Source organism: Benincasa hispida, chromosome 4, assembly GCF_027475165.1.
Source record: "Benincasa hispida cultivar pf3 chromosome 4, pf3_genome.v1.1, whole genome shotgun sequence".
NCBI classification, from domain to species: domain Eukaryota; kingdom Viridiplantae; phylum Streptophyta; class Magnoliopsida; order Cucurbitales; family Cucurbitaceae; genus Benincasa; species Benincasa hispida.
Window position 1 is genome coordinate 33,839,463 of NC_143481.1, and position 72,089 is coordinate 33,911,551.

General features: G+C 35.1%; 2 protein-coding genes across 3 annotated transcripts; one reads left to right on the forward strand and one right to left on the reverse strand.

The window, feature by feature from the left end:
* The first annotated feature begins 14,205 nt into the window (after window positions 1-14,205).
* On the forward strand, window positions 14,206-21,549 carry LOC120076549 (ABC transporter G family member 24-like). Its single transcript, XM_039030409.2, has 14 exons — window positions 14,206-14,850; window positions 15,336-15,412; window positions 15,531-15,806; window positions 16,378-16,441; window positions 16,531-16,677; window positions 16,826-16,860; window positions 16,996-17,069; window positions 17,285-18,207; window positions 18,512-18,808; window positions 18,921-19,406; window positions 19,604-19,752; window positions 19,932-20,221; window positions 20,320-20,453; window positions 21,047-21,549. Exons 1-14 carry the CDS (start codon window positions 14,627-14,629, stop codon window positions 21,201-21,203), a joined length of 3,333 nt encoding a protein of 1,110 aa, XP_038886337.2. The 5' UTR covers window positions 14,206-14,626; the 3' UTR covers window positions 21,204-21,549.
* Window positions 21,550-22,104: 555 nt separating this feature from the next.
* ELF6 (Zinc finger (C2H2 type) family protein / transcription factor jumonji (jmj) family protein) lies at window positions 22,105-31,396 on the reverse strand. 2 transcript variants are annotated; one of them, XM_039030872.2, is made up of 7 exons: window positions 29,881-31,396; window positions 29,149-29,227; window positions 28,948-29,015; window positions 28,003-28,153; window positions 25,934-26,505; window positions 24,866-25,063; window positions 22,105-24,760 (listed from the first exon to the last, which is right to left on the reverse strand). In XM_039030872.2, the coding sequence occupies exons 1-7, from the start codon at window positions 30,986-30,988 to the stop codon at window positions 22,491-22,493; spliced, it is 4,446 nt and encodes a 1,481-aa protein (XP_038886800.1). In that variant the 5' UTR covers window positions 30,989-31,396; the 3' UTR covers window positions 22,105-22,490. The 2 variants fall into 2 exon arrangements, with proteins under 2 accessions (XP_038886800.1, XP_090169418.1); XM_090313292.1 differs by having other exon boundaries at window positions 24,866-25,060; window positions 29,881-31,318.
* Between the last annotated feature and the right edge of the window lie 40,693 nt (window positions 31,397-72,089).

Here is a 72,089-nt window from a genome sequence, read left to right on the forward strand (position 1 = left end):
TATGCGTACCAGATCAACAGGCACTCGTGTACTGGGTACATGATTTAGAGCTAATCGTGTACCAGATACACGATTAAGGCGTAATCATATACTGGGTACACGATTAAAAAACCTATTTTTGTCAATCTTTTCAACCCTACCCTATTTTTGTTAATATATATTAAAATAACATTATTTTTAAAAAAAATCTAATATTTTTTTGAAGTATAATGGTTGAATTCTTAACCAAATTTCAAAAACAAAAAAAAATAATAATTTAAAAGCTATATTTTTTTTTTAGTTTCTGATAGTTTGTTTGGTTTTTTAAACCATTGATAAAAAGTAAATAACAAAAGAAGAAATTTGGAGATGAATGTAATGTTTATAGACTTTATTTTAAAAAAACATAAACAAAAAATTCCAAATAGAGTATAAATATTTGAGATTTAAAAGTTAATGATAATTAAATTCATATTTGAATATGCAGAATAATTATATGTAGAAGTTAAGTATACATGTTTAATTTATTAATATATATAAATCAAAAATTGATTAATGTAGTTATAAATTAAATTTAACATTATTTAATTAAATGTAAAAGAATGATTAATGTAGTTATGAATTAAATTTAATGTTATTTAATTAAATGTAATATAGTAATAAATTAAAGGGGTCTTTTTAAATATAAAAAATATTTAAAAATATTTACATTTTATAGCAAAAAGTTTCAAAAGTGCAAGGGACTTTTTGGATTTTTTTAAATAATATTTTTTTTAATAAATAATGACAAAAATAGGGTTGGAGGGAAAGTATTCCCAAAAAAAGTTTTTAAATCGTGTACTGGGTACACGATTACACCTTAATCGTGTATTGGGTACACGATAAGCTGGCCACCTGGCACGCACAGTCTGTTGTGGCAGTCATGCAGGTTTGACTAAGGAGATCGTGTACCCGGTACACAACTTTCTCGCCATTAAACTCGTCGCCCGCCCCTTCTTCTTCCTCACTGAGACGTTTTGACTTCCATCGATTTCTGTCGATTGCTCGCCATAACTTCAATCGTTTTCCTCCATTTTGCTTTCTACCTTCCAAAATCTTGTTGATTTTCCTCAGCGAGGCCTCCATTTCACCGAGTCCTCAATTTTCCTCACCGAAATCTTCCAAAATTTCGATTTTGCTCGATTTTCCTCACCGAGTCCTCCATTTGCTCCTCACCGAAATCTACCTCTTTGGCTGCCGATTTTTGCTCGCTTCTGTGGTAAAATTCTTTCTCTAGTTGTTTTTCAATATATTTTAAACTTAGAAATATATATATGTTTGGGCTGATCTTATATTTATGTGGTAAATCTTAGAATTCTTTCTCTAGTTTATGTATGTTTTTAGGCTTTGTATGTATGTTTTTCAATATATTTTAAACTTAGAAATATATGTATGTTTGGGCTTATCTTATATTTATATGGTAAATCTTGAAATTATTTCTCTAGTTTATGTATGTTTTTGGGCTGATCTGCATGTATATGTATGTTTTTCAATATATTTTAAAGTTAAAAATATATGTATGTTTGGGTTGATCTTATATTTATGTGGTAAATCTTGGAATTCTTTCTCTAGTTTAGGTATGTTCTTGGACTCATTATGTTTTTGGGCTGATCTAGTTTATGTATGTTTTTGGGCTGATCTTATGTTAAACTTAAAAATATATGAATTTGTTGGACTGATCTTATATGTATTTGTTGGGTTGATATATGTTTGTAGATCTTAAATCTTAGATCTTATATTTTTTTTATTTGTTTGGGTTGATTTAAATATATAGTTTATAAATCTTAGATTTGGTCTGATTTAAATGTATAATATTCAGATCTTATATGTTAAACTTAGAAATTAGATTTTGTTGGGTTGACATATTAACATATTTTTTGTCAATTATAACCGTTGAAAAAATCATAATAAATATGTCGATGCGTCAGATAGTGATATTGACGTTGAAGTTGATGAATTATTTGGAAACGACAATAGTGGTGAACATGATCTTGAGTTGGTACCATCAGAAATGTTCACTCAAATAGATTGGGAAATGACAAATTCAACGTGTGAACTAGGGTCTACTTTGGAAGAAAGGAATGTAGGAGTAGATAACTGTAGTTTAATACAAAAAGGAATGTTGAAGATTTACAGCTTACTATAAAAAAATATTGTGTGACAGAACACTACGAAATTATCGTAGTGGAATCAAATCATATGTTAAATGTAAATCATGGAGTGACGGTTGTGCTTGGAGGCTATGGGCATGTCGGTACAAAACTCATGGGATGTTCGAAATCACAAAACTTCAAAAAGAACACTCATGTTTGTTTTCAAAAATGACACAGGATCATTCACAGTTTGATTTAAATTCATGAGTATCGAAATTCAAAATTTGGTTAGAGCTGATCTTAGAGTACCTGTGGCCCTATTCCAAAGCCATTAAAAAACAATATGGCTATAATATCAATTATAGATAGGTGTGGCAAGACAAGAGAAAAGCGTTGATTGTTGTGTTTGGCGATTGGGAGAAATCATTATTCGAAGCTTTCGTATTGGCTAAGTGCTCTTGTTCATTACAATCTAGGAATACGAACAGATTGGTTTTTTCTTCCCTCTGATGTGCCAGGTACGACTATATTTGGACGAGTTTTTTGGTATTTTGGTCCTGCAAGAGAAGGATTCAACCATTGTAGGCCATTAATCCAGATTGATGGAACTCATCTCTACGGAAAGTATAATCAGAAATTATTGATAGTCTTATCTATTGATGCAAACCGACATATATTTTCCCTTGCTTTTGCTATCGTAGAATGTGAGAATTCGTCCAGTTGGTCATGGTTTTGTGGGCATTGCGTGAATATGTTACCCAAAGAGAGGGTATTTGCTTGATTTCTGATAGACATACGATCATTCTTGCTGCAATTAATAATGAAGAAATTGGTTGGAGTGATCCCAGAGCATACCACCAATATTGTCTTCACCATGTTGCTAGTAATTTCAATACAAAATACAAATCAAAGCAACTAAAAAATTTGGTGTTTAAGGTTGGAAATCAACACCAAAGACGTAAGTTCATTCGGTGCATGAAAGAATTGAAACAATTACACCCTGAATGTCTTTAATTTTTTTTAGACATTGACTTGGAAAAATGGACACAGTCACATGACGGTGGGTACCGCTATGGGTGGATGACAAGCAATGCATCTGAATGCATGAACGGTGTTTTCAAAGGTACTAGAATGTTACCAATTACTTCTTTGGTTAGGCTAACATTCTATCGCACAATACTGTATTTTGAACGTCGGAGACAAGAAATTAGTGAAACACTCGATCGTGGGGACATATATACAAAATATGCCCTAAAAAATCTGAAGATGTGGGAAAAACGAGCATCGGCACATATGGTGACATCCATTGACAGGGAAAGTCAAACTTTTGAAGTACAAACTGGCATAAATATGATTTCTCCCCATAAAGGACAACACACCCAAGTTTTAACCTTAAAAGAAGGGACATGTTCTTGCAATAAGTGGTAATCATTCAAGATTCCATGTTTTCATGTAATTGCAGTGTGTAATTACATGCGTATAACATATCTACCACTTATTGATGAATGCTACAAATTGTCCAATTTCAAGTGTTGTTATGAAGGCCACTTCCATTCAATTCAACACCCAGATTATTGGCCAGAATTATCATTTACAGAAGTTCGTCCAAATGCGAACTTACTAAGAGAACAAGGTCGGCCAAAAAGTACGCACATTCATAATGAAATGGATTGGAGAGAAGCAAGCCAAAAAGTGCGATGTACAATTTGCAAAAGAGAAGGTTATAACAGACGCACTTGTCCACACTGTACACTGGGTGCTTCGTCGTCTTCGGGTCATTAGGTGTAATTTTTTTTTACTTGTATATTTTATATACTTGTATTCTTTATGTATTTATATTTTTCATCTAATTGTATATTTCATGTATTTTTATTCTTTATATATTTATATTTTTCATGTAATTGTATATTTTATGTACTTGTATTCTTTATGTACTTATAATTTTCATGTAATTTTATATTTTATGTACTTATTCTTTATGTATTTATAATGAATTTATATAATAAATTTACTTTATGTAATTGTATTTTTTTTATGTACTTTTTATATATCTTTTTTGTCATGGATTTTATTATGTAATGTAATTTAAACTTTTTAGGTAATAGAGTCTAATCCTTCTAATCCTGTATAATTGTACCAACAAAATATGCATCGTTCACGGACAGTATGGAATAGTTCTTCCACTATAGTGTTGAGTTGTCGGAGAAGGGAGGCTACTGCACAACATACTATCCCATTTGATCACTACATTATTCCATATGTTCAGCAGGCAGGTTTTCTTGGGGTTGCACAAATTGGTTTCATTCAGCTTGATTGATACCTTATTATTGCTCTAGTTGAGCACTGGAGACCAGAAACCCACACATTTCACCTGCCTTGTGGGGAATGTACGATTACGCTGCAGGATATTGCCATACAATTTGGGTTACGAGTGGACGGGCAACCATTGACAGGTTCACTACAGTATGACTGGAAGAACGTTTGTGAAGAGCTCTTGGGCGTTCTACCAGAGGATCTGAAGGGATCAAGATTGAGTAACCCTTGGTTGGCATCCCAGTTTCCAAAATTACCTCCCGATGTCGACGACATCAGCATACGTAGGTTCGCACGAGCATATATCCTGTGGCTTATTGGAGGATTTTTATTTGCTGATAAGTCAAATACTTTGGTGCATCTCATGTTCCTCCCATTATTGTTTGATTTCGAGCACGCTGGTACGTACTCGTGGGATGTGCATGTCTTGCATGGTTGTATAGAGAACTTTATCGGGCTTCCAATGCACAAGCGTTGGAAATAGCGGGGCCACTGATACTATTACAAGTGTAGGCTTATGATCGATTTCCAATTATAGTACCACAAGTCCAACTATAGGCCCTAGATCATCGTCCACTTAGTGTCAGATATTATTTCATTTATGTATTTATTTCGTTACCATTTTATGTAAAAATATAAATTAATTGTATTTTTTATAATTTTAGATGGAGTGGTGTATTAACTGCCTCTGAACAGTCAGTAAATATGTTGCTCGTATACAGAAAAATATTCGACATGCTGATGCACAATCAGGTAGTAAATATGTATATAAATGAATATTTAAAACATTTTATATGTATACTTATTATTATTTTTTGTCAGGTTATTTGGACGCCATACACACAGATTTGGTTATCTTTACCTGATTATTGTCTACCATTAGCCCTCTTATATGCTTCCATATAGTAGAGTGACATCATCCAGATCGTGTGCTGAGATAGTTCGGTCTGCGACAAACGATATCTTCATTGTCCTATACACTCCCAGCACTATACCAGATCGATTTAAGAGGTAAGCATGACCAAGACTGGTGTCGAATCCATGCGGAATATTTATCCTACTGGCATGGACGATATGATCGTTGTGCACAGGGAGAATTAACAAATGGGTCAACTGTATCAGACAACTACTTTCCCTAGTACAATTCGATCACGAGGTGATTTATCACACCTGACGACGCTTACTATTACTGCATGGTAAGATATTTAAAATCAGATATTTTCCATATATATGATATGAATATTGTTTAATATTTATTTTTTTTATTGTACAGAATAATTTTATCGGCGATGTTCAACAATATTCAGTGCAGAACAACTTACCAGAATTGGGTTCAATGTGTGAGCAAACATTGGTCAACGTAGAAGGTATTATTCAACAAACAAGACGACTCAATGTTGCTGACACCGATCGAAGACGTATTCGTCGTAGACGACAGCGACAACAGGGTGAACCTAATTTAGAGGGACACGAAGACAACCCCATGAGGGGTAAGGGTCGGAGGGTCGTTTTTAAATCCCACATTGTATCATTTTCAAATTGTAAATTAAAGAACTAATTGTTAATTTTTTTTAATATGAGTATAAGATGTTTTCATTGTAGATTAAATATATAATTAAGTTTAATAATGAAGGAATTAAGTTTAATAATTAAGTTTAATAATGAAGGAATTAAGTTTAATAATTAAGTTTAACAATTAAAAAAATAGTCAACAAACTTTAAAAAAAATTATAAGCAAATCATGTACCAAGTACACGAGTTTGCTTGACCAGTCAACCAGTCAGCCGATGTGGTACTGGATTAAACGATACTCGTGTACCGGGGTACACGAGTATGCCATATGGAAATCGTGTACCCGGTACACGATTCCACTACCCTAATTTTGTCAATATTTTCCCAAAACACCTAATCTTAGAAATTTTTTCCCTCCAACCCTATTTTTGTCATTATTTATTAAAAAATATTATTTAAAAAAAAATCGGACTTTTTACTATAAAGTGTAAATATTTTTTGAATTTTCTATCTATAAGAATTTCCCTAAATTTAAATTTAGTCTTATTTAATATACTGTTGTATTAATTAATTATTTAATCACTTAAAATGAAAATGTAGGAATATTTTTATATTAAAAAATATAATTTAATTATTTAAATTTATAACTAAAAATAATTATAGAGATAGAAATTAATTATAATAATAATAATTAATAATAAAATTTTATATTAAATAGATAATGTCACATAAAATATTAATGGTAAATGTATTAGTTGAAGTATATAAGGCTAAATAATATATTTATATTTAATAATTAGTTAAAATGAATATGAATGATTGACTGATATTAATTTATTAATTATTTTGACTATATTTTTTCTACTCATCTCTCGTGTATACAAAAATCTCAAAGTTCAGTATAAAAAAAACTCATTTAAAAATATTTTAGGATGCGTTTGATAAATGGGTATGAGTTATTGGGTTGGGTGGGTATTTATTACCCATGTTTGTTAAGCCCATAAAGAAAACCTATGGCTTATTAAAACCCTTTTTTACCCACTCAAAACTCTTTTTTATCACCTCAAAACTAACCCTAAAAATTAATATATTTTCATTTCTTTCTCTCTTCCCTTATCTTTGCCGTTTGGATCTAGTTTTTTTTTTTTTTTTTTTTTTTTAATCGTCAAACCTATGGATTATTAAAACCCATTTTTTACACACTCAAAACTCCCCTTTTTTATCCCTCAAAACTAACCGTAAAAATCAATATATTTTCATTTCTTTCTCTCTTCCCATCTTTGCCGTTTGGATTCAGATCTATTTTTTTTTTTTATCGTCAAACCTTTGGATTCTATTTTCTTTTCTTTCTCACTTCCAAAATCTTTGCATCCCTAAATATATTATCCATATTATATAAAAATAAACGGTATGATATGTGAAATAATAAAGTTAAGTTAGCAAGATTCAATATATACATACAATATACCAATTAGTAATTGGAATAATTACCTTCAATATATATACATACAATATACAATATACCAATTAATTGAGCAGCAATATGAAATATATCTTGTTGGTATGTTTTATCGATTGAAGAGAATTAGAATTATTACAGTTTTTGAAAAGAATATATGAAAATAATATATTATGTTCTACAAATTGAGAAAAAAAATTGAGATTGTCCAATTTATGTCAAAAATGATTTGAGAAAATATGTGTATATTTGAAAATTAATCAATAATAGCAAAACATAAAACTAAAAAAATAAAAGAATGAAATAAAAAAAACAAACAAAAAAAATAGAACTAATCTCATTCACAAAAAAAACTGCATAAGATCCTCCAACTCAACTCAACTCAACTCTGCACAACAAACATAGACAATAATTACCAACTCAACTTAACTCTGCAAACAAATACAGACAATTTAACTTTCCAGATAATAATTACCAACTCAACTCAACTCAACTCTCTACTTTTATCACATACCAAACACACCCCTAAAGACTTCCTCAATAATAATATCCTAAATTTCGAAAAGTTAAATCGTACCAAACAAATAAGGATATTAAAGATATTGCATAACCTATGAAACAAACAGGTCCTTAGGAGCAACCGTTGGTGTGGAACAAGTATGCCTTTAATCACAAAGGAAAAATATATAAACAAAATTATTTTTTTTTTAAAAAAAATACAAACTTGACCAGTGGCAACTTGTGATTGGCATTTGTGTGAATAATATAATGATGGTGCACTATGATATGCACCTAATTATACTTCTTCTTTTAGCCTTCTAATACTAATTTACATTTGACAATATTTTATAATTTTATATTTTTATGAATTCAACATAAAAATTATGAAACATGAAAAAAAAAAACAATAAAATGTTATTAATGTAAATGTAATATAAATAATAATATTTTAATTTGTTTTAAAAGCATAGAATATTTGTTTACTAACTTGATGATTTTTTATAATTTTTTCCAAAAATATACATTGATGTGCGACATTGTATTTCTATTCTATAAATTGAGATTTTTGACATTTTAATCTTTTCTTCTAACTATATATCTTCTTTTAGAAAAATTAAAAATGGATATTCTTATACCTGTCCACTTTTTTCTTGATGCAAAATTAATCATATACCTTATTTAATTTTCGAACTTTAAAAGGATGGTGAATAAGTCTCTTGAATTTTAAATTATATGTTTAATAATCTAAAAAACTTTCATTTCCATTTTTATAAAATTGTGTTTAATAAGCTTTAGGGGTATAAGAAAATTCTTATAAATAGAAAAATCTAAAAAAATATTTAGACTTTATAGTAAAAAGTCTAAAAGTGTTTTGTATTTTTAGAACTTTTTATATAAAGCATAGATATTTAATTTTTTTTATATTTAAAAAGGTCTCTTTAGTATATTTATTTTATAAAAAAATAATGTATAATTAAATATAAAGTTGAATTTATGTCTAATTAAACTTTAAGGTTTCAATTTTTTGTTTGGCACATTCATAAATTTTAAGAAAATGTTAAATGGATTAGGGATTTATTAATCATAAAATAGAAAATTCATGGATTTATTTAAATCTTGTTGGATGTATAATGGAAAGCTCAAGAACTCCTAAGTACTTTTTTAAAGTTTAAGGAATAAATAAACACAATGCTTAAAAATATGTAAATTAAACTTGTAATTTCACCTAGAATCTTACAATTTAAGTAATTTGATAACTAATTGCATTTTGAGTTTTAGTTTTTAATTTTTGAAATACGGGTTTGTTTTTTAAATTTTAAAAAGATTAAATTTCTAAAATAAGGCTTTTGGCCACTTTTCAAGCCCAAGTTCGAATCCTAGGATTTGCAAAAATTTTCTGCTTTTTTTTTTTAATTATATTTTAATTGTTTTCATCATTTCTTTATTCTTCTATAAAAATAAAATCATTTTCGTGTATTTTGTCGATATATTTATTCTTCATTTTATTTGTAATCAATCAGTACATTTAAAAATATCGATATTGTTTTATCAACATGGATTTTTTTTAAAAAAATATTACCGTATAGTTATATATGTTAGATGAAAAATATGGCAAAACAAAATTGGTTTTGTTTTCATAAAACTAAAAATGTCATCCAAATTGATTTTAGTTATTCAATTAAAAGAACAGAAAACTAAAAACAACTACTAAATATGTTGTTAGTTCTTTATTTTTAAAAACAGAAACCCAAAAACAGTTACGAAAGGTGTATGGATTTTGTTTTTTGAAATCAAAAACCAAAAATAAATTTTCAAAAATAAAATACAAAAAATCAAAACTCAAAGTCCCGTTTGGTCACCATTTGATTTTTTGTTTTTTTATTTTTAAACATTAAACCTATATATACTTTCACCTCCAAATTGTTTCTTTTATTGTCTACTTTTTACCATAATTTAAAAAATCAAGCTAAATTTTGAAAACTAAAAAAAGAAAAAAAAAAGCTTTTAAAATTTGTTTTTTTTTTTTTTTTTTAATTTGGCTAAGAACACAACCATTATACTAAAGAACGATGCAAATCATTGAAAGAAATGTGGAGAAAATAAACTTAATTTTCAAAAACAAAAACGAAATGGTTATCAAATAAGACCCAAATGATTATCAAACAGATCGTAATTTCAATATGGAATCTAATTTGAGATGGTAAAAAAATGATGAAGAGAATGTGGAACATATCAAGAACTCCAAGAAATTTACTAATTTAGAAAGAATGTTTTGGAAGAACATTTAATAAAAGTCTTAAGATTCCGTAAATAAAGGTTCAATTCAAATAGGAAAAGGAAGAGAGGCATGGCATGAAACAGGCTGTATGAAAACAAGAATAGACATATATCCAACCAATTGGCCAAATGATTAGAGATTGCATTTAAAGAGGTTTGAAGAAAGTGGTAAAATATTATATATTATATATGTATTTTTTTTAATTCAGAAGAAATTATATGTGTATTTATTTTCAATCATTTATTGAATTCTTGATGCTATTTCTCTCCATGACCCCTCAACTTGATGATCTCTATCAAGTTATATAATATATTATTGAGGTTCATCAAATTAGATAGAAATGTTTCAAGATGCTAAGTTGAATTTAAGATTTTTTTTTCATCAAATTGTAGGGAATTATAAATTTAATCATCTAAATGTTCAATCATGCAATATTTAAACAATCTGATTTAAAATTAAAAATAGATCGAATATTTGTTGTAAGTTATAACTAGCAAAAGGATACAAAATGATGAACTGAAAATATATTAATGTTGTAGACAAGATGTGATGAAGAGGTATAAATATTTGAAGCGCTTACTTCATTTAAGTTGAGCTTATTTGATAGTGATTAAATCATTTTGGTTATGTTCAAATTCACTAAAATATGTCTTTAATTAATCTTTCAAAACTAATTTAATGTTTGATTTTATATTTTTAGATGCAAATTTTTAAACTATCAAAATTTATTTTGAACCATTACAATCATGTTTTAGAGTGATTTTGAATATGAAAATATAGTGTTTTTAACCTTCAAAATCATTATAAAAAAATACCGTTATGCTTAGGGTGCTTTGCATTTAGATAAATTTGAAAAACATAATAGATTTTAATGAATTCTGTTAATTTTAAATTTTAAATGACTCCAAGTATTTTTTATTTAAAATTTTTGCTTAATATATTTTGTCAGATTTATAGGGTTTAGAAGCTAATAATTTATTTAACTTTATCGTATTTTCATTTTTTTAATTAATAATTCATAACTAAAAGCCTATATGTGTGAATACTTCCTTTTTTGGATTACCATTCAAATAGAAAAATTTAAGTATATTCATTTTAAATATTTCTTGTTCCAACGAAAAGAGAAAATATTTAAATCATTCCTCTCAATTTCAAATCATAAGATGTTCTCCAACAAACTTTCTCGGACAAACACCAAATTTTAGAAGAAGCCTTTTGAAAGATCACGTTTATCACGTAAATATAATTAAATTACTTTTGATTACGTTTATTTAGAATTATAAATTTAAGAAAAATATCTTTTTGGTACATGAGTTTTCAAGAATGTGTACATTTAGTCCTTAATATTTCAAATGGGTCATTTTAGTCCTTTGATTTTCAAGAATAGGTTTAAAAGACCAAATTTAAACATAATGTTGACTACATGGATGATGTGGCAAAATGAGTTAGAAAAAATACCTTTGAGCTGAACAGACTCTTTTATATTCATCAACATAATATTCTGGGATGAGTTATAGTTCAATTGGTTGGTTAATGTTGTATCATCCATGGGGCAGGTATTTTATTTTTCCTAATATGATGAAAATGTAGTTTCTCTAAAATAAAATAATTATAATAATAATATGGAGGGAAGTCCTATAAATTATATTTGGGTTGAAAAATGACAGAAACTAAGGAGAAGATGGTGAGGGAGGAGAGAGAAATGAAGGAACCATTAGATTTTTTTTTTTTTTTTTTCCAACTCATCTTACCACGTTAGTCAATATTATGTTTAAATTTTATTAGCTTGAGAGACCCTTTAAAACTATTCTTAAAAATCGAGGAACTAAAATGATCAATTTAAAACATTAAGAACCAATTGTACACATTTTTGAAAATTCAAGGATCTAAAATGTATTTTTTTTCTATAAATCTTGTCACATTTACTATTACTATTATCGTTATCTCTGATAGTCAAACGGTAATGGTAATGATAATAATAAAAATGTTAAAATTCATAATTTTTTCTCTGGAATAATAACAATAATGGTAATAGTAACTATTAAATATTATGTGGCTTATAATATTTATTTAAGTATCACATATGTTATTTGAGTTGTCTCTGCATTTGTGGTTTTCTAGTGAAGGGATGTTCTATGGAAACGCAGATTCTGTAGAATGGATTTTTCCTTTTGCATCATTATTTGTAGATTATTTTCCCTTTTCAGTGTGCAACTGCTGTGGAAGTTAGGATTACTCGTATGTGTTTTCACTATGCATATTTATAGGAAAATTAGTCATTTGGTTCAAGTTGGTTGTTGTGTCTTTACGAGAGAAATATTGAAAGTGTATCGATCATGTAAGAAGGAGAGAGTTGCATCCTTTGGAGACATACTCTGATCTATTTACTTTCTGTGTATCGTAATCCATTTGAGAAGGGATTCACATAGTGAGCTCAAGTCATTCTTCACTAATACTATTACTTAGGAGGAGCCTAAGTTTCTGTGAGGGGGAGTCTCAAATCTAGGGGAAGTCAATGTATGTGGTTGGGTGATAAAGCTGTTTGGGAGTCACAGTAATCATTGCATATAAGTATTACGTTGTAATTGCTTATCATTGATATTAGTGAAGTTATATTTCCTGAGCACATTGCTCCCTAAACATAGGTGTTTACACTGAATTGGGTCACCAATCTCTTGTGTTCATTTATCTCTTGATTATTTCTTGTAATAACTGTGTGGAACGTTGTAATATTATAGGCAGCATAGTTATCTCGTAGTAGTCAACTCCTTTCTTATTTTCAATAACGATATGACATAATTTTCAGACGCAATTAAATTGAACAATCTCTACTCATCAATCACTTTGCATTTTTTATTATAGATTTAGAAGTGGGCCCCAACTGTCAATACGGGTGCAGAACACAAGTAAACAACACCAAAAGTAATCAAATAGGACTAACTTTTTACATTACTATTGATTCATTACGTCTTCATTGGATAAACATGACCTCAGTATAATTTTCAAATACAAATACTTTTCAAATGGTGGGAGAGAGAATAGAAAGTGACATGAAAGATGGAACTTCCAATTTATCTCTTAAGTTTGTGTTAGAAAATTTCTAATAGATCCAAATTGAAAAACTTATGGATGAAAATTAATGCAAACTATTCGACTCTAACTATGCACTTACGTGAGGACTACGAAGAAGGTCTTTTTTTTTTTTTTTTTTTTCAAAGTACATTAGAAGTAAGAGATTTGAACCACAAGACTATTCACTTACACATCTATAGATGTTAGTTGATCTATGCTGGCTTTGACTTTGTTTCCTATCTTTTTGTTACTTATAAAATAAAGTATCTACAAAGAGATTACGAAGCCTACAACTTCATTATTTGCTCTTGAATTAATAGACTATTGCAATGTCACTTTTCTTTTAACAATGTGCTCAATTTCTTGTGTTTATTTTCTCTGTATTTTTATGCCAATGCTGAAAATCTTAACAAAAGTTTACTGTCTTGTTCTTCTCCCAGCTCTCTTCTTCTCATTTATCTTCTTTTTGTGATGGAGGTTTAGACATCATTAGAAATAGAAATGGTTCAAAATTGAGAGGGAGAAAAAAATTGTAAAGAAACTGAAAAAAGAAAACAAAATACTTTTTAATTAAAAAATAGAGAAATTTGAACATTTGACCTCTGTTGAAGTTCTATGCTTACTAAGTCAGTTAAGTTATGCTTAGGTTAATAAATGAAACGAGAATATTAAGAACAAGATATTCAAGTTGGTATTTTTTGTTTTTCTTAGGCCAACAACGAACAATAACAAATGACGAAAACCCACTACTCCCAAATCTCGTCAGCACGAATGAGGGGGAGAACAAAATCTGAAAAAACAACTTTTCAGAACAAAGAACTAACTTTTTCTTAGTAAAAGAAATGAAGATTTTATGTTTCTGTATCGTGTAGACAAAAAAACTCATCTATTTTCAATCATACAAGCGTGACTCAATGGTTAATATCTCTATTTATTGCTATAAAGTTGAAGATTCAAATGCCTAAATCATCCCATTTTCCTTTTCAAATCCATTACTCTTTGCAAAAATTCACCTAATTGAAAACAGGAAGCTGCTTATTAGCATTGATATCAATCAAATGGCGGCTTTAGTTATATTCACAATCCAAAGGTGAAGACCAAGTCCGTCAAATTGGCGTCTAAAATTCCCCCTAATGGCAAATTGTTTACCTGAAAAAACTTACAACAGCCTCCTTCGTGACCCCACGTTGCCCATCTTCTTTGTCATTGTCTTTCTCACCAAACTTTCCTCCTTTGACCTCTGACGGCCATGAAAAATATGGTCGTTGAGCTTTTCAAACTCCATTCTACAAAACCCATTTCTCCTTTTTCCTTAGATCTTTATATTTCCCTTCTTACTTCAATTTTTTTGCTTCATTTCTTCATATTACTTCTAAAGCTATGAACTTGAAGAACCCCAGAATTTCTTTTGGTTTCTTTGTTTTAGTTCTTGTGGGATTGAGCTGGGATCAGTTTGTTTACAGCCAGAACGTGGATGCCAATCAGCTTGCTAGCCCCGCAGCACTTCCATTTATCTTGTCCATGGCCAATGGTCAGCTCTCCAATTTGAGTTCAATCATCAACACAGAACTCAGTAGCCGCTTCCGTTTTTGCTCCAGGGATACGTGAGTTTTTCGTTTCAATCCCTGTCCTTTCAATTCTTTTCTCCGTTTGGTTATTGAGAATTTGAGGGAAGAAGTGGAATCTTGGTTTGCACTTTACTCATTTTTGTATTTTTAGGAGTCTTATGAAGTTCCATTATGAAATCTTGAGCTAGGAGTTTTTTTTTCCTCTTTAGCTCGGACCACGGTTGATAACTATTTGGTTTTGGTTTTTGGTAGGTGGTTTAAAAAAGCTGTTTTTGTTTTTGAAATTTGGTTAATTGTTCAATTCTTATATTTAAGAAAGATTCAAATCATGGTAAGAAATTGGGAGAAAATAGTCTTAATTTTCAAAAAACCAAAAACAAGAAACGAAAATGGTTACCAAGCGTGGCCTTAATGATTCTTAGTTTAGTTCTGAACAACCAAATTTAAGTGTTGTAATACCCCTTTCATTTTCCTTCGATTTTCATTCAGTCTGAAACTTGGATGGTTTTATGTTTTTTTAGGAATGCTGATTGGAACAAAGCGTTTAACTTTTCCTCTAACCTGGAGTTCTTGTCTTCTTGCCTACAGAAGACCAATGGTATGAGTAATCCTTAAGTGGAAAGAAAAGAAAAAAGAAAAAGGGAAATATTTCATTTTGTAATAATTAGCTTCAGTTACATGGTACTGATTTCTATCTTGTGTTGGTTTTGCAACAGGAGATTTCACAAAGCGTCTGTGTACTGCAGCAGAAATCAACTTTTACTTTGACAGTATCATTCTTCAAAATCCTGCAAGTGGTTCCTTCTTGAAACTTAACAAGAATTGTAATTTGACATCATGGGCTTCTGGTTGTGAGCCAGGATGGGCATGCAGTGTCGGTCCTGATCAGCACATCGAACTTAGTAATTCCCAGCAAATCCCTTCAAGAATGCAAGATTGCCAACCTTGTTGTGAGGGTTTCTTTTGTCCTCAGGGTCTTACATGCATGATACGTAAGTATTTAGATCAATAATTGCTTGCTATTCACCATTGACAGTATAATTTATATGTTGCTCTGAAGTGTCTTGTCTAATGCATACTTGTTAAATGATACAATAGTAAATTTACCTTCACCCATCAACTTAAACTTTTGGGTCAATCGGTGATTTAAGATGGTTTAGGAGGTCTTGTGTTCAAATCCCAGGTGGTCCATGAGGTCTAGTATCCAAACCTCCGCAATGTTATTTCCTCCCCGATTAATATTGATTTCCACTTGTTGGATATTCTACATATTTCAAGCCTACACGTGAGGGGGAGTGTTAGATGATATAATATTAAATTTACTTTCACCCATCAACTTAAAATTTTGGGTCAATCAGTGATTTAATAATATTGAATATCTTTTTTTTCAAAAATAGAAAGTTCATCATTTTTATTGCCCCCTGTAAATTTTGATCCTTTACAAAGTTTGTTTTATACCCTTATAAGTTGCTGATTTGTGATCTTCTGTTCCTCCCCTAGGTTGTGCATAAGTCTCTCACTTTCTAACAATGTTTCCATCTTGTATTGTTTTGTATCTGACAGCATGCCCTTTAGGATCCTATTGTCCCCTTGCCAAGTTGAATGTGACAACTGGAGTATGCGAACCGTAAGTACAAAACATAACTCTGTATGCCACTACTGTATCGTCTTCAGCATAATGTGACAATGAAGTTATCCACTGTCTTGTTTTTGCAGATATCTTTACCAGCTACCGCCCGGGCGGCTGAACCATACCTGTGGAGGAGCAAATATGTGGGCTGATGTTGGTCGTAGCAGTGAGATGTTCTGTTCAGATGGATCATTTTGTCCAACAAGCACCCAAAAACTCCCTTGTGATACTGGGTATTGACCTATATCTAAGCACTGATTTGTTGTAAACCAATGTTTCTTGGTTCAAACATTGTTCTTTAATCACTCTTCTTAGGGTGCTTAAGAGGGCAAAGAATATCTAGCTTTCTAATCATATCTATCTATTTTGCTGCCATTGCAGATATTACTGCAGAATGGGTTCAACTTCTCAGAATAGTAAGTGCTATACTGAAGTCCATACACTTGCAAGTTTGAACTTAAACCATTTTTTCCCAACAGATGTCTAAACAACATAGATCTTCGTTTGACATATTATTGATATTTAGTTATTCTACTCTGGACATCTTGCAGGATGCTTCAAGCTTACTTCATGTGATGCAAACTCCACAAATCAGAATATTCATGCTTATGGAGTAATGCTTTTGGTAAGCCATCTACCCAAGTGAAAATCTGAGTCTCTGGATTGCAAATCAAATGTTGTGTTATATTTTCCTCGATTTTTCCTTTTCATTTCAATTTCCAAGTCTTCTTTTATTGCCTTTCCATCCGTAATTCTGTGACTAGAGAAGTTTACTATCAACTCTGGTAAGAGTAAGGTAACATGAGGGATAAGAGCCGGCTCCTTTATTTGCTTATGCAGGTGGCTTTGAGCACTTTGCTACTCATAATTTACAATTTCTCCGACCAAGTTCTCGCTGCTAGAGAGAGGAGACTTGCTAAGTCAAGGGAGGCAGCAGCAAAAAGTGCTCGGGCAACAGCAAAAGCACAACAAAGGTGGAAAGCTGCAAAAGATGCTGCAAAAAAGCATGCTAGTGGTTTGCAAGTTCAACTATCACGAAAGTTTTCACGTGTGAAGAACTCGGATGCAGAAAAATTTAAGATTTTGAATCAAACCGAATCTGAAACAGAAGATGATTTATCAAGTTCGCCTTCACATATCCCAACCACGTCATTGGCTTCGTCTGAGCACATAGAAGGAAGAAAAGATAAGCAGACTGATCTCATGAGGATAATACATGAAATTGAAAAAGAGCCTGATGGCCATGAAGGCTTTCATTTTGAATCTGGGGGAGATGGTATTGAGAAACATATGCCAAAGGGAAAGCATTCAAGCACTCACAGCCAGATTTTTAAGTATGCTTACGTGCAACTTGAGAAAGAAAAGGCTCAGCAACAAGAGGACCGGAATCTTACTTTCTCCGGTGTAATTAAAATGGCAACTAATCCTGAGAATAAAAGGCGTCCTCCTATTGAAGTTTCTTTTAAAGACCTAAACCTTACTTTGAAAGCAAAAAACAAGCATCTGTTGAGGTGTGTCACTGGAAATATCAAGCCTGGCCGGATTACTGCTGTCATGGGCCCATCTGGGGCTGGAAAAACAACATTTCTTTCTGCTTTGGCTGGAAAAGCAATTGGATGCAAGACTACAGGTTCTATTCTAATAAATGGAAAGAATGAATCAATTCTGTCCTATAAAAGAATTATGGGTTTTGTGCCTCAAGATGATATCGTACACGGGAACTTGACAGTGGAAGAGAATCTATGGTTCAGTGCAAACTGCAGGTATTTAACTTTTCCTCTTTGCTTACTTCTTCATCTACTTCAAATTTATCTTATTTAATTGCTTACTCTTAGGTGAAGAAAAAGTTATGGAGTCCCAAAGTTGAAATTTACTTATATTGTTTGATGTTCGAGACTGATATCTATTTCATCCAAGAACTATTGATAAACTTATTTTCTAGAGATTTGTATATTCACTTGTCTGGGTTTGTAAATGTGGCTTTTCAATATATTATTTTGGTTTGCTTCTGCTAAGATTCATTACTGTCTGCAACCATTTTGATAATGGACTACTTATTGTCATTAGGCTTTCTGTGGACTTATCCAAAGCGGATAAAGTTCTCATTGTTGAAAGGGTTATTGAGTTCTTGGGGCTCCAGACTGTGCGAAACTCCTTGGTCGGGACAGTGGAAAAGCGGGGAATCTCTGGAGGTCAAAGGAAGAGGGTGAATGTCGGCTTAGAAATGGTGATTGAGCCTTCAGTTTTGCTTTTAGATGAGCCAACGTCTGGTTTGGATAGTTCTTCTTCCCAACTGCTTCTTAGAGCACTCAGGAGAGAAGCTCTTGAAGGTGTTACCATCTGCATGGTGGTTCATCAACCAAGGTAACTTTTCCAACCATACATATGCAAAAATCTATTCTTCCAACTGTCTGTTTAGCTAGATTGCCTGTTTGATTATGTCCCTTATTTACTAATGTTCGAATTTTCTCTTCAGCTACACCTTATTCAAAATGTTCGATGATTTGGTTCTTCTTGCAAAAGGCGGTTTTACCGTTTACCATGGACCAGCAAGGAGGGTTGAAGAATACTTTGCTGGCCTTGGAATCAATGTCCCAGAGCGCGTTAACCCTCCTGATCACTTCATTGATATTCTGGAGGGTATAGTGACACCTAATGCAGATATTAGCTATGAAGAGCTTCCTGTTAGATGGTTGCTTCATAATGGTTACCCAGTACCAGCAGATTTGCAGCAGAAATCAGTCAGACACACTACGAGCTCAACAGATGTGGAGCAAATTAATGGAACAAGAAACCGTGTTCCTGTCGAGCGACAACCTTCTTTAGCTGGGGAGTTGTGGCAGGGCATGAGAAGTAATGTTGAGGAGCATCATGACAAATTAAGAATGCATTTGAAGACCAAAGATCTGTCCCATCGAAAAACTCCTGGCATACTTAAACAGTACAGATATTTTCTTGGGAGGTACATTATATTTCATTTTGTTTCCAATTTTGAAAAACAAATATCAATTAGAAATCTTCAACAAAAATGATCTTGAGATATGTTAGTCAAGCTAGTCTTCATGATCCAGTTCTCAGAGCTTTACACCTTTGTATATTTTCATGATCTCTTATCATTAATTGCTGACGTATGGTCTCTTCATAACCATGAATTTTCAGAATTGGTAAGCAGCGATTACGGGACTCAAAAATACAAGTAATAGATTATTTGATCTTACTTCTTGCTGGTGCTTGCCTTGGATCTATTTCAAATGTGAGCGACCAGTCATTTGGTGTTAGTGGCTATGCTTTCACCGTCATTGCAGTTTGTAAGTCACCAATTCTTTGTGCTTCATCTCCTGTCCTCCCTAATTTATTTCTTTCCAATGAATGCTAACATATTTGCTTAATGAGAAGGCTGTTATACTTATTACCTCTGCTCGTTGTTTTTCATGCATAAAGAGCCTAAATATGTAATGACTGACTGTGATTCTGTCATTGATTTCAGCCCTTTTAGGAAAAATTGCAGCTTTGAGAACATTTTCTTTGGATAAGTTAGAGTATTGGAGAGAGAGTTCTTCCGGGATGAGCAGTTTGGCTTATTTTCTCGCAAAGGACACGGTCGACCATTTCAATACAGCGATTAAGCCGTTGATGTATCTCTCTATGTTCTATTCCTTCACAAACCCAAGATCGTCCTTTACAGATCATTATGTTGTTTTACTCTGCCTTCTGTACTGTGTCACTGGCATTGCTTACGCTTTGGCCATCCTCTTTCAGCCAGGTGCAGCCCAACTGGTGAGTGAAAGCAGTGCATAAACAATTTCTTAGCTTGCTGATTTGAGTTTCCATATTTCTGGTGTTTTTACTGACAAAAAATCTACTGTTTTATGCAGTGGTCAGCCATTCTTCCTGTTGTTTTAACCCTCTTTATAACAAGGACTCAAACTAGTTCAGCATTGAAGACTCTGTCTGATCTTTGCTACCCCAAATGGGCTGTGGAAGCATTGGTGATTTCAAATGCTGAAAGGTATGACCGAAGTTTCCCTTTAGAGTATTCATATTCATGTTTCCTCTTGATCCTGGTTTCCATCTTAAGATAGTACAGAAATTTGTAGTATGCTTAGAATCACCCATTTAGTAGTTTTGCTGTCTGTCAACTGACTTATTAGCCATGTTAAAATTCTAAAAATTGAAGCAATGGTCTTGGAACTTTGTTCTTGGTAAGAAACTGCCTTTTTTTTTGTCAGAGAAGTAAAACATACAATGACACATAAAAAAACACGCTCCAACGGAAAAGGAGTCGAGAGAAAACGACTCCAATCCAAAAGAACAAAACCAAGCTTATATTTACAGAAAAAGTCTAGTGACCAACGTCCATAAGGAGGGGTTAAACCTAGCCACATCTCAAACTTTTTCCCCGATCTCTTAACCTGTCGAAAAACTCCACTATTCCTCTTAATCCAGAACTGCCACAAAATTGTAAGAAACCTAGATCGCCAAAAAACTTTGCTTCTCTAAAGGGCGAACTGAAAAATGATTGAGCTTTTAACTAAATTGTTATTTGTGGACAAAAATGATTGATAGAGCAAACTTTCTAAGATAACAGGCTCTATTCTACAGGTATGATGGAGTGTGGCTGATAACTCGCTGTGGAGCTTTGAATGGAAGTGGGTTTGACCTTCATGACTGGGGCCTGTGCCTACTCCTTCTAATGATCACAGGTGTGATTTTTCGGATATTTTCGTATATTTGTATGTTGATCTTTCGAAGAAAGTGATGCCTTAACTGCGCGATTAGTCCCCTCTGCCATTTTCTTCAAGTAGCTAGCAATCTAGAGCAACAATACACCATTTTCAGGCACCTCAAAAGTGTTGGATTTACCTTTAACAAGAAGATCCAATTCCTGTTGTATATATTTCATATACTGATTCATATTCTTTCGTTTGGCTATGTTGCCTCTTCAGGCTGATTCATTGTATTCTTACGGTGAAAGTTTTTTAGATAAGCCAAACCATGTTTCTTTCTTTGTATATTTTATCTATAGTAGTAGTTACTTACCATTGAACACAAATAATGTAACACGTTAGAAATATTCAACCATCAAATATTATCAATTTGAGTTTCGTTATTGTCTTCTAATATAATTCTGTAACTGGTTGTGTTTTGTTTCCTAAAAAAGAAATACCATTGGACCCTTTTTCCAGTTTTCATATGATTTATTAATACTGCAATCACAAAGAAAAAGAATATCCATAAGTTCGATATTAACATATTGGATTAATCAATAAAAATTCAAAACAATATAAAAAATAAACAAAATATCATTAATGGTTTACATTTTAACTTGTTTAAAAAGTATAAAGTGCAAACTATTTATTGTTTATTCAATTTTTTTCTTATAATTTATTTTCATATTTTTTTCAAAATATTTTTTCATCGACTTTTCCATTAAAAAAATCATAAAATTAACCGTTTACTTGCCTCCACCTCAACTGTAACTAGAACTAGTTGAGAAATCTTCACCAATGAAAAACCTCTCCACCTGGGGATTTCTCAACAGAGGAAAAAACTTGTCAAACCACATCATTTGAAAAGCCCCTTCATGTGTATTTGTATGAGCAAAATTTATATAAGGAAAGCATGAGGGGAGGTTGGTTTTGAAAATTTTGCAAGTAACATGACTTGAAACATATCCAAGTATGCTTTTCAAGATGGAAGTCTTCCAACATCCGTCAATCGGGGCTCTCTTTACAAGACACAAATTCTCTCCACATTTGCAACAAAAAGGAGAGTTAATCCTTTTCTAAAGGATGATACAACCTTTTGCTTGGTATACCAGCCTCCAATAACAACAACCTTTTGGTTTTGCTTCCATTTCAGCCAGAGGTATCATCAGTTAACTTGAGCAAACTATACAAATCTCTGAATAAATAGGTTTATGACCACTACATGACTATCAGTGAACCTAAGTTTAGAGGTACAACACTACATTGAGCTTCTTCAGTCCTTTCTTGACTACAGATATCCCACTTGCTTATAAGGAAACAAACTGACCCGAACATATTCAGGCGGGTTGATCAACATAGTGCCCAGTTTTTCGTCTATGTCGACTATAATCTGACACAAACCTGAAAGACAGGCCACAGCCTTCTACCTTGCATTTGTATGGCCGCTCTCCTGTGTGCACCCGAATATGCTCGGTCCTAGCCCATGCCCACTTGAATGACATGGAACAACCTTTCCATGGGCACTTCAGAGGTCTGTCATCATCGTGCACGCGCTGGTGAAGCATTGCATACTTGTGGGAGCTGAACCTTTTTCCACATCCTTCATGTGGGCATTGATTGCGTTTGTGCAAAGTTAGTTCTGCCTTGGTCTTAAAACTCATGCGGCAGCCTTCAAGGTCACATTTATAAGACCCTTTTTTAGTTTCTTTCTTAGGCTTTGGAGTAACACTGTCAGACCGTTTTTTCACTCTATTTCTCTCTGGTTTTTCCTGTACTCCTGATATATTGACATCAGTGCAACTTCTATTAGTTAAATTCTTCCCAACTCTTGGCCTCAACCCTTCACATGGACTTCGTATAAAATCAAAGGAACTGAACTCATTTTCAATTATACACTCCTCATCTCTCTTTCGTTTTCTTCGCTTTTCCACATCTGATCTAGACTTGTGCTTTGATGAACAAATTTCAGTAGCATCACGGGTCTCTGATGGATCAGAAAGTAGAGGATTCTCAATATGCATATTTCTACTCATATCTGCACATTCAATGTCATCATCTCTAGTCATTTCACCAGTCAAGTTTTCTCTATCACAGGCATCTCCACTAGCTTCAACATCCATGGGCCAATTTTCCCCTAGTATGCAAGAGTTAGAACCAGGTTTGTCCATTGGAGTTCTAGGTTCAGTAGGTGCAATCACGAACCTGGTACTTGACATCAGAGTATCAGAAAGGTCGTCTCCATCTTCCTGGCTTCCAAGATTTTCGATAGATTTTTCATCTGCTAAACAAGGCGACTTTTGAACTTTCAACTGAACGTTAACACCAGAAACAGATTGAATTTCATCATCCACTTCAAATGTCTGAAGATTATGTACTAAATTATTTGATGTCACAGCATTGCATAAATTTGTGGCTTCACAACCCACCTTTGCAACTTCAGGAGTTCTGTCCCTCAAGTTAGAAGTAGCAACGTCTGGTGTTTCAGGATTAGTTAAATTGGGTTCGCACTCGTTGCTTCTGGATGTAGGCTTCATTTCTTGTTCTGTTCTATCATCTAAATGACCAAATTGGCTATGAACTTGAATAGCTGAACAATGCTGCAGCTTTATTGGGATAGAACTACAAGAATTTTCCTCCATATCTTTTATTCTGTTAGCAATCTCAATTTCTTCTCCCACATCGCCATCCCTAGTCATTCCATCACAAGCTTCACCACTCAAATTCCTTACATCCTGATTGTCCATCACCTTTGAACTCTCAAGATGGATGGAACCGTGTAAACCTGAAGACTCAGCAAGATTAACTTCATCCAAGCACACATCAGCCCCGGCATGTGATTGATCCTCAGAAGTAAGATCGGGTTCCTGACTTGTTTTATTGCAACTTTCAATAAGTTCTTGCTCTTGATGTATTTCAAAAGATACATCAATGGCATTGACAAGTTGACCATTAACACTTGGTAGTACAGCTTTTTTATTTGGCTCAGTTATGTCTTGAATCATTGCATCCTGCTGATCACTCGTCCCACTTGGATCAGGAATCATCAACTCTGATGTATTGCTTCTGACACTCCTAACAGTACAAAGGTCACTTGAATCTCCACTGCTAGCTGGCTGTGTAACAGAACCAACGCCTGTAGAATTGCCCGATTTCTTGTTCCTTCTGTAGTATTGGAAAAACTTTTCTTCACTTCTTGCTATTCTGCAATCAGGCTTTTCCCCCGCAACTTCATCCTTAAATGCCATGCTCCGGAATGGTTTGCGATGCTGCATATGATTTATCTTCTTTGAGCGTGACCTTTTAGATAGCCAATTGAGGGCAGAGAGATTAAAGCCATGGTCTCGGGTGAGGAACAAACCACCCAATGCCAATGCATGCTGAACTTGCTTTGTTGGGGAGCTTTTTCTAACTTTAATACAGTGCCGCAAGTTGATTCCTAATCTAGAGGTCCAATCTTCTTGACATTCATCACGGTCTTCGTCAACTGCAAGATCAATTAACCTCAGATCCTCTTCAGATGCAATATCCAATCGAACATCGTTGTAAACAAAACTGTTCCCAGTTTCCTCTGCTATTGCCACTGCATTTGCCTTTATTTTATGATAATCTACCCAATATTCAAACATAAAGGATCAATTAACCGAATTAAAATCAGTTTCATAAACAAGGAAACAAAAGCTGAAGAATGATGAACCAATTAAGGCGGTTATACCTGAATGGCAAATAACAAGTGTATTTGCTCCACCTTTCTTCTGCAGTAACTCTACTATGTCCACAGCATGCTGCAAGCAAAAACTTCGAGGTCTCAGAAATTTACTAAACGTGTTCCACCCCTTCTCAAACTTGGGAATTGATGCTACTGAAAGATTCTCTGAGAGACAATTAACTTCAGGTACAGAAGTGGAATCTTCTGCAAAGTAAATTAGCCTGTTATCTCAAAACTAGAAGAATTTCAGCTACAGCAGAATGAATTCAGTGATTTTTCAATTAAATAAAATTCCTTGGTACAAAGAATACTGGTACAACAGGGGAAAAGAACCAATGGTGACACCAAAATTATAATTTATAACACCACCTTCAACTCTCATATTTAAAGATAAATTTTTTGCATGTGGTTAAATTTTAGGCCATCAGAACGATGCTAAATTACTTATGTAAGGATTGTGTCTAGCTTTTCAATAGTTGTGGGTGCTTAAGTTCAACTGTGTCCACCCCTAAATATATCTCTGAATCGTCAAATGCAATGTGGAATAGCAATATAAATAGGTAGCCACGATGACACAAGCTTATAATCCCAATTTACTAGTCCAATTCACCAGTAATGCAAACCACAATATTTAGATACTCAAAATCGAATATCAAATCAGTTGGAAATCACGATATATACTCAGTATCAGCTATAATAGCCAACCATAGAGCAATGAAATCCACAACGGAGAAATCAATGAAAAGGAAAATACAAGTGACTAACAGTTTAATTAACGTTACATAAAGAAGATACATACAACTCTAGCGGGTGAACCAACAGATTAAAATTTACAGAAAACTAACAGACTCAAAAGATACAAACATTCCAATTTATTATCCATACAATCCTATACGACCATCCTCTAAGAATTCAAGAAAAATTCAAATGGAACCACAAACCAAACATTAACACGAAGTACTATCTTAAGAGATAAGATAGGTATAACTAAGAATGGAATATGGTATGTTATTTATAAGCATTTCATAAGAAATTTCCATAAAATAAATCACAATGCATGGAGGTGCTCAGTACCAGGATGAGTGCCACCAAAGTGAGGAGAGCAATGAGCATCCTTCGGTCCAAAAACTCCTCCCCTTTTATGAGTAGACAGATGATCAACATAAAGTTCCTTTGATGCCTTCTCTGATGGCTGTACCACAGACATAAATGGAAAACCGAGAATACCACAAGCCACACATGCCAGTGTCCCAGAATCTACTTGGAAGTCACATGACAAATCATCACTTTCCAAGTAAATATCATTCATAGTTTCTAAATCCAAGGTCATCTCATCAATGAAATTCTGCATATCCTTGACATTACTGTCAAGACTTTCAATATGGTGGCACAAAACATTTTCTCTAGGTGAGGTTGCAACTGCATAATTTGTATTGGCCACTTGAGAATTACTTGAATATGAAAGCATGTCTGGATTCCACAACACCGCTCGACAACTTGATTCTTTTTCTAGGAGAACAGATAACATATAATTTTCTCTTAAAATGTCCTCAACAAAACCTTTTTTAACCATCAATTCTCTCTCTTCTTTTTGCCGGTCTCTAAGGCGTGAACTCCGGACACCTGGAAGTAATGATCTAGGTACTCTGAGATCCAAAGATGCACAAAAAACAAACATGGGAGAAGCAACTGGTTAGATGATTGCTGAAGTAGAGACACAGCAAATGAATTAATTCAATTTGTTGGTACATGCAATACAACGAGAAGATACATAAAATATGCATAAATTAGGTATAAAGTGAAAAGTACATCTAAACATAAAATATGACTGGTCAACTCAAGAAGGTAAACGCCATCACCATCATTACTCTTATTTTGTTCAAGACAAAAAAGCTTGTCACTGATAGAATGAAACCAGATGGAGAGCTGCAAACTCCTTACAATGTAACCAGCAATCTTTTAACTTAGAAGGCATGAGCCCCACAAGTCCCATGTAATCCAACAGAGAAGGGAAATGTTTCAAAGGGCTTCTGGTCTTGGTCTTCCTCATAACTCTAGAGTGTAGTTTGAAATCCAAACCCCAGAGAGAGAATTCATCTGTTGAAGTCTGTTCAAGCTGGGCTCCCTCATATTAGACCAAGTGAACTGACTTGACGAAGACCATAAAAATTTTGGCATAGAATAAGCCATCAATGCATTCAGTAACCTATACATAATTTGAGTCGAAGATTTGGACTTGTATGTGATTGAGAACCACTTAAAACACTACAATCCCCTCCTATATACTGAAAATTTCAAGTAAAGACCAGTAAGTTTTTCAATAAGCCCATCCTTTAGCACCATCCAGTAAAAGAAAATTGATAGAACAAGGAGAACCACTAAAGATAACTTCCCTCACCACCAAGAAGTCTCAACCTAAAAATCCAAAGATGCCTCCAGATGCCTAACCGCCTTGAGGATTGACCAGTTAATCTTCCTAGAGGTACAAAGTCACTTGAGAATTTCCTATTGTTAAGGAAAACCATTAGCTAGAGCTGTTGTGCTTGATTACTAATGTTCTGTTTAGTTGGCTTAGAGCTAACTCGAGTTATTTGATCGTAAGATTAGTTATAAGTTGTTATTTTGTCAAACAAACTTCTTGATGTACTTGTATTAGGCATATGGCTTCCATATAAAGCCACTGCCCTAGAACACTTCATTCATAAAAGAATACTCACGTAAATGGTAATAGCCATTTCAATTATTGTAACATATTACATGAATACTGAGATTAAATTTGTCATATCATCTCCTTTTATTAACAGAAAATTAAATCATACAGCCAGCCAAGCTTTATATAGCAATCATGGACAACAGTCTAGCAAAGATTAGACGTAAGTCTCCATAACTATAATGGAGCACGGTATATTCACCTTTTCCCAAATCATATGCTCTGGATAGATAGAAATAAATTGGTAAAATGTGTCAATACCAGTTATAACACCACATTTTTTCATTTACGACAACCAAAAGTAAAAAAATTTAAACACAGCTACTGCCTACTTCTATAAATAAGCTGCTTTGGCAACAAGTGACATAAAAACTTAAGTTCATCCCTTGACAAACAAATATAAGATAAGCATACCATCAAAAGATGAACAAACCTTGAAACAAAGGACATTGTCAAAAGGTATAGGAGTTGCTGATGAGAAAGCATGGGAAGGTAATTCATTGCAGCTCTGCGAACTGCAGCATCCTTGGCCACACTGAGCCATTGTGGAGTTCCAAAATTAGCAGCCTCCCCACAGTTAAAGCCTGTTGAAGAAAGGATTATTTATAGCAAAGAATTTAATCAAAATATAGAAATGTGCTCTCCATCAAATATACAAGAGAAAATGTGATAGTAGACCATTTGAAGAAGATAGAGCACAAACATGGTAAAAACCAACAATGGCCATTCTAAGAGACACCATACAGAGTTACAGTTGAAAAGTCAAATATTAATAATCAGCTACTTTATCAACAATTTGTTTGCATCATAAACAAGAGAGGGAAATTCAGTTATCAGCACTACTCCATAAAATGATCTCCATCAGACTAAACTGGATGGTGCTTGATCAAACAAAATATAGTTAGAAATACGACTCAGAAAATGAAAGCAGCATATTTTGTGGTCTTACACTCAACTAGTAAATTATAAGTTCAAACTTCAAGTTCAACAATAATAGAAAAATTAATAGCAAAGTTAATAGCTATCACCCTAAATTTCAAGGTGGGAATTTTGAACCATTTTAAGACTAAGAGGAGAGTGAGCTTAATAGCCTCTAAATTTTCTCCAGCTCATTTAAAAAAATTTCATGTCCATCTGAAAGGTACTTGCTTATAGAAGACCCAGACATACATTCTGCCAGCAGAGTCTCCTCCCAGACATACATTTATAATATCAAAACTCAGCACAGATGAAGAAACCAGAGTGTCTAAATTCTATTTCATGGAAACAAGTTCACGAAACTACCACATCAAAAGTGCAACAAAAGAAAACTTTCAAGCATCATAATGCTCATCCATAGTATATCAGTTTAATAAGGAGAAAATTTAAGAGAAATTACCATGACTGAACCCAACGTGATAAGCCCTTGGAAATGTGACAACAAATTCTCCTGGGTTCTGGATTAACCTAACGGAAAACACTAAAGTTAACATGAGGAGAACACCAGCAAGGACATCTAAGAAAATAGAGCAAGTATCAGTCCAAGCTCCAAAACAATTATTAAGAAAATGTGGAACAAATGACATTTCCAGAAACTTACCTGCAACAAGGAATACCTGATGCAATCACTATCTCAGGAGATAGAAGTGTAGTCTTCTCACCCAGTAATGTAAGAGCAGCTGGGAATAAGAGTAACTGAACATGAGTTATAACAATGACATGAAAGAAAGAAATCTTCACCTAGTTCTAGAGTGATAAGAACCATTCAACCAGTAGAAGATGAGTTAATTGAAGTAATCTAACTTCAATAATTCCCTCAATTGAGTTTCAATTTTCATCGTAGGAGGAGGGAACCTTTAGTGGCTGCTTACTTGAGCAAGACTCTATTTTGGTATGGCATGTTATAGTTTTAATTGCCTTAGTGAAAGTGATTTAACAAAATGTATTTAAAAATCCTGTCATAGACTCATAGTTTCTATACATAATTGCTTGTCCCTATGTGGTCAACACTACCCACCATAAGCCTGAGATTCTTACTACTAACTCAAAAGCAAATGCATAGTGTCCAGAAGGGAGGGAGGGGGACCTCTTAAGCAATTATCACCCCTTTTATTGGCTACTTTCTTGAGCTAGCCTCTACATTCGTAGAGGCCTTACCACACTTCCAATCCCAGCTGCTAAAAAAAAAATGGTTTTTTTAAGCAAAAAGAAAAAAAAATGTACAAGAATTTTCTATATCTTGTTTATGAAGAATGTACATAGAAATGCTATCCTAACCTCCCACCCCTTAAAAACGCAAACACACAATTGTTTAACCAAAATGAATTCATACCTAGGTGGTCGACATTGCCACCATAAGCCTGAGTTCTTACTACTTCCTCAAAAGCAAATGCCTGATCTCCAGGAATGGAATACCATGTTTTCGGAGAGCCTACGTGAAGAAAATTCATGCTATGCAGCTCATGATCTTCAACATGCCAAGCAAACCAACTGAACAACATGCCAATGTAAACCATTGGAGAAGTAACCCCTGGAATGTCATCTGGCATATAGCGCGTAAGTGATCCAGGAGACCGTGCAATTACTTGCAAGTTCCAAGGGCTATTTGAAAGCCTCCACCCTGCCGTTCCTTCCATGTTAATACAAGAATCTGAACTCTTTCCTCTCGAATTGTGTGAAATATCCTCCATGGAAACCGTGGAAGTAGATGGCTTCAACATCTCTGAACTTGTATTCAAATCATTCCTGTTGGAAATGCCTGCACTATCCCGACAGAGGGAATCCGTCAAAGTCTCCATTTCCTCACTCTTAGGTTCAGAAGACCGTTCTTTACTTCGGTGATAATAGTTCCTCTTCCTCCTCCTCCTATGAAAATAACGAAATTTACCCTCAGGTTCTCCAAAAGCAGATCCCGGAACATCATTTGCATACTCCACATAAATGGGTTTATCACTAGCTGCCTTCCAAAACAAAGATTCTACAACAAGAGGAGAAGCCTCCTTAATCCCACTTAACACACTACGAGCAAAAACCTTCGACTTAGACTCAAATTGCTCCAATGTATAAATCTCCCCACTTTCCCAAACTTGTTTGTGAACTCCGAACTGCGGATTTTGAACTACCCCTTTTGTTTTCCTAAGGCTCTGACCCAATTCTTGATGTCTAGTCGTAAAAACTGCCCGAACCTCTCCCTCGTTTGCACCATTTAGGTCACGACTTAACTCTGTGGACCTCAAAAGAGATTTGTTCAAGTTACTAATGACATATTTCTTGGAAGGCTTGGGGAATGGAGGGATAATCTTACAAATCCCAAAAGCACTAGCTTCCTTTTCAATTTTAGATATGTAAGCAATTGGGTCGGCAAATTCGGTATCAGTCGGCCGAAACTCCGGCGCGAAGGGCAACCCTTTGAGCCATTTGGGTATTTCGACACTACCCATTAGACAAAGAAATCACAGTTCCGACTACAGAAATCAGTGCCCACCATAAGTTGAGAAAGAACACAAAACTCCCTGGTCGTAAATCTATTATGATGAACACCGACTGGATTGGCAAGCTGATGGAAACCCTAAATTTGAAGATTACAGAAAACGGTTTTGTAATGTATCTGTGATGAAATTACCACGTACAAAGGACCATGAAACTTGAACAGAGAAGGAAAATATCTTGGGAATTGAAGACAATAAACAAGAAACAGCACCTGTAACATTGAAAGATAATGGATAAATTTGACCATCTAAACAACCCCAAAGCAATTAGAAAGAACCAACGAAGACTAATCTCACGAGTGACCTATTTATTCTGCGCATGATAGCAATATATAAGACTGAACTGCTAAGTTACAACATGTTTTGTGTCACATATGCTTCGCTGTATTTATTTATATATGGAGTATGGGATTAAAGTACTAACTACTTTCCATTTAAACACGAGCATAAGTGGGGAAATGTTTTAGCACTCCCATGTACCATACTCTCTCGTTGATATTACACAAATGTCGGTGAATCCCACCCAATATTTAAAAAAGATTATTGCGACCAATAATAATTGAATGTATAACAACATTTTTAATAATTGCAAATTTAGTGAAATCTATCCGTGATAGAAATAGATTGAGATAGATTCTATTACTGATAGACTCTTATCAATGGTATATTATATTATTGATAGACTCTGAGAGCTGAATCTAAATTTTAGATTATCTATAAATTCTTTTGCATTGTATTTTATTTGCTAATATTTTGATCCTAATTGCTATATATGCTTGGGGTGTTCAAAAAGCTTGATAACCCAACTAACTTGAACTACCTAAGATTGGGTAGAGTTAGAATTTTTTTGAGTTGGGTTGAATTTGAATATTTTAAAAATAGATTTTCAGGTCTATTTTTTGGTTTAGTTTTTTCTTGACCGACTTGACCCGACCCGACCCAGAAATTCTATATAATATATAAACCATTTAACCTTGGTTTTTGTTTCTTCAGTCGCTACCTATTAGAATCTCTTGGACTCTTACCTCACACAATCTCTCATCTCAATTCTCACCCACGACTTCGTTTCATTCACGATTGACATTGATGAATCTAGCCTTTAGTCCTCCATTTTCACACTTTGGTCTTCAATTTCATCCTCATCACGATTCACAAGTTCATTTTAGATGCTCATAGTCACATCTTCCCTAAATATTTAACCTAGGTCACAACTTTGTCAAAGTTGGATTCATCACGAGTTCAACTTCATCACAAATTCCAACATCCACTTTGATGATTCCAAATTCTCACGGTCTCATTCTCATTTCAAGATCATGTCTCCCATATCCTAGGTTACGTCCAACTCTAACGTTCAATGTTCTCCATCATGCATTCCATGCCTTTCTACATAACTGATGACCCAACTCAATTTTTGGGTTGGGTTGACCCCTTGTACAAAATTACCAGAGTTGGAAATTTGACTAATTTAAATTTTCGCGTTGGTCCAAAAAATCTCTTTAACTAGATTCAACTCAACTCGTGCATACTTTAATATTTGCACCTACCCCTTCTAAAAAAACATGTGGATGTGGCACACAATAAGGGGTTGGTGTATGAACTTTTTTTTCATACCCTCGTAATATAGAAAATTTTTCTAGATAAGTGCATAAGTACTCCAACATAGCTAAAGTAAACTTAGCTCCACAATGATTGACTTACACTCTCATTTGAATATAAGGCAATATATGAAATACTAATTATAATTAAAAGTAGATATTCAATCTTACACGGTTACACCCCATAAAAATGAGTTGGGTAGGTAATATAAATTTTGTTTTTGAAAAATATTTTCAAATAATGTAATTCAAATAGTACAAATTTGGACAATATTTCGTTTTATTAGTGTATCTCGATTTTCAATTTTCAATTTATATATATATATATATATATTGCTCGTGTTAGTAACTTCTAAATCATTATCATGTACCATTTTAAAATTACATGTGTCATTGATTTAAATAATATATTTTGTTCGAACTAAAAACTTATGAAAAAATATAAATAGTCACCCTTATGTTACGTGATCTGGAAGATCTTGTGAATTCAAAATTAAATTCACTTGGTTTTCTGTAGATATCCTTTAGTTCAACAATTATTTGGAATGATTAAAATTTATAAATTTTTAGTCAATCGTATATACTTTATATTGGTTGAGCTATTTTTTTTTTTTTTGATATTTTTTAAAAAACAATCACTTACCAGACATTTGAAGCGTTGAGCTGGTTATTATAATAAACGATTGTTGTAGTCTCTAGATAATTATAATATATTTTTAGGGTGCAAACTATTTTGGTCTAGGTAGTAAAAGTAAACACCGTAGCAAATACAAAGAGAGAAAATGAGTATAACAAAAAGGGTTTTGAAAGAGTACTTACTAATTGTAAACACAACTATTATAGTTGGAGCCCCTAAACATGGAGCAGATTATAATAATTCACCAACTTCAAGTTGGGGTCCAAACACCCCTTAGTTTTTTAGGGCTTGTTTAGTAGTAAATCTGAAAACATAAATTTGAAAAAAAAATTAATGAAAACAGAGTTGTGTTTCATGTTTTTAGATATGTGTTTGTCAGCATATTAAGAAATTGGATTATAATTTAAACAATTTTTTAAAATGTGTTTGATATCGTATTTATAAATAATAAAACTAGTTATACCACTAAATATTTTAGTTGACAATAAACTATTATTAGTTTATTTTTATACATGTTTTATGCTAAAAAATTATATATTTACTATTTTGAAATATTATACAATTTATAATTCATTACACGTTACATATTTTAATTTTTGTTTTTTAAAAAATGAATTGAGTCGATAACATGACATAGTGTACTTCTAAATGTTTTTATCTTTCTTTATTGTTGTTATAGATAATTTTAGACCCAAGGGCAAAATTATAAAAGATCAGAGCGCAAATCAGCTAATAGGTCGAGGCATACAAACATAAGGCCACAAGGGGCAAGAAAGCAGACACGAGAACGAGCCAAAACCCAAATTATGAGGCTCGACCTCAGCTGAAGTCGACCTAATGAGAACAGCCCAATGGTGGGTCGTACGTGGAGATATGTCTAGAAAAGAAGATTAGGGCTTGAAAAACAACTCGAAAACTTAAAAAAAAAAAAAAAAAGGCTCGAGGGTAGGGGTAAAATTCAATAAATAGAAGGTCAGAGCGCGAGATGAAGTAAATTCATTTAGATACTAAAATCTCCTTCTCGTTTCGTTGTACTCCTTGCTAACTTAAGCATCAGAGCCTGTGTGGCTAACACCACACCACTGTTTATATTTTCTCTATTTTGCATAATAGATTCTTTCCCAAATTACACTCACCATTGTTGTCATGTGGAGATCAGGGATCCTAACCCTGATCAAAATTTGGCATCAATAGTTGGCACCGTCTATAGAGAAGAATTAACTAAAAGAAATTAGTAAGTAGAAAGGTTTGGTGCAAAAGATGAGTATGAGGTACCAAGGTATGACTCTGCATGACGAAGAGTCAGACCAAAATAGACACCCACGATGATTTTGAGAGAAAACACCTCATCGGCCTCGGCTAAAAGGCGAATAGGTGAAAAAGAAACTCGAAGCCCTAGAATAGAAGGTTAGTGGGATAGACAAAAACATCATGTTACTGATCGAGGCCTTTGATCAACAGAGTCGAGGACCGAAAGATGAGCTTTTTCGTGATCTAGCCAAAGGAAAAAGCTCTTTTGATCGAGAGCATGGGATAATGCATTCATGTAGCTTAAAGTTAAGAGAGAAGCAATCCTGTGGTAGGAACAAACAACAAAGGCATAAAGAGGTGGGAGAAGATGGTCCCTAAACCTTTTAGAACAGGAACCCAAAGAAGAATGAAATAGCTAGGACAATAACAAACTGTGTGTTGAAGTCAGAAGTATGCAGAGAAAGAGGAGAGAGGGATGAAGCCCAAAGTCGAGGCCAAGGGTGTAGTCAAGGCCGACCTCAGGTTCAGCAAAGGAGGGAAGTCGAGTGAAGGGCCTTCCAGAGACAAACTTGAGAAATTATTTGGAAGAGAAGAGAAGGAGGAAAGAATAAGAGGATCAAACAATTGAATGTCGAGAAGAGCCATGGAAGGCAAATCTCTTGAAGATACAAGATAAGATAGGGAATATGCAAATAGTCAAGCTTGATGAAGGACTTGATTTGGAAGCACTGGTTGAGCAAATGGACCCCTCATTCACCAATGAGATTATGGATGTGGAACTCCCACCAAAATTCAAAGAACCTATGATAAACACATATGATGGATAGAGATATCCAATGGAGCACTTTGATACGTACCAACCTTGGATGGAGCTTCATAGAATTTGGGATGCAATATGATACTGAGATTTTTCTTTCACTTTAACTAGGGCAGCCAAGGAATGGTTTCGAAAACTAAAGAGAAAGTCGATAGTCTCATTTAAGGAGTTAGCAAGAGCATTCATAATCCAAATTATTGGGGGGAGGGATCAAAGAAAACAAACAACTATCGACAATAAAGCAAAAGTCGAGGGAGACATTATCGGAGTGCATAACTTGATTCAATAATGAAGCCTTTCATGTAGAAGGCTATATGGATGAAGGAGCTTTAATAGCCATAGTAAATGGGTTAAATGACAAAAAAAAAAAAAAAAAAATTAAGGTAAAGGAAGAAAGCGACATCTTACGTTGAGCTATGAAAGAGATCAGAAGTATATGAATGTAGAATAATTGCTATAGTCAAAAGGAGTTTAGGGAGATTTAAGGAGAAGAATGCCATGCCCGCATGATAATCTGGATAGAAGGATAGAAAAGGAGGAGATGAGGAAGCGGCGACTAGATGAGAGGGAGCCAATGCGGTTCCATCCAAATTACAATTTTGAAAAATACACTCTGACGGTGATGTTGGGTTTTATGCCCTAAAACTCGTAAATGGTAAATGTAATTAATTGACCGTCATCAATAATTGATTGTGTTGTATTCTATTTTATCTTAATAACCCTAAATCCAATAAATTAACATTCTAGGTTGTCTTATGAGTCTTGAACTATATGTGGAGACATATAAAGATCAATGTTTAAGATACAACTTAAAGGGTCTATGGGTACCTTATCTTGGTGACATTATGGATACAACACACTTTGTATTTGATATAAATGCAATGATCTGATGCGTTCATGTAGATGACATGCGAGTGAGTGTATTCTTGGCAATGATTTTTCATAAGATCGAATCGCGAAATAGTAACCATTAGATGTAACACCGTTGACTAGTTAGGTTTCTATCTCAATAGGATGACCTAGGCAACTTAGTCTTAATCCTGAGCGTATTATGAACTATTGTTCACGAGAGATTGTTCTTTGATTTCTATGGGTGAGAGTGACTAATTTGCCAACTTAATAAACCTACCATTTTGGGGACAAGATCGAGTAAGGAGCTAGGGACATAATAATATAAGATGGATTTCACTCATTCCTGACTTTAAGGTAAGTAGATAAGTGTTCCCTTAAGTGGTGTCTCCGGGACTTTAATAAAGGGTCTTACACTTTCATTGGTTCGAAAGGGTTTCTGTTTAATGGTTGGACCATAAACAGGTTGTTCATTAGAGGAGCACTGGTACTTAAGGATACAGAGGTAACCCAAGGGTAAAATGGAAATTTAACCCAGTTGGTGTTACACACTCGTGAAGGACTAACTTGATGTTATTGGTCTATATCCATAAATATAGAAATATATCTGTAGTGAAAAGAGTGCAGTTGTAGGTTTTTAGTGAAGTGTACCCACAGTTAACGAATATTGATTAATTTGGTTAATGAGTTTAGTTAATTAATCTCATATTGTTGGAGCTTTTGATCTGTAGGTCCACCAGGTCCCCTAATTAGCTCACTAAAGGTAATATGGAATGATTTGAATTATTCAAATCAATTGAGGAAATTGTATATTAATGTGATTAATATATAATTAATTATAGATGTGGTATATAATTCAAATTATAATAGAGAGAAATATTTGGATGAGATTCCAATATTTAATTCACGTGAATTAGATTCATGAAGAATTAATTAATTATAATGTTAAGAGGTGGAAACATATAAACATGTAACGTTTATATATTAGTTAATTAATTAATTATATATTAAATTATATTTAATATGTGATTAATTAATTAATGTGTCAACTAATTAAATAAGGGGTTATTTAATTAATTAGCATCAAGGGTGAAAAAGAAAATACTTAGAGAAGGGTTTACCCTTCTCCATATAAATTCATCCTATTAGCCCATTTAGGGCAAGAATTCATTTTGTACAAAAAAGATACTCTAGCCTCCAAAATTATTCCTCTCTATACTCTCTCTACAATCTCTCTATCTCTTCCTCTTCCAAGTCTTGGAGATCACTCATCCAACTCTTGAAATCCTATAGAATAACAAGGTTATTCTTGTGGTGGTGTCGGTGATCGTTGAGAAGATGTTCATGTGAAGAACAAGAAGAATTTTGAGAAGTTTGGGCATCTACGAAAGTAAGAATCATTCATCCCTTTTGTTTATCCTTAATAATACATGTTTACTATGATGAATCCTATTCTATTATGTTTTAGTTTGCTATATTTTATTTCTTTAAAATGAAAAAATTGAATGTAAGGCGTTCTCACGCTTACGCTGGATTTGATCCCTTCAATTGGTATCAGAACCGATGTTTGCATTTCTATTTTCTACATTTTGGAAACAAAAAACAGCATAGAAAGGTGGGTTTTAATCTACATTTTGAATGTGAGGTTTACAATATTGGATGTTTACATTTTTTGGCACTTAGCTTTACATTTTAATCCGATTAAAATATAAGTATCCGTTGTTTTTTAAGCATTTAAGTTTTGCTATTGAGTCTGTAAGTTCGTGTCGATCGATGAGCAATAGTTATTGAGGAGATCGGTGAAAGCGGAGGTTTTTGGTCCAACTTTGAAGCAAATCGTAGTAACATGGAGGTTTTTAGACTGCAACATCACGATGCTACTATCGAAGCGTTGCAATGCCGGGAGGCCAAGTGAGATGGATAATATTCGTAGCATTGCAGTGCTAGCCCTCAGCATTGCAACGCTCCGAACTCCACAGGCACGTGCGAGGAGTCCGACGATCGTGAGTTTGAGCCTCTTCTCCGGTGTTTGTATCATATTTTCTTGTTTTATATAATTATATATTTTTATTAATTGAATTAATATGAATTAGTTATATTGATTTAGTTAATTTTTTAGGGTGCCAAAATTTGGTCCAAAATTTGTTGTTTAATTTATAATGCATTTGATGTATGTATAAATCAGTGGATGAATTTATATTATGTAATGTATGTCATATAGATTTAAAATCCCATCTGAGGATAAACATTTCCATGCATCATATTTAATGTAAGTGTTATATTATTTATAATTACATGATTTTATTAGCATGCTCATACATCATAATATAAGTATTATATTATTTTGATATATGATTAATTAAGCATGTTCATGAATCATACAATGTTATAAATGTTATAATGTATGGTGGGATGAATATGTATGTTTAATTTTCATGGATGACAAATATTAATGTTTTTTCAATGAAAATGAACCTTGCATTGAGCATGACACTACTTAGGTAAATATAATTGTTATATTTGATCAACGTCATCAGATGCAAATTCTAGGTTTTAATATAACATTAAAATATAAGTGTTATATGTTTAATGGGATAAATTAAAATATATAATCAAGAGTTGCATGCGAATATAGGTCCGAATTATTTTTAAATGGTTTAAAATTAATTCATTTAGACTTAAGTTGGAAATATTTCTAATGAGATTAAAAATAGGCTAATCTTTTAATTTGTTTTAATAGGATTAAAATGAATTCCATTAAAAGATTAAATCTATAAAATAATTGTCCATAAGGGACCTTTGTCTAAGGAATGTTCTATCTAGGCGGGGTATTTAAGTTGACGAAAACGAAACAACTCCACCTAGGAATCGACCTGGAAGGTGAATTGGGCAAATATTTTTTAAGCATGCAATAGATGATTGATTTTATTAAAGAGTTTAATGAATGAAATCAAGTATGGTTAAAACATTCAATATAAATGTTAGATTGAGCAAATTAAGAAGAACCTAGATAGATTCACTAGCTGGAATTTAACTAAGTATAATAAAATCCTAAAATAATAGAATACTTTAATGGGAGAAAATTGGTATATGGGATATATCAATTTTTAGCTCTCACGTCCCTAAGAGTTCACACCATGAGATCCATGCTCGACTGCATGTCGCCCTGGGCGTGGCCTCCCTTTGGAAAGTGTTTGCATAAGTCAATATCAAGGTGAATAGAGAAAGTGTTTATAGAAAGTGGGAGAAGGACGCGTATCAACGTACCCTACGGTCTCCTTTATTAGGTTGCATCATGAGATTTCTATGGTTTGCCTGCGTGTTGTCCTAGAGCGATTATCCCTTCAGAGGGCCTGATCATAGGGTTTGGAATACCACAAACTCTAGTAATGGATAGGATTTCTTAGATTAATCTTCAATAATTGTCTTTCCTTACGGTGACTTGTTGAAGTGAACCTCTGGGATCCAAAAAGGGTAGGGTCATACTTACGAGATGAATTAAGCTAGGTAATGAATCTTGGACCGAAAAATGATAGCTAAGAGCTATATGAATAAGAGTTATTTTGGTATTAGTAATTAGCTAAGATTGTCTCAATTCAGGGGAGGGATAATTGACACCATTCGGTGGTTGTTGTTCTAAACCTTTAAGGTATCGTTGCAAATACTAAATCAAAAGTTTAATTAGGGTTCTTTGATTACTTGTTTTTGTTAAATTAATTGGATACTTATTTTTGTCATGGGTTAAAATAAAAATAACTAATACGATCAATTGTTCATTATTTGTTTCAGCATGTCTTCCACAATAATTTCTTTGCTTAAGAATGAAAAACTAATCGGTGAAAACTATGCGACATGGAAATTATTCGGTGTAAAATAGGTGTCGTTAATTCTATCTTACCTAAAACAAATGAAATTTATAAAACTTTTACTACAACTAAAACTAACACGTAGTAATAGTGGAGTAAGAGGTCGATCCCAAGAGAATCACAATTAATTGGCCTAAAAATAGACTACTTGAATTCCAAAATGCGGGGGCGGGGGGGGGTTGTTGTGGGAAGGGGGGGTGTACTATCTAAATAAAAAAAGCAAAGAATTGATATAGGAAATTTATTGATAAGAGAGATTGTGAGATAATATTAAATTGAAATGAAATCTTGGCGATTTTATGTAAATTAGGCAATTCTATCATTGACTTAATAAGAAATCATGCAATTAGATTATTCAATAGTTCATTAAGAATAAATTCCTAATGCCCTAATTAGCTAATTTCACAATTATCCCTAATCTAGGTCTTAATTGCTTTCTAAAGACATTTCACAATTAATCCCTAAATTGCATTAAACTCATGGGTTTTCTTAACTATTCCAATCTTGAAACCAAAAAACTGAAAATTCAAGATTGATTGCATGAATGTTATGAATTAATAGATTTTTTAAAGAAAAGAGGAAAAGATGTCCACATTTTTTATCAAGACTACTAATTATTGCAACTATAATTACAATTTTATTATAGAACCATGTAATTTTTGCATAACAAATTTGATTAATCTTGAGTTGTCAATTCAATCGTAATAAATTTTATTCTAAATATCAGCAAGAAGATTCAAAAGAAAGTAATTACATGAAAGAAAATTTAAGAAAATGCCTCAAGAAAATGCCAAATTACATAATTTCCTACTCATGAATGATGAAATTCTTCAAGTAATCCATTGATAGTTGCATATTGATACAAAGTTTGAATACAAATCGATCGAATCTCACAGAAAATTATAAGAATCGCTCTTGAAAATCGAAGTCTATATCTAAAAATATGGGTTTATCTTCTTCGAAGTTTCTCTCAGGAGAATGATGGATTTTCTCTTCAAAAAGGATATCTCATATGTTTTGTTGACGAACTGAACTCATTTATACCAGCATCAAAGCGTTGTGAGGCGCGGAGATGAATTACGTCAAAATCCCCCCCCCCCCCCCCCCCAAGAAAAAAAAAGAATGAACGCATCGAGTTTTCTATTTCATACTCGATCCTTGATGCACGATGATGCAATACTCGATGCTCGATGCTGGATGTCCTTTACTTGATAGCTCATACTCGATGGAAAATGAATAAGAAGAAACTCGATGAATCGATGATTGAATACTCGACGATATTTTTTGGTACTCGATGGCTCGATGGTAGAATACTTGATAGTCCCTATTGAGTAGCGGAAGTGGATCGTTCCAAATTCCATTGAGAAAGAACTGACAAGGGATAAAATATGCATACCTTTGAAGAACTCTTCTTAAAGTATCCCTCTATCAATTTCCAATGCATCCAAAGAAGCACTCGAAAGCAACAAACAAAACACGATCTCAACGAACGTCTGAATGAACTCGATCCCAATCGAGCCCAAATCGATCCTTGAACAACATTAGAACACCACAACGATGGTTACCTTGGCATTCTCGGTTGAGAATCCAGGAGTTGTGGGCTCTATATGATCTTGGATTGAGGAAAGTAGGAGGTAGACGATCGAGTAAGTGGGAGATGAAGGCTGTCTATTGTATAGATGAAATACTCGGTCGTTTAGTAAACGGAAGCCAATCGTATAGACTTTACTACTCGATCGTTTAGCAACGATTAAGTGAGTAACTATCGTATAGTAAACTCATAGCTCGATCGTGTATGCTCTCTATGCTATCGCTTAGTAAAACCTTTTTACTTGATAACCTTTTTTTGTGAGATATTCCGAGTGAATCATCAACTTAATTTTGGAAAACCGTTTTCCTTTTTATCTCACAGTTACCATAAAACTTTCAATAACCTTCCACTAAATTAGGTTATTAGAGAAAAAAATAATTAATTATCATATAATTAATATGTTATAAATAAATATAATAATCAACTTATCATATTATATTTATAACCTATAGTTTTAATATTTCATCATATGAACCATATAAACCATAGTTCTTTTTCTATTTTATGGTATTAAATCGTATTTATATTAATCCCTCCAATTAATGTATTTAATACATCATATCAATTATATCACGTATAATTGAATTAATTTAACTATATCACATATAATTAAACTTCCTCTTGTTAATTTGAACATTTTCAACTAACCCAAAATCTGATTCTCAACTTGAACCCATTGAGCTACCAAGGGGATCTTATAGACATGTAGCTTGAAGCTCCAATGGTACGTGAATAACTAACTAAACTCTTTAATCACGAGATCCATCATCTGTTAACTGTTGGTCACTCCACTAAAAACTGGCAACCGACTTCTTTACACTACAAATATATTTATGTGTCCATTGGATATAACCAATCAATAGTGCGATGACCCTTCACAAATCGCTCGTAAGTATAACTAGGCCAATTTACCGTTTTGCTCCTGTAGTTACATCTAACTCCTTAAGTACTACCAATTCCTCTAATGAACAATAAGTCATAGTTCCACTATAACTGAGTCCTCTCTTCCAAAGAGAGGGTGTGACCACTATGTTCAAGCCTCGGAATCAGCCCTTAAGAGAGCAATTTATCTACTTATCCCTGCTTCAGAGAAGGAGTGAATTTCGTCTTGTGTAACTGAGTTTTCAGCTCCCCAATCAGACGAATTCCCAAAATGGTAGGCTTGTTGAGTTAGCAATCTGGCCACTCTAACCCATACAAATCAAAGGACCGCCCTCATGAGCGGGAGTTCCCAACTCACTCGAGATTAAGGTCATGTCACCTATGGTCATCCTAGTGAGATGTAAGTCTCAATTATCAATGATGTTATATAAAGAGACTAATGATCTCGTGGTCTGGTCTTATACAAACTCTTTGTATAGGATACCCCCGTTCACATGTCTCCACATGAATGGTCAGGATCAGACCACTTGTAGCACTTTACAACACTTGTAACATCTACAAAACGGGTCGTATCCGTAGTGTCACTAGAATAAGGTATCACTTCTTTATCCTTATACTACAGACCATTTAGGTTATTACTTAAGGCATGATCCAGTTGTATGTCTCACATACATGCTTAAGTTACATAAAATAACCACGAATCTTAGTTTATTGGATTTGAGTAAATGCTTATAAAATAACATTTATTTTATTAATAACAATATGTTCACAAAATGTTTAGAAACTACGAGACCACCGAAAGAATTAGGAAACCAATCCCAACATCTCCCATTTGTCCTAATGCCTCGGGAGACTAATGTACAATACAAAAAACAGGGCAATATATAATAAACTAGAGCATACTTTATACCCCAGTATCATCCCAGTTGCCCTAGACAAGGTGCCACATGTCTCCTAGACCCAGACTCTTCAGATGACCCTCGAACACTTTAGCCGTGAGAACCTTTGTAAACGAATCAACAATGTTGTGCTTCGATGCGATCTTCGTGACTATCACATCAACGCGATGCACAATTTCCCTGATCAAATGATACTTCTTCGATATACTTCCCTCTTCAGTGACTCCGAGGTTCCTTAGAATTTTCCATAGCCCTGCTGTTATCACAATAGAATGTGATCGGCAAAGACATATTTGGAACAACTTCCAAATCGGTAAGAAACTTCCTAAGCGAAAAAACTTCTTTAGCAGTTACATAAGCGGCTACTTATTCGGCTTCCACAGTGGAGTTCACGATGCATCCTTGCTTGATGGTTCGCCAAACTACAGCCTCCTCATTCAGAGTGAACACTGACCCTGATTTCAATTTTTGAGAATCTCTATCAGTCTGAAAGTCAGAGTCTGTGTATCCTGTGAGGATCAAATCCTTATCTCCATACACAAGCATATATTCTCTCGTTCTTCGAAGATACCTGAGAATCGTTTTGACTGTCATCAAGTGATCTAATCCTGGATTGGACTGATATCGAAAATCCCTACTGCATAGCAAATGTCAGGTCTAGTACATAACATTGCATACATGAGGCTACCAACGGCCGATACATAGGGAATCCGTCTCATTTCCTCAACCTCTTGAGGTGTCTTAGGACATTGTTCCTTAGACAAAACAATTCCATGCTTGAAAGATAATAAACCCCTTTTGGAATTCTACACCAAGTACTTGATCAACATCTTATCAATGTACGGTGTCTGAGATAAGGCCAATCTTTTGTTCTTACAATCCCTTATGATTTGGATCCCTAGGAAAAAATTGTGCCTTTCTCAAATCATTCATTTGGAATTGGGCCGCTAGCCACTTCTTAATGTCAGTAAAAAAATCTACATCATTCCCAATGAGTAGAATATCATCCACATACAACATCAGGAAAGTTACTGAGTTGATGATTTTCTTGTAAACACAAGGCTCATCAACATTTTGATCAAAGCCAAATCATTTGGTCGCACTATCAAATCTAATGTTTCAAGATCTAGATGCTTCTTTCAGCCCATAAATTGACCTATTAAGGTTGCAAACCTTTTGCTCTTGATCTAGATCAACGAATCCCTCTGGTTGAGTCATATTGATGGTCTCCTCAAGATTACCATTCAGAAAGGCACTCTTGACATCCATTTTCCATATCTCATAATCATAAAATGTGGCTATGGATAGGAGAATCCTTATATACTTCAATATGACAACAGGTGAAAAAGTTTCCTCATAGTCTACTCCCTCGACCTAGGTATAACATTTTGCCACGAGTCTAGCCTTAAAGGTCTGCACCTTTCCATATACACCTCGTTTTCTTTTGTAGATCCACTTAGAACTTATAGATTTTACCCCATCAGGCTGATCCACAAGTTCCCAGATGAAATTGAGGTATATAGACTCAATTTCCCGATTCTTGGCTTTAATCCACTCATCCTTGTCAACATCCTCCATTGCTTGCTTATAAGACAATGGATCCTCAACTCCATCATCAAATATGATGTTTTGGGCTTCAGTCAAACCCATGTAACATTCTGGTGGGTTCGGAACCCTCCCACTACATCGAGGTAGTCTCAACTCTTGAGATGGTTGACTAGATGAACCGACATCGGAGCTGGCCCTCTCTCTGATCTCGATGCTTCCGGCACTCTTCCAAGTTCACCGAAACGATCTCTCAGCACAATCTCGCTTCTCTCGCTTCCGCCTTAAATAAAAGGAAAAACTAAGAACAAGGCTATTCTATCTAAGGGAAAAATTCTCTAACTATCCGAACTTCTTTATTGAAGGTTGCCCTCGGTATTTATAGAGCTTCGGGGTGAAAGGCGTCTTCTCTCTTATGATTTTACTAATGGGATGACATTAATTCTCTGTCTGATGCGTCGAATATTTGTTACCGAAAAGTTGAGTGTAGTTGCTGCAGTAGTTCGTTAGCGGCTTGTCAACTTAATTCAGACTTGACCGTCATCAGCTTTCTATCCTATCGTGATTTATTATGCTTTTCACCCAAATGCGCCCACCAAGTTGTGGTGGCTCTATGCGGCAATCCTTCTTGAGCAGATGTTTGCCAGCACAAATCATCGCAAAAACTTGTGGTAACGCTGCGCTCGTCCGTTGCTTTCTTGTGATTGCATTTTACGCTTTGCGTCAATGCATATTCTGTATAGAAATACAAAAGTTAACTGTTTTCGTGCGACGAACGCATGCGACCGCAATGTCATGAACTTAATGCTTTTTGGACGCAATCTTATATATTTTATCAACGCAAACCTACATTGCTTAATAACTTAGTATTGTAATAACGCGTATTTCTACCCATTATCATTTAGCCAAATAGAACGATCGTTTAGCCTAGGCTATACGATGCAACCAACCATTGGTCATCTTTCTCATTGAGAATAAATCTCCATGCTTCGAAACTTCATCACGAACGACTAAAAAACTTCAAAAAATTTGAATACAGTCTCGATTGCTTGTTAATTATGCCTAAAAATGTAGGGGCCCTTACAAATTAACATTTTGTAAACTTAAAGACTTTAAATAGAGGCAATCATCCCGCAAACATCCATCAACATATCCACAAACACATTTAACTCTTAAATGCATTGTAGAACAAACTTAAAACCCACAACGACTGTTAAAAAAAAAAAAGTTCAATATAGCAATGGAATTTGGAATATAAGAATAACCTGGCTCTGATACCAATTAAAGGAAATCTAAATAGACATCCTTTGAGTAGCGGAAGTAGATCATTCCAAATCCCATTGAGAAAGAACACAACAATTATAGTCCCCTAAAAAACGACTATGCATAATAAGAAAATTACAAGCATGCTACTTTAAAGAACTAACAAGGGATAGAGTATGCATACCTTTGAAGAACTCTTCTTCAAGTATCCCTCGATCAATTTCCAATGCATCCAAAGAAGCACTTGAACGAAACAACAGAACACGATCTCAATGAACGTTTAAATGAATCTCGATCCCGATCAAGTCCAACTCGATCCTCAAACAGAATTAGAACACCACCATAATTGTTACCTTAGTATTCTCGATGTGAGAATCCAAGAGTTGTGGGCTCTGTATGATCATGGATTGAGGAAAGCAGGAGGTAGACGATCGAGTAAGTGGGAGATGAAGGTTGTCTATTTATAGATGAAATACTCGATCGTTTAGTAAATGAAAGCCTATCATATAGACTTTACTAGTTGACCGTTTAGCAACAATTAAGCAAGTAACTATTGTATAATAAACTCGTAGCTCGATCGTGTATGCTCTCTATGCTATCGCTTAGTAAAACCTTTTTACTTGATAGCCTTTTTTTTGTTAGATATTCCGAGTGACTCATCAACTTAATTTTAGAAAACCATTTTCCTTTTTATCTCACAGTTACCATAAAACTTCCAATAACCTCCCATTCAATTTGGTTATTAGAGAAAAAGAATAATTAATTATCATATAATTAATATGTTATAAATAACTATAATAACCAAGTTATCATATTATATTTATAACCTATAGTTTTAATATTTCATCATATGAAACATATAAACCATAGTTCTTTTTCTATTTTATGGTATTTAATATAAATCGTATTTATATTAATTCCTCCAATTAATGTATCTAATACATCATATCAATTATATCACATATAATTGAATTAATTAAATTATATCACATATAATTAAACTCTCTCTTGTTAATTTGAACATTTCAAACTAACCTAAAATCTAATTCTCAACTTGAACCCATTGAGCTATCAAGAGGACCTTATGGACTTGTAGTTTGAAGCTTCAACGGTATGTGAATAACTGACTAAACTCTTTAATCATGAGATCCACCATAGGTTAACTGTTGGTCACTCCACTAAAGACCGACAACTGCACTCTTTGTACTACTAATATATTTCTGTGTCCATTAGATATAACCGATCAATAGTGCGATGACCCTTCACAAATCGCTCGTAAGTACACTTGGATCAATTTACCGTTTCCCTTGTAGTTACATCTAACTCCTACCACTGATTCCTCTAATGAACAATAAGTCATAGTCCCATTATGACTGAGTCTTTTCTTCCAAAGAAAGGGTGTGGCCACTATGTTCAAGACCCAGAATCACCCTTAAGGGAGCAATTTATCTACTTACCCCTGCTTCGGGGAAGGAGTGAATTCCGTCTTGTGTAACTGAGTTCCTAGCTCCCAATCAGACAAATCCCCATGGTAGGCTTGTTGAGTTGGCAATCTAGCCACTCTCACCCATGCAAATCAAAGGACAGCCCTCATGAGCAGGAGTTCCCAACTCACTTAGATTAAGGTCATGTCACCTATAGTCATCTTAGTGAGATGTAAGTCTCAATTATCAACGGCGTTATATAAGGAGACTAATCATCTCGTGGTTCGGTCTTATAAAAACTCTTTGTATTGGATACCTCCACTCGTATGTATCCACATGAATGGTCAGGATCAGACTATTTATAGCACTTTACCACACTTGTAATATCTATAAAGTGGGTTGTATCCGTAGTGTCACCAGGATGAGGTATCCCTCCTTTATCCTTATACTACAGACCATTTAGGTTATTACTTAAGACATGATCTACTTATATGTCTCACACACATGCTTAAGTTACATAAAATAACCACGGATCTTAGTTTATTGGATTTGAGTAAATGCTTATAAAATAACATTTATTTTATTAATAACAATATGTTCACAAAATGTTTATGAACTACGAGACCACCAAGAGAAATAGGATGCAAATCTCAACACTTATTCGATTATACACGATAGTATTCTGCTAAATGCTCGATGGTTAATGATCCAACAGCCTTACTCGACGACATGCTGGGTGTTTACTCGATTCTCTTTAATTTGTTGATTTTCTTGGTCATTTTTTTAATCTTTTTGGCACAATTTTCTTGTAATGACTCCAAAATGCCTCGGGGACCGTTTTACCTACAAAATTATCATTGTTGGCTTTAGGTATCTTCAACGCAATCTTATTCCCGAAGATAAAAGGATATGTCGAAGAACGGTGGTCAAGTTGTTTTTGAAGATAGAGGAAGGAGTAGATCCTATCATACAAATATTGGCTGAGACATTTTGGTCATTGGATCATTACAGGACAAAAAAGGCTAAAAATTTTATCAGTTGCACCCTATTGCTGTATGTTTGGATTCTAAGTCATGTGAAGTGTCTATCGGAATTTAAGTGTCCTCAAGTTAGATTTTCAAAATCATGGAACAAAATCCAAAATCCTATTTTGAAGTTTGTATATATAGGTTTGAGCAGAACATTTTTGAAAGAAAATGTTTAGAAAGCTTTCTTTGTTGAGTTGAAAATAGAGGATGTGGTATGGAAGGCTCTGTGGATGTCCATTAGGCCAATGATGTACAAATGTGGCGAGTTCTAGAATTTACCTCTCTTAGGCCCATGGGGATGTATATCCTACACTCCTTTGATGGTGTTACGTCAAATGTGGATACGAAAATTCATCCATGCAACACATGAGCTCAATAATTTGGAATTTGCTTACAATAAAGAATTTTGCGAAGACAAGATTCAGAAGATTGTAAAGGCTTGGAAGAAAATTTGTAAAATTCAAAGCAGTAAATTCCATAATGACACCACAAAAGATTACAAGACGTGGCATTTGAATAAAGTGAAGATTATGGATGCATCTCCATCTACCAGCATTAAAATACGTCCCCAAGAAGCAGTAATGATTCATAATCAAGCGACAAAATATGAATTTCGCGAGGAGGAATTTAAGAGGATGAATGCATTATTAGTTCAGGAAAACGAATGATAAAAAGTTGAAGTGAATCAATGCTTGTTATGTAACACTACACTTGAAAAAGAACGTCAAAGGATAGTGTCAAAAAGCAGAGAAATTTATAAAGAGAACAGTCGACATTGGATACAGAAGCTCGTGATTTGAATAGAAAAATGCACTAATTAAGAAAGAATGAGGAAGCCACACAAACAACTCTAAAGTATCAAGATAATCAATTTTCACAATTACATTCCGATATATCCTTGCTTCATGAATTAGTAAAAGAATTGGAGAAAGGAGTTGATCTAAGAAACAAAGAAATTTTAGATTTAGAAGAATAGAACGACATTGCACCAAACAGTTGATATAAGAGAAAGACAACTATGTGAAATTAACAAGGAAAACATAACCTTGAGGGAATCTCAGGAAAGTTACAAAAAAATCAGATGACTTGGCAGAAGAAGCACGTGTCATGACATTGATCATTGCACCCACACAACCAAATGGCAAAAACATGCTCAAATTCTTGGGAAAGTTGCATACTAAATTAGAATATTGGGGGTGATTTTATTGATTTTTTTCTTTAATTGACTTTTTTTTCTCTTTCATTTTGTAATTCATCTTATTTATCCATTTAATTGAATATTTTCCTACATTGCTTTCAAAATTTGTCAGTCCTGAGTGAGTTGGGAACTCCTGCCACTGAGGTCGCCGATTCAAACCTACCATTTTGGGGATTCGTCTGATTTGGGAGCTGGGAACTCAGTTACACAAGATGGAATTCACTCCTTCACCAAGGCAGGGGTAAGTAGATAGATAGCTGCTTAAGGGCTGATTCCGGGGCTCGAACAATGTGGCGCCACACACCTTTTCTTGGCCTGAGAGATGTTCACACATAGTTAGACTATGTTATATTGTTCATTAGAGGAATTAGTGGTACTTAAGGAGTGAAATGTAACTATAGGGGCAAAATAGTAATTTGGCCCGCTGTACTTACGAGCATCTGTGAAGGGTCATCGTACTCATGATTGGTTATATCCGATGGACACAAAAATATACCTGTGATAAGAAGAGTTCAACTGTTGGTCTTTAGTTGAATGTCTGACAATTAACAAATGGTGGATCTCGTGGCTAAAGAGTTTAGCCAACTATTGACGGACCGTTAGAGCTTCGAGCCACAAGTCCATTAGGTCCCTTGGGTAGCTTAGATAAAGTTGAGAACCAGTGTTTAGGTTAATTTGAAATGTTCAAATTAACAAGAGGAAGTTCGATTATATATTATATAATTGGACTGGTTAATTATATATGATATAATTGGCTAAATGTATGAGATACATTATTTTGGAGGAAATTAGATATAAATATGACTTATATCAAGAAGAGGAGAAAATACTATGGTAGATATGTGATATCAAACTATAGGGTAAAAATATAATATGATTATATTTATTAATATTTTAATTGGTTAATTATATGATAATTAAGCCAAAAGATCATGTTTGGACGTGGGTTAGTGGGCAGTGTTGGTTATTGTAACCGATGAAATAAAAATGAAATTGTTTCATTTTGAATCATACGTTCAGATGGTCCAAAAGAAATCATAGGCGCGTGCTGGTAGAATTATAAACGATCGCTTAAGTTTTTTCCAGAGCCTATAAGATAGTCACTCTTCGTTTAGACGATCATCCACCTCGCGCCTAAACGATCGCACACTAGTTCCTACACGATCGCATAGCTTTTCTAAACGATCATATAGTTTGCCGATTTTGTTAAACGATCGTATACCATTTCCTAAACGATCGTTCAGTAAAACCTACACGATCGTGTAACTTCTCCTAAACGATAAGCATTTTGCTATGCAATAGCATCTTTTTCCCTCCCACTTGCTTATCGCCGACACGATCCGTGTTTCCTCCATCCTCTACCAAATTCACCAAAGACCACGCTTTAGGTTCTCACTCCGAGAATACTTGGGGCTCTTTTCTGGTGGTGTCGTCTTCGTGGCGTTCATGTTCGTGCAGTTGTTCGTGCTGTTGTAGTCGACGCTGTTGCTGGGTGTTGGTTGATCGGGTGGAGGGTTCTGATGCGTTGAGTTCCAAAGATTGAAGATTGTCTTCAACTAGTATGGCAATTCATTCCTTTGTTATTTTGTGGTTCATAGCATGCTGTTAATTTAGAATTTTTTGCATAACTGTGGGTTTGAATGTATATTGTTGTATTTCGGTCATTGTGAGATTGGAACGATCAGAACGCGCTCATAAAACTCTTCGGTAAGAGATCCTTCAATTGGTATCAGAGCCAGGTTATTTTATTGTACTGGGCTTTTATGCCCTTGTTTATTAGTTTCTGGTAAAGCAAATAAAACAAACAAATGAGCAAAAATACAAGATGTGAAGAAAATATCATATATTAACAACACAAGCGTTCGTATAAACTATTTACAAACTACAAGACACGAGATTTTAGAGCATCAACCCTAATAATCTCCCACTTGTCCTAAAGCGAAGTGGGGTGTACAAAAAATTAGTACAAAAGAATAAACTAGGGCATAAAAGCCTAGTACAATAAAATCTCCCACTTGCCCCAGTCCAGCCGCAGGCGATCCTGTAGACTCATACTCCGTAGGTGACCTTCAAATACTGCAGCCATAAGAGCCTTCGTAAACTGGTCAGCAATATTAAAATGGCCTGGGTTAGACTGATCCATCTTATCTCCTCAACCTCTTGAGGCATCTTAGGACACATGTCCTTAGACAAAGTGACTCCATGCCTGAACAACAGTAGGCCTCTCCTGGAGTCCTGCATTGAGTACTTGAGCAATATCTTGTCAATGTACGATGCCTGAGACAGTGCTAGCACTTTGTTCTTACGATCTTGATGTTGAATTTAAGTGAGAAACATATGAGTACAATAAACATATGTCCTAAAACTCGTAGTTTGTAAATTGATAAATATATTCTATTTTGTTTTTCAATAAAATTGTTATTGAAATTGTAATCTTGAATCCAATAAACTAAGGTCCCCTATTTAATGTAGACTTGAACTTAATTTGATGACATATGGATCAAGTTCGAGTATATGGCCTAAAATGGTCTATAGTATAGGGATAAGGTTGGGCGCCTTGTTCTGGGGACACTATGGATGCGACCTACTTTGTAGTTAGTACAAACAATGTGATCCTGTGTGGTTCATATAGAGATATGTGAGTAGGGGCATCCTATGTAATGAGTTTGTATAAGACTGGATTAGTGGGGCAGCATCAATTATTGTAATTGATGAAATAAAAATGAAATTATTTCATTTTGAATCGTTCATTCAGATGGTTCAAAAGAAATCATAGGCGCGCGCTGGTAGAATTATAAACGATCGCTTAAGTTTTTTCGAGAGCCTATACGATAGTCGCTCTTCACTTAGACGATTGTCCACCTCACGCCTAAACGATCGTATAGTGTGCCGATTTTGTTAAACGATCGTATACCATTTTCTAAACGATCGTTCAGTAAAACCTACACGATCGTATAGCTTCTTCTAAACGATAAGCATTTTGCTTGCGATAGCGTCTTTTTCCCTCCCACTTGCTTATCGCTGACACGATCTGTGTTTCCTTCTTCCTCTACTAAATTCACCAAAGACCACGCTTTGGGTTCTCACTCCGAGAATACTCAGGGTTCTTTTCTTGTGGTGTCCCCGCGATGTTCGTGTTCATATGGTTGTTTGTGTTGCTATAGTCAACGCTACTACTGGGCGTTGGTTGATCGAGTGGAGGGTTCCAGTGCATTGAGTTTTGATGATTGAAGATTGTCTTCAACTGGTATGGGAACTCATTCCCTTGTTATTTTGTGGTTCATAGCATGCCGTTATTTAAGATTTATTTGCATAACTGTGCGTTTGAATATATATTGTTGTATTTCGGTCACTGTGAGATCAGAGCGATCCAAACACGCTCATGGAACTCTTCGGTAAGAGATCCTTCAATCTCGAAATTCCCTATTACCCTTATAGCTGTTATGCACCACCTAACCCATACTATCAAACGTATGTTATTCATGCGACAGTATAATGTTATCCTTCAACTGCTCAAAACCCACGTCCTTATGTGAATTAGGGACACCAACCTCGAAGTCAACAAAATTCTTATGCTTGAGAACAGGAGAATAATAAAAGAGGTAAGAAGCAAACACAGTTTGATCCGATCCCAGTGACTTACACCAAGCTTGTGCCACAACTATTTCAGAATTATCAACTATAACCTATACTAATTGATCTGTTGCAACCTCTTTACCCAAAGTGGTATGATACATATGCTCGTTGTGATTACCATGTAGGAGCAATTGGGTATTCAACTGAGAATTGTACCGCACTTAAGTATAGGGTACAAGCATTGATCAAGGCGAGATGGTTGAATTTTAAAAAGACAACGAGCCTGACGTAAGTAGTAACTCTCTTCTAAACCACTAGAATCCGCAAGTAAATGTTGTAGATGTGCAGGAGGTTGGTTCGAAGGATTTCGGGATCATGATTACATTCACAAATATTTTTTAGCAATGGATTGATCAAACAAGAGAATTTGCACGTTGATCCTTGGTAATGAATATGATGATAGTTTGATATGTTTGTAACATGCTGGGGCAAAAGGCCACTCTGTTGGTCACTGCCCTCATTTTTTCCTAAAGGTGAAAGAGTTATTAGATTCTCGTTTCGTATCAGTATCCCAAAAGACAGTCAAACAACAAGAAGGTGAGTATAAAATAGATGTCGTAGAAGAGATCTCAGTAGGTGAATGCTTGAAGATTTCTCTGAAGCGAAAACCATTAACAATCTTCTACTGAGAGAAGCCTAATACCACCAATTCCAATCCAAAACCAATTACCATACAGGTTTTGTCTCCCTTCGAGTATAAAATCTCAAGAGGAGTACCATGGAATTATGAATCTGAACCAATCCCTGTTGACAATGTTGTGGAGATATAACATGTGGTCGAAGGGTCCTGTTGTTTATAAACACTTGTATGAACAAATGCTTGTGATGTAATAATATCTTTGTAACTTAAGCATATATGTGGAGACATACAAGTGGATCATGCCTTAAGTGATAACTAAAGTGGTCTGTAGTATATGGATATATGAGGGAAACCTTATCCTGGTGACACTACAGATGTAGCCTGCTTTGTAGATAGTTACAAGTGTTATGACGTGCTACAGATGGTCTAATCCTGATCATTCATGTGGAGACATGCGAGCGGGGGTGTCCTATACAAAGAAGTTTGTATAGAACCAGATCATGAAGTGTTTAGTCTCGTTATATAATACTATTCATGACAAATACTTCACTTCACTAGGATGACCATAGGTAACATGATCTTAATCTTAAATGAGTTGGGAACTCCTACCTTTGAGGGCGGTCCTTTGATTTACATGGGTGCGAGTGGCCAAATTGTCGACTCAAACCCACCACATTAGGAATTCATTTGATTGGGGAGCTGAGAACTTAGCTACATAAGATGGAATTCACTTCTTCCCTGAAGTAAGGGTAAATAGTTAGATTACTCCCTTAAGCCTGATTACGGGGCTTGAACGATGTGGCGTCACACACCTTTTCATGGACCAAGAGGTGTTCACTCATAGTAGGACTATGATGTATTGTTCATTAGGGGGATCGGTGGTACTTAAGGAGTTAGATGTAACTATAGGGGCAAAATGGTAAATTGACCCAACTATACTTACGAGCATCTATGAAGGGTTATCGTACTATTAATTGGTTATATCTGATGAACACAGAAATATATCTATAGTGAGAATAGTGAAGCTATCGGCCTTTAGTGGAGTGCCCGACAGTTAACAGATGGTGGATCTCATGACTAAAGAGTTTAGTCAGCTATTCACGTACCGTTGGAGCTTCAAGCTACAGGTCTATACAGTCCCCTTGGTAGCTCAATGGATCAAGTTGAGAATCAGTTTTTGGGTCAGTTTGATGTGTTCAAATTGACAAGAGGGAGTTCGATTATATATGATATGATTAAACTGGTTCAGCTATATATGATATAATTAATATGATGTATGAGATACATTAATTGGAAGAATATGATATAAATATGATTTATATCAAGTAAAAGAGAAAATGATTATAGTTTAAATGTTACATATGATGTGTTATTAAAACTATAGGTTATAAATATAATATGATAAGTTAGTTATTATATTTATTTATATATAAAACAATTATGAGATAATTGTTGGTAGTTTCTCCTTAACCATGCGTGAAAGTGGGAGGTTATATTCAGTTTTCATAATTGAAGAATAAAATGAAAAATGTTTTCATTTTGTAAAGGAATCACTTCATTAAGTACATTGCTAATCGTTTAGCTCACGAGAGACTACACAACAGCTTCAAGTGTTTGTCTAAACGATCGTATAAACGCGCCATTCTCTAAACAGTTGTGTAGCTTTTTACTAAGCGATCGCATGGCAAGCAAGCTTCACTAAACGATCGTGTAAACGATCACACCTGATTACCTAAACAATCGTGTACCTGCTGAAATTTTACTATACGATCAAGCACAAAGTATATACGATAGACACTATACTCTCCCACTTACTTGGTCGTTGAGTGCGACTGTTGTTTTCTCCAAACCTCTACCAAATCTAACAGAGCCCACACCTCCTGGATTATCATTTTGAGAATACCAATGTTACTGAGTGGTGGTGTTCGAGAGGTTACTTGTTCGTGGAGAAGATTGTTCGTGATTGATCAGATGCTTGAGTAGACGATCGTAGAGACAGCGAGAGGTTATTGTTCCAGACTCCACGAGAGCGAGAGAAATTCAGAAGAAAAGTTCTTCAAAGGTAAGTCTCTCATTTCCTTTGTATTTATTTATGAAAGCATATTGTAATTTTTTAGTAGATGCATAACTAGTTTGTATGGATATGAATGCTTGTATTTCTATCACAATGAATTTGGGTCGATCGTGCTTCCGCTCATAGGTTCTTTTTGATAAGAGTTCCTTAAGTTATACACCAGAAACACTATTGAAGCACAAGGATAAGGGAAAAACCAAGATCAACAATGCTATTGATTACAAGGTAGAGGAACCCATGGTGGTAAGAGTTTTTAAGACTTGTAAAGTAGAGCGATTATTAAGTGGTTGAGCAGTTGGGTAAAATGCCTGCTAGAATTTCCATCTTGGCCTTATTATTATCCCTAAAAACTCTAATGGATAACTTGAACCAAACTTATGTTCCACTAGATTTTACAACATGCCATCTAGACAACATTGTCAGAAGTATAACAACATCAAGCTCCATAACTTTCAGTGATGATGAGATACCTCCTGAAGGCACAGGTCACACGAAGGCTTTGCACATCATAGTAAACTGTAGGAAATTTGCCATAGCAAAAGTTCTGGTTGATAATGGCTCTTCTTTGAACATAATGCCTATGTCCACATTGGAAAAGTTACCTGTCAATATGTCACACCCCAAACCAAGCACCATGATAGTAAGAGCTTTTGGTGGAGCACGTAGTGAAGTGGTTGGGGACATAGAAATCCCTATTCAAATAGGCCCATATACCTTTGACATAACTTTTCAAGTCATGAATATCAACTCAGGTTACAGCTTTCTATTAGGGTGTCCATGGATTCATTCAGTTGGAGTAGTCCCTTCATCATTGCACCAACGACTTAAATTTGTAATCAATCGCAAGCTGGTAATTGTATCTGGACAAGAAGACATATTTATGTCAAGGTCATCCTTAATACTATACATAAAAGCAGCAGAAAAGGCTTTTGAATCCTTGTTTCAATCCTTCGAGGTTGCAAATACCAGCACTTTATATGGAAGGGCAGGGAAAAAAAGTCGTGGTTTGCAAAGTTACATTTAGAGGGAAATGGCAGACTGATTGAAGATGTCGAAAAACATGAAAAGGTTTGGTCTGGGATATAACCAAGCAAGGAAGAGATGATTAGAGCACGAAAATGAGAAAGGGTTGAAAGGCAAAATTCGAGCATCACGAGCTTGAAGGCTAAGCAGCATTCCCCACCATTATGAATCCTTCAAGTTTGCTGACACAATTCATTTGGAAAGTCAAAGTTTTGAAGTGATGGTAGTAATAGAAGATAAAAATGAAGAAGATCCTCTAGTCTACTTATGCCTGAAGAACTTTGTGTTGGGAATGTCCTAGAACTCGCAGTTCGTGTTAAACATTCTATTTATCAATAATAATGACTTGTTGATTTTGCATCTTATTATGAAAATCCAATAAACATATCCTTGGCTACAGTTTGAATACTGTAACTTTATGTAGTGACATAAACAGGATCAAGTTAATAGTATATAACCTAAATGGTCTAATAAGTATATGGATGAAATTGGGTATCTCATCCTGGTAACACTATTGGATGCGACCCACTTTGTAGTTGTTACAAGAATCTGTAAAGTGCTACAAACGATGTGATCCACAAATTGTTCATTTGAGACATGTGAGTGGGGGCATCCTATGCAATGAGTTTGCATATAGACTGGACCACGAAAATAGTCACTTTCCTTTATAACGACCGTTTACTATTAAAACTGATTATTTTATTAATCAAATAACCTAGGTTAACTCGATCTTAATCCTGAGCTAGCTATGAACTCCTGTTTGTTCGGGATTATCCTTTGATTTGTAAACAGTGAAAGTAGTCCAACAGTACTGCTCAATAAGCTTCTCATTTTGGGGATAAGATCGGATTAGCTGGGGACATAGCCTTGCAAGATGGAATTCACTCCTACCCTATTTAGGGTTAGCAGATAGGTTGTTCTCTTAAGTATTGATTTCAGGTCTTGAAAAATCGGGGCCCTACCTTCTCATGATAGAGAAAGGATTTGATTCATAGAGATTATGAATCAGAATTGGTCATTAAAGGGTCAGTAGGAACTTAAGGAACGAGATGTATTCACAGGGGTAAAACAATAATTTTGACCTAGCTGTGATTACGAACAACCTGTAAAGGATCGACTTACTGATTATGTTATAAACTGGACATAATATATCTATAATGAGGGGAGTTCAACTATGGGCTATAGTGGAGTGTTCCATTAGTTAATGAATGGGGGTTAGATCAGACTAATGAGTTTAGTCGATTAATCTTGAATTGTTGGAGCCCATGATCTGTAGGTCCGCGAGGTCCCCCTACTAGCTCGTAAATGGTTAAGATTTAGAGTAGCTTGAGAAATTAATTTGAAACATTCAAATTAAATGGAATAGAAGAATATATATTTAAATATATGAAGATGATTATTGTGTAAAAATTAATTTAATATTTGATATTAAATTAATTTTAGAAATTGATTTTTCAGTTATTAAAATCAAAATTGAATTTTGAAATCAAATTTTGGTTTTTAAAGAAAAATTGGAAAAATCGTTTTGTATGAACAAAATGGAAAATCTTGATTTTCCAATATCATCTTCTTCATGCTCACACAAAGCCCACGTCCTCCTCTTCATTAAAGCTCCAAGCATGAGCTGCACACCATGCATATCTCTTCTTTGCATGTTCATCTACAATAAATAAAGAAGATTGGAGTGAATTAAAGGTATGCAAAACACAGAAAGTTTGAGAGAGAATTTCAATGGGAAGAAAGGGTTCTTCGTAGCGAGCTGCTGCGAGTATTTCTCTGTTCTTCATCGTTTCAAGCTGTTCTTGAGTCCCACGACTCGGTCTAAAGCTCCAAGAGGATAGTGGGGAAGATCTTGAGGTGGTTCATGGTCATCTTTGGTGAAGACTGCTGCTGATTGATCAAGTTCTTGAAGAGCTCTTCAAAGGTATGATCTAAAACCCTCTTATTTAGATGAGCATGCTTTAGTTTCTACCAAATTTAGTGAATTTGAATGCTTATGGATCCTTGATACTTCCGCTGCATGTTATCTAACTCTAACACTTTGAACTAAATAATTGGACTATATTAGAGCTACCATCAATTATTAATGATTTATCAAATTAATTATTTTCTTTTGTTATTATTTGAATATTTTATGTTCTTTATTATTCATTTCTCCTATCAATAAAAGTCGTTGTTTCTTTCTCATCTTCTTTTTAGTTATATTTATTTCTTTATTTTCCTGTTCATCACACCAAATAATCACCATTTTGAATAATGATATTGAAATTGAAAGTGCAAATGATCTTAGATATGAAGTGGATTCTTTTTCACACAATGTTGAATTCAATGAAGGAATAAGTAATGATGAAGAAGATCTTGACCTTTCCTCTGAGTTATTGAGAATGATTGAAAAAGTTGAAAAAATCTTAGGACCTTATGAAGAACCAACAAAGACAGTTAATTTAGGGTCCCAAGCGGAGAAAAAAGAAGTTAAAATTGGTGCTAATATGTCATTTGAAAGTCGTCAAAAGTTGATAGATTTACTTCATGAGTATGTTGATGTCTTCACTTGGTCTTATCAAGACACCAGGTCTAGATACGGATATCGTAGTGCATCATTTACCACTCAAGCCTGAGTGTAAATCGGTGAGGTAGTAGAAGTTGTGCACAATGAAGCCTGACATGTAGGTGAAAATAAAAGAAGTGAGAAAAGAAATCGATGCAGGATTTCTAGCAGTAGCTAAATATCCTAAATGGGTGGCGAATGTTGTTCCTGTTCCTAAAAAGAACGGGCAAGTAACAATGTGTGTTGATTATAGAGATTTGAATCGAGCAAGTCCTAAAGATAATTTTCCATTGCCTCATATTGATGTGTTGGAAGACAATACTGCTGGTTTTTCCACCTATTCCTTTATGGATGGATTCTCAGGCTATAACCAAATCAGAATGGCAGAAGAAGATTGAGAAAAAACAACATTTATAACATTGTGGGGGAACTTTCTACTATAAAGTTATGCCTTTTGGATTGAAAAATGTTGGGGCAACCTACCAATGTGCGATGCTTACCTTATTCCATGACTTAATGCATAAGGAAATTAAAGTATATGTGGACGATATGATCGCTAAATCTAAACAAGGGGGGATTATACAACTATTCTATAAAAATTATTCGATCGATTGAGAAAGTTCAAACTTACGCTGAATCCAAATAAGTGTACATTCGAAGTAACATCAAGGAAGTTGTTGGGCTTTGTTATAAGCTAGGAGGGGATTAAGGTTGACCCTGATAAAGTAAAAACTATCCTAGAAATGCCGCCACCATGCACTCAAAAAGAAGTTAGAGGATTCTTGGGGAGGCTAAACTACATCGCGAGATTTATATCACATTTAATAGCAACATGTAAGCCCATCTTCAAGCTACTTCGTAAAAATGAGGTCGGGGTTTGGAATCAAGATTGTTAAAAGGCATTCAAGAAGAGCAAGCAATATTTACAGAGTCCTCTGTGTTAGTTCCCCTGACTCTAGGTCGTTCACTTATTTCATATCTTACTATGACATAGAATTCAATGGGATGTATATTAGGACAGCATGATGCTTCAGGCAGTAAGAAGCATGCCATATATTATTTAAGAAGCATGGCATGGGCATAAGAAGCATGCCATATATTATTTAAGCAAAAAGTTCACCAGTTGTGAGATGAGATACACTTGACTTGAAAAAACGTGTTGTGCATTGGCATGGGCTGCTCACAACTTAAGACCATATATGTTGTACTACACAACATGGCTCATTTCAAAGATGGACCCCATAAAGTAAAATTTTGAAAAATTATCGCTTTCAGGCAGAATTGCAAAGTGGCAGGTTCTTTTATCTGGATATGATATAGTCTATGTTACTCGAAAGTCAATTAAAGAAAGTCTAATAGTTGATTGCTTAGCTGAGCAACCCATAAACAATTATGAACCTATGAAATTTGAGTTTTTAGATGAATTGGTCTCTACCATAGCAAAAGGGAAAGAAATATCGAATCCAGAAACATGGACCATGTTATTCGATTGAGCCTCCAACGAATTAGGAGATGGAATGGGTGCCATTTTAATGTCAATGGAAGGAAAGTTATTCCCTTTTACAACCAAGCTAAATCTTGATTATACTCATAATATGACTAATACGAAGCACGCTCTATGGGTATTCAGGCAGCACTAGATATGAAAGTCAAGAAGCTTCAAGTTTTAAGAGATTCCATGTTGGTGATCCACTAGTCAAGAGAAGAATGGGAGACAAGAGACACTAAACTTCTCTCGTATAAGAAGTTAATAGTGGAATTATCTGAGAAGTTTAATAAAATCCATTTTGATTATCTACCTATTGGAACATACCATCGTGCAGCGGAAGTGACTAGGATTCATAAGCACTCTAAATCATTAATTTTGGCAGAAATAAAAGCATGCTTCAGCAAAAATAAATGGGTTTCATGACATACCATTGTAGAACTTCCTTAAAGCTTGAATTCAACCGCAAATCTCCTTAGAATCTTATTGTAGACCACCCTAAGATCTTTCCTACTATCCTCTTGGTGCTCTGGATTGAGTTGCGGGACTCAAAATAAGCCTGAATTAAGGCAATTCAGAGACAAGCTCACAACAGCAACCCAACGTGAAGAACACCCTTCTTCTCTCAAATTTTTCAGAAAAATTTGATCGGTTGCATTGCTTCAAAATACTCCAATCTCTTCAATATATTGTAGACACTCATGCAAAGAGATTAACTACATGAAATACAGCTCATGCTTGGAGTTAATGAAGCTTGAAGATGGTGGGTTGTTAGTGAGCTACTAGAAGAAGTAATGGAAAATGTCAATTTTCCATTTTTGTGATTTTTCATTCTTTTTAAAATTTTCAAATATTGATTTCATAAATCAATTCTTTTAATAAAATTTAAAATATTATTAATTTTACAAAATTAATTTTCTTAATAAAATTAATAAATAATTATTTCAATAATTTAAAAAATTCTAATTAATTTAATACCAAATATTAAATTACTTTCTATATAATTCCATCTTCAAATATTTAAATCATATTTAAATATTATTTCTCCAATTCCATTTAATTCTAATTTGAACGTTTCAAATTAACTTATCAGCTACTCTAGAGCTTATCCATTTACTCGCTAGTAGAGGGACCTTGCGGACCTATAGATCATGGGCTCCAACGATCCGAGATTAATCGACTAAACTCATTAGACCGAACTAACCCTCATTCGTTAACTAATGGGTGATTCCACTAAAGCCCATAGTTGAACTCCCCTCACTGTAGATATATTATGTCCACTCGATATAACCATGATTAGTAAGTTAACCCTTCACAAGTTACTCATAATAATGGTTGGGTCGAATCTTTGTTTTACCCACGAAATTACCTCTTGTTCCTTAAGTCCCACTGATCCTCTAATGAACAATTGATTTGTGATCCAATCAACAAATCGAATCCCTCTTGGGCCAATGAGAGGGTGAGGTCTCTTATTCAAGACCCAAAATCAACACTTGAAGGGAACAACCTTTCTACTAACTCTAATTGAGTAGGAGTGAATTCCGTCTTGCACCCTATGTCCCCAGCTATTCATCCGATCTTATCCCCAAAATGGGAAGCTTTTTGAGCAGACACAGTTGGTCTACTCTCACGGTTTGCATATCAAAGATAATCCTAAACAAACAGGAGTTCATAGTTAGCTCAAGATTAAGGTCAAGTTACCTAGGCCATCGCTTTGAAATAGCCAGTCTTAAATAGTAAACAACATTATAAAGTAAGAGTGGCTGGTTTTGTGGTCCGATCTTGCACAAAACTCATTTTCATAGGATGCCCCCATTCCTCATGTCCCAACATGCAAGAATTAGGATCACTTCGTATGTAGCACTTTACAACTCTTTGTAACAACAACAAAGTAGGCTGCATCCAATAGTGTTACCAGAATAAGGCACCCAACCTTATTCATATACTATAGATCATTTTGACTATTTACTCGAACCCGATCTACTTGTATGTCTTCACATAAAGTTCAAGTACTCATGTAATAGTCAAGGGACTTAGGTTTATTGGATTTGGAAAAATAATATATTCAATAACTTATTGAATTTTAAGAATAAGTTCTATTGCTTACAAACCACAAGTTTTAGGACATAAAACCCAACACTACCAAGGAAAAATAATCAGATAATAAATGCTCTAGCCACATTGGGAGTGTTGTTCAATTTAGATCTCAATCAAGAAGTCCAACCTATCAAAATTGGAAAGCGAGACGCATCGATCACGTTCATGACCATTGAAGAGGAATCTGATGGTAAACATGAAGAAACTCTAAATATAGAGGACCTATGAGCAGAAGCAGATCATCCAAACTCCATTGTGAAAGAACTCATGCGTTTACAGTCATACAAAACACATTATGCAATATAAGTTAAATTACAACATGCTTTGAAATAAATACAAAGGATAAAAAGACAATACCTTTTTAAGAACACTTCTTCAAGATAATCCTCGATCAAACACGAACGCAGCGAACAATAACTTGATCTCCCTCGAACAACAACGAGCAAGAACTCGATCCTCGAATAGACCGTACACTACCATAAGAACTCGATCCTCGATTCTCGGTGGGCTCTGGTTTATTTTGGTTTGAAGGAAGATTTAGAGTGGAGGAAGATGATCGAATAAATGAATGAACTATCGTGTGGAAGATGAAGTCTATCGCATAGACTAGATACTCTATCGTTTAGTCTCTCAAGCTATCGTCTAGTAAACTCGATTGCTAATAATCTCAGTCATCTGAGATTTTGAAATCAAATTTCATTTTATCCCAAAATTGCCATAAAACCGTGCAACTACCCACTAAGGGTGGTTATTGTGAAAAAGATTTTTAATTATTGAATAATTAATAAATTATAAATAAATATGATAACTAACTTATCATATTATTTATAACCTATAGTTTTAATATTGCATCATATACAATATATAAACCATAGTTCTTTTTCTTTATTTTATGAAATTTAATATAAATCACATTTATATTAAATTTAATAACTATGAATCTAATTCATAGAAATCATATTTGAATCATATTCAAATATTAGTTCCTCCAATCAAACAATAATGTATCAAATACATTATATCAATTATATCATATATAATTGAATTAATTTAATTATATCATATATAATCAAATTCCCTCTTATTAATTTGAACATTTCAAATTAACCCAAAACCTTATTCTCAACTTGAATCCATTGAGCTACCAAGGGGACCTTATGGACCTGTAGCTTGAAGCTCTAACGGTACGTGAATAACTGACTAAACTCTTCAATCACATTATCCACCATTCGTTAACTGCCGAGCACTCCACTAAAGACCGACAACTACACTCTTCGCACTACAAATATATTTTTGTGTCTATTAGATATAACCAATCACTAGTACGATGACCCTTCACAAATCAATCGTAAGTACAGTTGGGCTAAATTACCGTTTTTCCCCTGTAGTTACATCTAACTCCTTAAGTACCACTGATTCCTCTAATGAACAATAGATCATAATCCCACTATGATTAAACCCCTCTCGAGCCAAGAGAGGGTGTGGCACCATATTGTTCAAGCCTCATAATCAACCTTTAAGGGAGCAATTTATCTACTTACCCCTGCCTTAACGAAGGAGTGCATTCCATCTTGTGTAGCTGAGTTTCCAACTCCCCAATCAGACGAATCCTCAAAATGGTAGGCTTGTTGAGTCGACGATCTGGCCACTCTCACCCATGCAAATCAAAGGACTGTCCTCATAGAAAGAAGTCTACAACTCACTCAGGATTATGGTCATGTTACCTATGGTCATTCTAGTGAAATGAAAGTCTCAATTATAAACGACGTTATATAATGAGACTTAAACATTTTGTGGTCTGGTCTTATACAAACTCCTTTGTATAGAATAACCCCACTCGTATGTCTAATACATGAATGATCAGGATCATATCATAGCACTTTACAACATTTGTCCCACCTACAAAGCAGGTCATACTCGTAGTGTCACAGGATAAGGTATCCCTCCTTATCCATATACTACAGACCATTTAGGTTATCAATTAAAACACGATCCACTTATGTGTCTCCACATACATGTTTAAGTTACAACGATAACCATGGATCTTAGTTTATTTATTTGTGGTTAATGCAACTAAAATATCAAATATTTCATAAACTAAAATGAATAAGAGATTACATATTATAAATCACAAAATGTTTGTTCAGACACGTGTTTATAAACTACAAGACCCTGCGAGATTTAGGACATCAACCTCAACAATCTTCCACTTGTCCTAATGCTAGTGAGGTGTACAAGATAATCAAATTACAAGTAAACAAAACAATAAACTAGGGCACAAACGCCCAGTACAAGATCTCCCACTTGCCCTAGTCCAGCCGTGGTCTGTTCCATAGACCCATACTCTGTAGGTGACCCTCAAATACTGTAGCCGAGAGGGTCTTCGTAAATGGATTAGCAACGTTGTGCTCCGAAGCTATCTTCGTGACAATCACGTCCCCTCGACGCACAATGACTTTGAGGCTCACATGAATTCGCCACAGCACTACTATTATCATAATAAAGAGTAATAATCCTAGACATATCTGGAATAACTTCCAGATCAGTCAAAAATTTCCTGAGCCAAACAGCCTCCTTAGCAGCTTCACAAGCCGCTATATACTCAGCCTCTATGGTAGAGTCTGTGATGCACCCCTACTTGGTGCTTCACCATACTACAACCCCTTCGTTAAGAGTGAAAACTAATCCTAAAGTGGATTTCTGAGAATCCTTATCAATCTAAAAATCAGAGTCTGTGTATCCTATAAGAATCAAATCCTTAGAACCATACACAAGCATGTAGTCCCTCGTACTCCGAAGATACTTGAGGATGTTCTTAACGGCTGTCTGATGATGTGCAGAAATGCACGTCATTATAGGCCTTTTATTTAGAATTATGAGGTCTGTTAAATAGAATATGCGGCGATTATGTTAGGAATTCATGAGAAAACGAGTTTGCGTCAATCGGCATTAAGAATCTCGGCTAACCCACTATTATGCGTTATTATGCATTTAATTGTCTATCTTTGTAGCTAACGCAGGAAGCGGACACATACGCGAAAGCCGGACTATCGTAAAGACGATCGCATACGGGGAATCTTTCCATCGCAGGGGCGAACACATACATTCGATGCATGGATGTTGCGGCCATCAACCGCATGCGTCCATCGCATAGAAGTTGCGACCGTCAAGCGAATGCGGTCATCGCAGAGAAGTTACGACCGTCAAACGAATGCGATCATCACAGAGAGATTGCGGCTACATAATGATAACCATAATAGAGGGATGAATGCAAGGTTGGTGGAATGCAAACATGAACACATACATCGGGAGTATCAAAAGATGATTTTGACATTTCACCTATCACGCCATTAGTAGTAGAGATTCAGAAAAGAACCATCGCGCCGCAAGTGTTAGATTCAGAGCAGGTCCATTAATGCTGTCGGCGATCAAGCTTTATAAATAGAAGTCGTAGAGTGGAATTTCAAATCATCCAGGGTTTTCCACCTAAGGCTCCCTGCCTTAGGGCAGATCCTTGTGATCCAGATCAAAGCGTGAGAAGGTAGCTTGAAAGTTCTTCATTTCTTCATCGATTATGAGTGACGACCAGAGCCTTCGCCGAAGTTAGAGCTCGAGAGAATCTGCTCCATTTCCCATCCATGGCACCACCGGTAGCCTTGACACACATCTGCTGGAAGTAAGACATTGCTTTCAACTGGCCCTCCATTTATCTTCTTTTCTTGTATTGTATTACATTTTTGCTTAAGAAATTAATACATTTTGTGATCAATGCATTTCTATATTTTCCTTCGATTCCATCTCCATCTTCATTTACTTAGTATCATTTACTTTCATTGCATCACTAAGTGAGATTACTAGAGTATCACATACTTAATCATGCGGATTAGGGATATGAAGCATGAAGCAAACCACAGAGAGGTGTTCGTTGCGCGAGTGTTGTGAGAAAACCTTATTTGCTTAGTGTGAAGTTGTAGAAACGCTTGTCTATAAGTGGACGCAATGTTTGTCTATGAGTAGAATCAGCAACAACTAACTGCTCGGGAGGGTAAGTGGTTGGTCGCATTAAGCTATATAAGAAAGTGTTCACTAGGGATAGGAATAATCTTATGTCAGCCAAGTTTATGCAATTATCTTGTCTTATGAGCACATCATTCATCATTTAGGCATACTTGGGAGAGTAGTCTAAAAACCAAATCTAAGTCTCGAGAGAGTGGATTGGATCGCATAAGCAAGAATGGGGAACTTAGAAATAAGCTCCGTTTGCAACTACACAGCGTATGCACCCTTTAAGTAGAATATGGTGGTATGTGGTCATCTCGTTTATGTGCGAGAGCACGTAAACGGGATATAGGGGCTTAGAAATAGGCTTCTCGACACTATCACATATACATCGTATGCGTCTACGTCAAGTGTGTATAGCATGATCGCATAGCTTGCGTTGGCTGGGGTTGCCCTTGCGATCAAGCTTATGGTTGGGATGAAGACATCTTCACCATTTTATCTATTTTTCCATGCATTTTACTACGTGTCAACAGTTACCGTGTCTCTACCTCTCAGTCATATTCCCACCGCTTAATCTATTAGTTAGGAGTAGGAGTAGTTTATAGCTTATAACCCCCTTCATTCTTTTATTTATCCGCCGCAAACACATCACTGCATAACACTTAGCTACAAGTCCCTGAGTTCGACCTCGGATCACCTAAGAAACTTGCATTCTTGTTTACTTGGTGAGAGTGCAAGAAAAATTGTGACAGGAATACATGGTCATTGCATATGAGATCAACGCATATTTTCCATTCCAATGCATGACCACCAACGCATGACCTAAGACATGCATTGGATAAACTGCGTTCCCCTAATTTTATTCATCAAGTTTTTGACGTCGTTGGCGGGGACTTGGCAGCTAATAGTTTGTTGATTTTTGTGTTTTTGCAGGCAATCTTTTTACCATGGGAAGTATTGTAGCTTGTGCTACCAAGTTGCAAACAATATTGACATGTAGGCGATGTACCGAAAACCAATATTGACCCCAAGGTAGAAGGGCAATCAGTCGCATAAGCTGACGGTAGTTCCAAGCGCGTGGTGAACAACCTACGCCCAACAATTGCTAGAAGTTCCAATGGTCAGGGTGAGCCCCTAGACCTAAGCAGTTGAGAGAAATCTCCTACATGGAAGACTCCTTGCGGTGACAAAACTCCAATTTCTCCAGGGATGTCTTCTACTCTATCTTTACCTTGCTTTCCTAGTTAGTTTATTTTTATTGTTATTTTGGATATGCAGCTACTTTCTTGGATATGGTACGTTTGCTCCTTGTAGGTGCAACAATAATTCTCCTTAGTGCACAATACAACGGAAGAATTCCCTCCATCCTTCAACGCATGGCTTCGATCGCATGAAGTCTAAAGCATGGCCGCACGTGAATTCTACTCAAGGTTCTTTTCTTGTTATCTTTTATACATCATCCTTGTGAAATTCTCTTTGTCCGATTGCTTTCCTTTGCGATGCATCTATGATGGTACGTATAATTTTACTACATCCGCTAACTAAACACCGCAATGCTCACCCTACTTTTAATAGCTTCTTCGAAATTTGACAGTCTAAGCTTTATTATGTACAAACCTCTGTTCAAACATTTGTTACCACATTCCTGTTGAGTTTGCCTGTAGCTTTGCGATGAGAGCGCTGCCAACCTCTACGTTTGGGGGTGGCAGCAATCCCGGAGAAATGCGTTCACTACATTGCGATGCTAATAAAAAAAAAAATTGGGGGGCAAGCATGACACCTGTGGGGACAAGCTAAAACGAAAGTAAGTCGCCAAGATCAACGCATAAGTGCAACTCCTCTGTCTGGCGAAAAGTTAAGCCAAGACAAGAGTTGAGTTAAATATGGAATGCAACTGAAGTTGGTTGTCCGCATGACACACGTAGGGGCAAGCCAAAACAAAAAGCATAACCAGGTTTAACGCCGCATTCCAATAAACAATCGCAAGGCTTTAAATTGTTTTGAACAAACACATTCCTAAAAGCTAAATGCAAAGTTGCGGGGAATTAGTAGAAAGTATTTTAGCAAAGGCTTGCCGAATTTAAGCTTAGAAAAGATCTCTTTGAGGAAGTAGCCAAAGTGGAGGTGAGCATTGCGACCATGGTTAGAGGTATGAGCACATTATATTCTGAGAAGTTGGTCATCGCAAAGGAAAGTCAGAGGGTGAATATTGAATTTCTTGAGTATAAAGCATGCTTGAGGACAAGCATGATTCAAAGTTTGGGGGTGTGATGACGGGCAGAAATGCACGTCATTATAGGCCTTTTATTTTAGAATTATGAGGGCTGTTAAATAGAATATGTGGCGATTATGTTAGGAATTCATGAGAAAACGATTTTACGTCAATCGACATTAAGAATCTCGACTAACCCACTATTATGCGTTATTATACATTCAATTGTCTATCTTTGTAGCTAACGCAGGAAGCAGACACATATGCGGAAGCCGGGCTATCGCAAAGACGATCGCATGCGGGGAATCTCTCCATCGCAGGGGCGAACGCATACATTCGATAGATGGATGTTGCGGCCATTAACCGCATGCGTCTATCGCATAGAAGTTGCGGTCGTCAAGCGAATGCGGTCATCGCAGAGAAGTTATTGCCGTTAAACGAATGCGGTCATCACAGAGAGATTGCGGCTACATAATGATAACCATAATAGAGGGATGAATGCAAGGTTGGTGGAATGAAAACATGAATGCATACCTCGGGAGTATCAAAAGATGATGTTGACATTTCACCTACCATGTCGTTAGTAGCAGAGATTCAGAAAAAGACCATTGCATCGCAAGTGTCAGATTCAGAGAAGGTCCATTAATGCTGTCGGCGATCAAGCTCTATAAATAGAAGTCGTAGAGTGGAGTTTCAAATCATTCAGGGTTTTCCGCCTGAGGCTCCCTGCCTTAGGGCGAATCCTTGTGATCCAGATCAAAGCGTGAGAAGATAGCTTGAGAGTTCTTCATTCCTTCATCCATTCCGAGTGACGACCGGAGCCTTCGCCAGAGTTAGAGCTCGAGAGAGTCTGCTCCACTGCTCATCCATGGCACCACCGGCAGCCTTGACACACATTTGCTAGAAGCAAGACATTGCTTCCAACTGGCCCTCCATTTCTCTTCTTTCCTTGTATTGTATTACATTTTGGTTTAAGGAATTAATACATTTTTTTATCATTGCATTTCTATATTTTCCTTCAATTCCATCTCCATCTTCATTTACTTAGCATCATTTACTTTCATTGCATCACTAAGTGAGATTACTAGAGTATCGCATACTTAATCATGCGGATTAAGGATATGAAGCATGTAACAAACCATCGGGAGGTGTGCGTTGCGCGAGTGTTGTGAGAAAACCTTATTTACTTAGTGTGAAGCTGTAGCAACACTTGTCTATAAATGAACACAATGCTTGTCTATAAGTAGAATTAGCAGCAACTAACTGCCCGGGAGGGTAAGTTGTTGGTCGCATTAAGCAATGTAAACAAGTGTTCACTAGGGATAGGAATAATCTTACGTCGGCCAAGTTTATGCGATTACCTTTTCTTATGAGCGCATCATTCATCATTTAGGCATACTTGAGAGAGTAGTCTAAAAACCAAATCTAAGTTTCATGAGAGCAGATTGGATCTCATAAGTAAGAATGAGGAACTTAGGAATAAGCTCTGTTTGCTATTACACAGCATATGCACCCTTTAAGTAGGACATGGTAGTATGCGATCATCTCGTTTATGTGTGAGAGCACGTGAGCGGGATATAGGGGCTTACAAATATGCTTCTTGACACTATCACATATACATCGCATGCGTCTACGTCAAGTGTGTATCGCATGATCGCATAGCTTGCGTTGGCTTGGGTTGCCCTTGCGATCAAGCTTAGAGTTGCGATGAAGACATCTTCACCATTTTATCTATTTTTCCATGCATTTTACTACGCGTCAACAGTTACCGTGTCTCTACCTCTCAGTCATATTCCCACCGCTTAATCTGTTAGTTAGGAGTAGGAATAGTTTATAGCTTATAACCCCCTTCATTCTTTTATTTATCCACCGCAAACACATTACCGCATAACACTTAGCTACAAGTCCCTGAGTTCGACCTCGGATCACCCGAAAAACTTGCATTCTCGTTATACTTGGCGAGAGTGCAAGTAAACTTGTGACAGGAATGCATGGTCATTGCATATGAGATCAATGCATATTTTCCATTCCAACGCATAACCACCGAAGCATAAGAACCAACGCATAACCTAAGACATGCATCACATAAATTGCGTTCCCCTAATTTTAGTCATCACTGTCCAGTGACGATGTCCTGGATTAGACTGATATCTACTGACTATCACCACGGCATACAAATGTCAGGTCTAGTACATAACATCGTATACATCAAACTGCCTATGACAGATGCATCGGGGATCCGTCTCATTTCCTCAACCTCTTGAGGTGTCTGAGTGTCGGATTATATCATCATGCAGCGGAAGTTACAAGGATCATTCAACACTCTTATTTATTAATTTTGGCATAAACTAAAACATGCTTTTGCAGAAATAAATGGGTTTCAAGTCATACCTTTGTAGAATCTTTAAAATCTCGATTTCCAACTACAAATCTCTCTGAATCTTGTTGTAGACTACCCCAAGATATTTCCTATTATTCTCTTGGTGCTCTAGATTGAGTTGTGCGACTCAAAATAAGCTTGAATAAAAGGCATTAGGAGAAGAACTTACA

Excerpts from the sequence above, each read along its gene's own strand:
- LOC120076549 (XM_039030409.2), top strand. The coding sequence starts at position 14,627 with ATGAACTTGAAGAACCCCAGAATTTCTTTTGGTTTCTTTGTTTTAGTT. Across the intron at positions 17,070-17,284 it reads CTTATGGAGTAATGCTTTTG|GTGGCTTTGAGCACTTTGCT; the intron begins GTAAGCCATCTA and ends TTGCTTATGCAG. Across the intron at positions 20,222-20,319 it reads AGCCAGGTGCAGCCCAACTG|TGGTCAGCCATTCTTCCTGT; the intron begins GTGAGTGAAAGC and ends TGTTTTATGCAG.
- ELF6 (XM_039030872.2), bottom strand. The coding sequence starts at position 30,988 with ATGGGTAGTGTCGAAATACCCAAATGGCTCAAAGGGTTGCCCTTCGCG. Across the intron at positions 26,506-28,002 it reads ACAATGTCCTTTGTTTCAAG|AGTACCTAGATCATTACTTC; the intron begins GTTTGTTCATCT and ends TTTGGATCTCAG. Across the intron at positions 24,761-24,865 it reads ACTTGTTATTTGCCATTCAG|ATTATCATAAAATAAAGGCA; the intron begins GTATAACCGCCT and ends AATATTGGGTAG.